Here is a 72,089-nt window from a genome sequence, read left to right as displayed (position 1 = left end):
TGATACCCCCAAAGGTAAAGAAGACCTGCTCTCTGAAGTTCTTTGAAGATTTCTTCCCAACTAAATCTTCACCTGTTTTTTTTTTTTTGTTTTTTACTTTGAGTAGAAGTTTTAGTTACTCAGTAATTTGACATGGTGTTGAAAAAAATAAAATTGATATTTAATTTTTTCTGCAGAACCAGTCTCAGATCCATCTGCTCTCTGAGTCAGATTGCCTTCTTAAAGATTCTTTTTCAAGTTATATATGTTTAGAGATACTATACAGATGTCCCCAAAGCTTTAATAGATTAAAAGCTGTACTGTATTATCAGGATGATTTAAAAGATTTTTTAAGGAAAATTTTTACTATATCCATTTTTGTACCCAGTGAACTGACTTTAGAACCTAATTCAAGTAAACTGTATCTCCACTGTTCTACATTGCCAATTACCATACAATACTGCTTGATTTAGAAAAAAATCTAGAAATTGTGAAATGTTGAATAGGGGGTGGAAGGATTTAGGAATTTACTTAATATTTGCATGGTTTTTTCTATCAGAAGGTGAGAATTTTGAAAGAGAAAAGAGATGAATTGGTAATGTAGTGAGAATAAGGAATAAAAAGAATTTGTTGCATTTGTTACCATAATGTTTTAAAATAATAATAGCTAAGATTTATATAATGTTTTAAGGTTTACAAACTTCTTTATAATCAGTCATCATTTCATCTGATCCTCACAACTCTGTAAGGAGATACTATAGGTATTAATAACAATTTTATTGATATCTTATATTTATATCACCAACATTTTCCAATGAATTCTTATCTCTTCCTAATTCTTTGGGAGCCATTTTTATAATAAAGATTAAAAACAGAGGAGGAAAATTAGGTAAGCTATCAAAAAAATTCTGATACTCTTCTCAGTGTTCTATACCTTAAATGTCAACTTCTGGATGTTTATATAGCTTTTTACTGATAGGTTGAAACAACTTTCATATAAGGGAAAGAAAATCCTGATTCATTCACATTTCAGTGAGGAAATTAGTCTGACTCAGGTCTTCTCTAATACACATTTAAATGAGAAGATAGGGTAAGTTAAGTATATGTAGCAGTATGGCATCATCCTCAAGAGCAGATGGTAATCACTTCTAGGGATTACTTAGGAATTTGTCTAAGGAGATTGGACTTCTTTCACCTGCAGGACTGCTCTCTTTTGAATGCTAGTTTCAAATAGTCAAAATTAAGCAAATTTAAAGCATGGATTTGTTTGAAGAATGATACTGCATTAGTGACTGATGTTACACAATATCACTCTTTTGCTGCTAACCACACTCACGGTTCAACATTACAGTTGGATCCATATCATACCTCTGTCCTCAACTACATCAACCTAATCTCTGCTGAACCAATTGGCATTAATGACAACAAACCAAAGGGTCTTAAATTTACAATAGGAAACTAATGTGCTGTGACCACAAGTATTATAAAAATCATAATTACCATGTTTCTTTCAATGTCATAAAGATTGAAGTCACAATAGCATATATCCTTTAAAGAGACAGACCTTGTTACATTAACTCAGTAGTCAAATGAATTCAGGTTATGGATTAAACTACTTAGAGGACTCACTATGGACTGATTTGAGAAAGGAGATTTATATATACCCATAAAGTAGCACAGAAAACTCATTGTTAGGGAAATCCTTTCTTCTACTGTTAATTTCATTAACAACTAAATAATTTTGTGGAGCTTCAAACTTCTCTTTGGTTTCCACCTGAGGAATGTTGAAAAGTTAGCATTATTATTCCACAAGTCAAGTATTGCTTAGGTGAGGTTAATATAAACAGAAATCTTTATGTTGACCAAAAGGTGATGCAAGGAATGGCTCTGATCTGGAAAAATAAATAAAGGGGATTAAGGCATACCCATTTTTTTAGACAAAGATCAACACCATGAAACAAAAGACCAAAGTAATACAATAATCATCATTGATATTATGTATTATCAAATCTTCTTGTAGCATGGTAACCCACTCTCAGTGTTCCTGCAATCAGCAAATTTCATCTCAAGTTCCAATTGTTCCTTGGAAATATCTTTCTTTGGACATTCTGGAATAAGCTTCATTGTTAGAACAGCTCTGAAGGGAGCTCTTTCTAGTGGACTTGCTTCTCTGGTTTCAAGTTCTAAGGAAATTTCACTGAAATTTGTTAGCAACAATACTCAATACAATTTAGTACAACCTCTTAAATCTGCTTTTCTAGTTACTAATTAATTCATGGTGTATAAACTAACTCAAAACTTTTTATATCCAACCCTATCAATAATAGTTATAAGAGAAACAAAAGATTATATATAATTCACCTGAAAATTCTGAGAATTTAAGTTTTTACATACCACTTATTCTTTCTATCTTTATACAAAACCTGTATCTGTTATGAACAGTGCCATTAAGAGTCTGAAGGAAGAATCTTAAAAAATTTATGAAATTCTGACTTGTAAAATGAGTCCTTCTATCTCTTAATATTATCACACAGATTCTTCAAAAGAACAGGAAAGCATGATTTAAAAATTCTTTACAATTATTAGTGTGATTTTATATGTAAAATCCTCAATATAACTTTTGAGAATTTACTACTAAAATATACTCAAGATCTACGTATCCCATTAGAAACATTTGCAAGTCAATTTTACACACAGAAATATGTGTTCTAGTTCTTAGGATAATCTAATCTTTTTTCCTTTCTTAAAGCTTACTATTTGATTTCAAAATTTTTTATATATTTGTGTTATCCCTCCCTTTTGAGGATGTACACACACATAGATTTCTAATATCATTCTGCAGGAATGAGATAATTTAAGAATGTAATCTTACACATGAATATATAACTATTAGCAAAGATATGGCAATTTTAAGACCTTGTCTATCTAGTTGCTTAGAATACTGAGTTTACCACAGACTCAGATGAAAAATTCTAAGTTTTTTTTCTACTGGCATCCTATTATAGTAAGTCAGATGTTTTAGTATTAATCCATTAGCTAATAGACTTAGTATTGCAATAGTAAAATTGTCTAATGTTCTCCTGCTCTGATTATAGAAACTTGCTCTGAAAGGAAAAAGGAGGATCTTTCTTAAAGACTCTTTTTTCCCCCAAGGGAACAGATTGATTTGATATAAGGCATAAAAGGGAAAAAGCTCCCTTAGCTTTGTTTGATTTCAGATAAAAGTCATAGTTAACAGTCAATTGACATCAAAATTCCACATTATTCACAGTATAACAAAAGCCAGGCTCAGAATTAACTAGGTGGGAAAATTTCCTGTTCAGAAAGGAAACATTCCAATAGGAAACTGAGTTAAAGTTATCCTACCTTTGTCTATACAAAGTCATTCCCTCAACTTTTTTCAGGGACAGACATCCACCTGTAGCAGTTCTCAGCACATGGCATTCCTCTTGAATGGTGGGTCATTGGTTTTATGATAGTGAAGACAATCATATCTTAATTAAAAACTTAGAACAATATCAAATTAGAGCCCCGAGAGATTTTTATCTCACATGATAAAATCTCACTAATCATGACTCAGGACTATTTTATTAATTTTTCCATGTTCCAAGAATAGTTAAGAACACAAAGAAGGATATTTTAATTATCCTTCTTTTATAAATTAAGAATAATTGTATTCTGGAATTTCAGTGAATATAGGATAAATAACTGAAAACACCAGGCAAAATTGACTCCTATAAGTCTTCAGACTAATGAATATCTATATTGCCTAATAATCCCTAAGGCAAAAATGAAATCTTTAAATCTAAGGTCTCTTATGCTAAGTTGGTTTGAAGCTGTAACTATAATATATACTATTTATTAACAGGTACAATTTCATAATTCTCATATGTAATAATCAAATAGTCTCAGATAAAACTCACTATTATAAGCAAACTTGTAAATCCCCCACTTTGACTGGGAGTGACCTTAGTTTCTCAAACATCATTACTTTAACATGTTACAACATTCTGTCAGCAGGACTGATAAAGTCTTATGACCCTGCCCAATTAGAAAGTCTTAAAATCTTCACAGATAAGGAAAATTGTAAGAGGTCTTTGTTATTTTCCTCCTTAAACAGTAAATTATTATTATTATTATTATTATTATTATTATTATTATATTTTAAAGCAAAATGTACCAAATCAAATATTTAACAGTTTTCAAACATTTTTGACCATGTTCTTTAATAACTGAATTCATATTTAATTGCATTCAAATTAAAAGAGAAGTTTCTGTTCAAACAACATTTCTGCTATGTTTCCTCATATTTCACAATATGTGATATTTAGAAGCCTAACAATAAACAATATTGATTCTAATGATGTATCCTGAAACTCTTTGCCATTGTAATATGATTAATTTGAATGTATTTCTGAATTCTTTTATATAGAAAATCACCATCAATCACTTGGCATTCTATACTAATTACATTCAAAACACAGTATAATTATAATTAATAAAAATAAGAATAGCCAACACATATAGTGCTTACCATGTGTCAGTTCCTGGACTAAAGCACTCTATAATTTATTTCACTTGGTTAGTTGGTTCTTATCCTTCATTATCAAAGAAGACTAAAATGACATTGCTATATTTGAGACAAATTATAGTGTGTCCTACTGTGGCTGATCAGATCAATACAAGTTTGGAATGCTCTATCACTGGTTGGGCACAAATAGTTCATGCGAACACCCAGGGTGTGTATTCTAAACTTAGGAATGTCACATTTCCTTTGAGCTGCTTCAATTCTGTCTTCTTCATCCTCATTGAGTATAGCAACCTCACTGATGAGGGCAGGCCATGTGGGTGGTCCCATGCCAGTGTCTCCCATACTGCACAATCAGTTCTAAAATTCTTCAATGAGACCTTCAGGGTGTCTTGGTATTGCTTTTTCTGACCCCTTTGTGAGCACTTTGCCCTATGTGAGTTCTCCATAAAAGAGTTTTTTTTTACTTCAACTTGAGGTAAAAGGTCAATGGCTTCTGCATTGATTAATCATGCTTTGTTAAGAATACTATGAAAGTATTTATTTCATCTCTCTAGTATCCTGTCCTTCTCGTTAATCAACACGGATCCATCAGCATTGAATAGCTGAGATGCACCGTATGTATTTGGCCCATAAATAGCTTTCAGGGCATCTAAAAAGCATTTTGGTTTGTTACCATGTGCATAAAATTGGATTTCATCTGCTTTCCTAATGAGCCAAGAGTCCTGCATCCCTCTAAGTTTTATTTGGACTTTACTTTTGATGGAATTAAATGCTGCCTTCTTAGAAATGGATGAATTATCCTGCTGGCAAACTCTATGGAGTTCTCATTTTTCATTTAGCAGCTTCTACAATTCCCTATCATTTTCATCAAACAAGGCTTGGTGTTTGTGAATATTCTGGCCCAGATGAGCAAATGCAGAGCTGTACACCAGATCTCTGAGAGATGCCCACTCCATTTTTGCTCCACTGTTGCTAATTATGTGTTGGCTCAGTTTTCCCTCCAAATTATCATGTTTCCACTCAGGGAGACACTCTAATCTCTTGACATTAATTCTTCTGGTATTTATTTTACTTGGAGCTGCCACTTTGGCTGAATATGAATATTTAGTTAAGAGGGAATAAGTCTGTGATCAGTGCAGCACTCTGTACCACACATTGACTCTGTCACCTCACATCCTGTCTCTTCTCCTTGTAATCATATAGTCTAATAGATGCCAATGTTTGCTATGAGGGTGCATCCAGGGAGTTTTATTGTGTTTAGGTAAATAGAAGACAGTATTTGTGATGTGAAGGTTATGGGATGCACATGTCTTCAGTACGTGAACATTGCAGTTGCTGTTTCCAACTCCATTTCTCCCAAGGACTCCTTGCCCCGTCTGGTAATCTGAACCTACAGTAGCATTAAATCCATCCAGAATTATAAGCTTGTCCTCTTTTGGTACATTGATGATAAAGGGCTCCAGGTCTTCAGAAAATTTTTCTTTAACTCCATTAGTGTTTATCATGGTGGAAGCATAGGCACTGATGATGGTGGTATGGTATTTTCCTGGAAGTAGTAATCTCATTGTTATGAGCCTGTGTTTTTCACTCCTTTTGGTAGGCATTCAAGAATGTTGATTAGATGAGTTTTGATAGCAAAACCTACCTCAGCTTCACTTGTTTCCTTTCACTGGGGCCACTCCAGAAAAACATGTATCCAGCTCTGACTTCAGAAAGGTGGCCTTTATTTGCCAGCCTTATTTCATTCAGAGCTGCTATTTGGATATGATACCTGCTGAGTTCTCTTGCAACAAGAGCTGTTATTTTTTCAGGTCTATTGGATCTTGTGTTGTCTATGAGTGTGCACACATTCCATGCACCAATGGTGAGTGGAATCTTTTTGGAAGAAGTTTTTGTAGATTTTTTGTAGATCCCACACTATGGGATCCCCGCCCATCCCAGTAATCAAGCCAGGGTTGGGTAAGCAGACAATTTTTAGGGCACCTTTTCTAGCCCTTTCCTGGAATCAGGAGGTAAGCAGTGTGATCCTTAAAAGGCCTGCTCATTCATCCAGGGGACTACTGAATCCCAGGACTGCTTGGAGAAATGCTCCTATAGCCTGGTCTGCCCATGTGCAAGGTTATGACTAGAACTACCAGTGTATCTGCATCTGCTACCATTGGACTTTTAGGAATGGTCATGAATGATATCTTTTGGTAAGTGCATAAATTTGATTTAAGTGAGGTGAGCTGCATGAAATCAACCACCTGACTCTCTCTTTCAAAGTCATCATGATCCAGTATAACAAGGCAGAATCAAGACAACTGGTGATGGCTCTAGATGCAGTGGATGAGCTTGGCATCTAGGAGCTCCACAGTACTGTTTCATGGCCATTGGAATGAATTGTTCTACTCAATTCATTCCACTAGTGGAAGACTCATATGCTTGGGGTAGACACCCCTCACTATTCACTGATGAGTTTGAGACTCCCTTGGTTACCCTCAACTTGCATTAGCCTGCATGCCTAAACTTACCAGGGTGTGCCTGCTGTGCATGCTACAGCTTTTTGGAGCCACAAGTGAGGATTAGGTGGCTCAGATGAGCATCAAAGGTGGAAAACAGCCCTGAAGAGGGCTTGGCAGCCCTCACAATGAGGTACTAGTCTTCCATAGACACTTTCTACACCCCTTACAAGAACTTACAATCCTTAAAAGAACTCTGAGAGTTAAGTGTTGTCATTATTCTACTTTACAAATGAGGAGACTGAGGCAAACAAATTTGTGAGTCCAGATTTCAACTTAGATTTTCCTAACAATGCAGTTTCCAAACGGAACACCACAAGGGGAAATGTTTTATATATATATATATATATATAATATATATATATATATATATATATATATATATATATATACACACATATATATGTGTATATACACATATATATGTATATATATTTTGCCTTAAATTATGATTTATCTCAATTGTCCTACTAGAAGAACACATCTCATTTTATTTTATCTTTATCTTTATTTATTTATATATCTATTTATCTATTTTTAGGTTTTTGCAAGGTAATGGGGTTAAGTGGCTTGCCTAAGGCTACATAGCTAGGTAATTAAGTGTCTGAGGCTGGATTTGAACTCAGGTACTCCTGACTCCAGGGCTGGTACTCTATCCACTGTGCCACCTAGCTGACCCCACATCATCTCATTTTAAATGAGATTGCATTACAATTTAGTTTCAGGATAAACTTCAATCAAATCAAATTTGGGTTTATAATTACTAATGGTAATATTTAAAATCTCATTTTTCCTAAAAACTGTAAACTGTGTACACCTCCAATTTTAGAGTCTATTGCTTTCAGTTAGATTATATTCAAATACATATTTCTACATACCTCATTTTGGAGCCCAAGGGATTCTAAGAATTAGGACAGGCCCTTCAACTGGTTCTACTATGACAGGATGTTAGTTTTTTATACTTAAATAATTTTAAGTTGCAAATTAATTTTTAGAAGTTTCCATTTGGGAAGTATAACTTGATAGAATATTGTTGGTATAAGATTGGCAACAGGTCTTTCACTAAGAAATTTTTATAATGCCAAGAATTTCTATAAACTAAGAAATAGATTTCTACCCCTTTATTATCTGTTTTGATCTTTGTAATCTATATTCTTGCCAAAATGGTACATCAGAGAGAAAGAAAGAATCTTTCAATTTTCCTTCTTATCTCCTATTGAAAGTCTAATTAAAAAAATAGTGAGATTAAGTTTCTGCTTATTATTAGCAATAGCTGGGGGAATTGTTTTGAGATTTCATTAATCTTCCCCATCCTTTTATGATCCCTTTCTGTGCTGTCTTGCTGGAATTTTTATGAGTGATGAATTGCTCCCTTTCAAGGTAAAAAGACCTCGGGAATACAGAGAGCTTTTGAAGTGGAAGCCCCATCAAGACCTCCTCGTTGCCTGCCTCATCCTCTTTTAGGACCCCCTAAAAATCTATACTTCCTTCTCTTAAGTTCCCTCTTCTCTGATTATTCCCTACAAAATTCTTTCTTTTTTTGGGGGGAGGGAGTGCCATTTTTAAAAGTAATATTTTATTTTTCCCATTTAAAAGTGATTTAAAAATAATTTTCAGCATTTTTTAAAGTTTTGACTTTTGAGTGTTGTATTTTGTGAAAGGCTTTTTCTGCACCTATTGAGGTAATCATATGATTTCTGTTGGTTTTGTTATTAATATGGCCAATTACGCTTATAGTTTTCCTAATACTGAACTAGTCCAATAATCCAGGTTTAAATCATATCAGGTTATAATGTATAAATCTTATAATATGTTATTGTAATCTCCATACTAGTATTTTATTTTTAAAATTTGCATCAATATTCATTAGAGAAACTAGTCTATATTTTTCTTTCTCTGTTTTTGAATTCCTTTTTAGATATTGGCACTATATTTATGTTGTAAAACTTTTTGATAGGAATCATTTTTTGTCTATTTTCCCAAATACTTTATATAATATTGGGATTAATTATTGTTTAAATGTTTGTGAAATCATCTTGCCCTGGAGATTTTTTTTAAGGAATTCATTGATGACTTGTTAAATTTCTTTTTTTGAAAAAGGGAATAATTTAAGTATCCTATTTCTTCTTCTGATAATCTGAGCAATTAAAAAATTCTTCCATTTTACTTCCATTATCAGACATTGAAATATGATTGGGCAAAATAGCTTTTGTTATTTACTTTAATTACCTCTCCATTTGTGGTGAATTCACCTTTTTCATTTTTTTAAAATACTGGTAATTTGACTTTTTTCTTTTCTGTTTAAAAATCAAATTAGTCAATAGTTTATCTATGTTATTGGTTCCCCTCTCCACACTATAAAACCAACTCTTAGTTTTTATTATTAGCTCAGTAGTTTTCTTACTTTCAATTTAATGAATCTAATTTTTGATTTTTTTTCAGGAATATTTATTTTGTGTTTAATTGGAGATTTTTATTTTTTCTTTTTCAAAATTTTTTAGTTGCATATCCAATTCATAGATCTATTCTTTCTCTATTTTATCATTGTATTTAGAAAAATAAATGTTTTTCTAAATGCTACTTTGACTGAATCATATATTTTAGCATATTGTTTCATTTTTGTCATTCTTTTAAATGAAATTATTGCTTGTATGAAATGTTCTTTGACTCACTTATTCTTTAGAATTAAATAATCTAATTTCTTTTTTTTTTTTAGATTTTTTTTTTTGCAAGGCAAATAGAGTTAAGTGGCTTGCCCAAGACCACACGGCTAGGTAATTATTAAGAATCTGGGGTCGGATTTGAACCCAGGTACTCCTGACTCCAAGACTGGTGCTTTATCCACTGCGCCACCTAGCTGCCCCTATTCCCATTGAATTTTCTCCAACAGTCATATCTAACCTTCAAAACATTTTTTTCGTCTCTTTAATTTCTTTCTTGCCTTTTTTTTTGGTTAGATTTATCTTGTGCTGAGAGGGGAATTTTGAGACTAATTAAGAATCCTCATGGAGTGGTGGTTAAAATACCAAATTGAGAGAAGGCAGGAGTTCTAATCCCAGGTTCAACTGTTTAACTACTTATTACTTGGGTTATCTTGGTCAAGTCTCTCTGAGTTTATTTTGCTATCTAAAACATGAGAAAAATAATGGGGTCAGGAGCAGATTATTTTTACTCTTGTGATCCTGTCATTTGTAAGAGAAAATAACACTTGAAAAAACCATATGCAAAATCCATAGTCTTAGATTTCTTTATAGCAGAAGATTTAATATAGGCTGCAAACAAAGCAAATTTAAATTTTAGTTCAAGGAGATAAATTTGACCTCATGAGATTTAATTAAGATTTTGGTGGCATGGCACAGTTACCCTGTCTACTCGAATTTTTGTAACCAAGATTGGACATGGACGTATATTTTATACTTTAAGAGAATGTATTTCAAAAAGTTTAGAGAAGAGATAGGAGTGAGGGAAAAGTGCTCAAGAAGAAACAATATTAACTTTGATTTCTCTATATAGAAGAAGAAAAGCCTTTAACTTTGGACTTTTTGGGAAGTAAGAAGTTTTACTCTATGAAACCTTTAACTTCCTCCCTGGAAACCAAGCAAACTAAGGACCTTATATCCCACAATATTCAATATTCATATTCAATATGCTTTCCTCCATTCTCTGGTCCCAGCCCAAGGCACTAGGAAATCTTTCCCAGAAAGATACTTCAAAAATGACAAAAACTGACAGATTCAGACCATATACTCATAGAGTGTTAGAGATGACAAGTATCTTCAGGATAACTTAGCCAAAGCCTCTCATTTTACAAAATGAAGAAACTGATACCTGAAGAGCTAAGTGACTTATATGAATAAAAGGTAGAGTCAAGAACCTGAACTTAGGGGATAGGGTGCAGAGGAGTTTGTGCTAAGAGCAGGTCTGTAAACTACCACTATTTATTGATTAGATGTATTTAATTGGTCATTTGTAGATACAACACTGCCTTTTTTAAAAAAAAATTGTCTTTTGTCTTTCTGGATCGACTCTGAATTCACCAAAGGAAGGCTCCTAGTATCTTAGGGTTTTTTTAAAATTTATTTTTATTAAAGATATTATTTGTTTTACAATTTCCCCCCCAATCTTACTCCCCCCCCCCACGGAAAGCAATCTGTCAGTCTTTACTTTGTTTCCATGTTGTATCTTGATCCAAATTGGGTGTGATGAGAGAGAAAGCATATCCTTAAAGAAGAGAAGAGAAGTCTAAGAGGTAACAAGATCAGACAATAAGATATCTCTGTTTTTCTAAATTACAGGGAATAGTCCTTGAACTTTGTTCAAACTCCACAACTCCTCATCTGGATATAGATGGCATTCTCCTTTGCAGACAGTGCAAAATTGTTCCCAATTGTTGCACTGATGAAATGAGCAAATCCTTCAAGGTTGAACCTCACTCCAATGTTGCTGTTAGGGTGTACAGTGTTTTTCTGGTTCTGCTCATCTCACTCAGCATCAGTTCATGCAAATCCCTCCAGGTTTCCCTGAAATCCCATCTCTCCTGGTTTCTAATAGTATAATAGTGTTCCATAACATATATATACCACAGTTTGCTAAGCCATTCCCCAATTGAAGGGCATTTACTTGATTTCCAATTCTTTGCCAACACAAACAGGGATGCTATATTTTTGTACACGTAACATTTTTACCCTTTTCATCATCTCTTCAGGGTATAGACCCAGTAGTGGTATTGCTGGGTCAAAGGGTATGCACATTTTTGTTGCCCTTTGGGTATAGTTCCAAATAGCTCTCCAGAAGGGTTGCATGAGTTCACAGCTCCACCAACAGTGTAATAGTGTCCCAGATTTCCCACAACCCTTCCAACAATGATCATTATCCTTCCTGGTCATATTGGCCAATCTGAGAGGTGTGAGGTGGTACCTCAGAGAAGCTTTAATTTGCATTTCTCTGATAATGAATGATATAGAGCATTTTTTCACATGGCTATAGATTACTTTGATCTCCTCATCTGTAAATTGCCTTTGCATATCCTTTGACCATTTGTCAATTGGGGAATGGCTTTTTGTTTTAAAAATATGACTCAGTTCTCTGTATATTTTAGAAATGAGTCCTTTGTCAGAATCATTAGTTGTAAAGATTGTTTCCCAATTTACTACATTTCTTTTGATCTTGGTTACAGTGGTTTTATCTGTGCAAAAGCTTTTTAATTTAATGTAATCGAAATCATCTAATTAGTTTTTGGTGATGTTCTCCAACTCTTTCTTAGTCATAAACTGCTCCCCTTTCCATAGATCTGACAGGTAAACTAGTCCTTGATCTTCTAATTTTCTTATAGTATTGTTTTTTATGTCTAAGTCCTGTAACCATTTGGATCTTATCTTGGTAAAGGGTGTGAGGTGTTGGTCTAATCTAAGTTTCTTCCATACTAGCTTCCAATTATCCCAGCAGTTTTTTATCAAAGAGGGAGTTTTTATCCCAGTGGCTGGACTCTTTGGGTTTATCAAACAGCAGATTACTATAATCATCTCCTGCTTTTACACCTAGTCTATTCCACTGGTCCACCACTCTATTTCTTAGCCAATACCAAGAAGTTTTGATGACTGATGCTTTATAATATAATTTTAGGTAGGGCTAAGCCACATTCTTTTGCACTTCTTTTCATTAAGCTCCTGGAAATTCTTGACTTTTTATTTCTCCATATGAATTTACTTACAATTTTTCTAACTAATTAAGTAATTTTTTGGAATTTTGATTGGTAGGGCACTAAACAGATAGTTTAGTTTTGGTAGAATTGTCATTTTTATTATATTAGTTCTACCTATCCATAAGCAGTTGATATTTGCCCAGTTATTTAAATCTGATTTAATTTGTGTGAGAAGTGTTTTAGAATTGTTTTCAAAAAGATTCTGAGTCTGTCTTGGCAAATAGACTCCCATGTATTTTATATTGTCTGATGTTACTTTGAATGGAATTTCTCTTTCTAGCTCTTCCTGCTGTATCTTGCTAGACATATATAGAAAAGTTGAGAATTTATGAGGATTTATTTTTTAACCTGCAACTTTGCTAAACTTGCTACTTGTTTCCAGTAATTTTTTGGATGATTTCTTGGGATTCTCTAGGTAGACCATCATGTCAACTGCAAAGAGTGAGAGTTTTGTCTCTTCCTTCCCAATTCTAATTTCTTCAATTTCTTTTTCTTCTCTAATTGCTGATGCTAACATTTCTAATACAATATTGAATAGTAGTGGTGATAATGGGCACCCTTGTTTCACCCCTGATCTTATTGGGTATGCCTCTAGTCTCTCCCCAGTGAATATAATGCTTGTTGATGGTTTCAGATAGATACTGCTAATTATTTTATGAAACAGTCCATTTATTCCTACACTTTCTAGCTTTTTTAATAGGAATGGATGCTGTATTTTGTCAAAAGCTTTTTCAGCATCTATTGATGTGATCGTATGATTTCTGATAGGTTTGTTGTTGATATAATTGACTATACTAACAGTTTTCCTAATATTGAAACAACTCTGCATTCTTGGAATAAATCCTACTTGATCATAATGTATTATCCTGGTGATAACTTGTAATCGTTTTGCTAAGATTTTATTTAAGATTTTTGCATCTATATTCATCAGGGAAATATGTCTATAATTTTCTTTTTCTGTTTTAACTCTTCCTGGTTTATGTAACAGTACCATATTGGTTTCATAGAAAGAGTTATGCAGAGTTCCATCTTTCCCTATTTTTCCAAAGAGTTTATATAGAATCGGAACCAATTGTTCCTTAAATGTTTGGTAGAATTCACTTGTGAATCCATCAGGCCCTGGAGATTTTTTCTTCGGGCGTTCAATGATGGTTTGTTGAATTTCTTTTTCTGAGGTAGGGCTGTTTAGGTATTTAATCTCTTCTTCATTTAACCTGGGCAACTTATATTTTTGTAAATATTTATCCATTTCACTTAGATTATCAAATTTATTGGCATAGAGTTGGGCAAAATAATTTTGAATTTTTACTTTAATTTCCTCCTCATTGGTGGTGAGTTCACCTTTTTCATTTATGATACTATCAATTTGGTTTTCTTCTTTTTTTTAATCAAATTGACCCAAGGTTTATCAATTTTATTGGTTTTTTCATAATACAAACTTTTGGTTTTATTTATTAATTCAATAGTTTTTTGGCTTTCAATTTTATTATCTCTCCTTTAATTTTTGGAATTTCTAATTTGGTATTTAATTGAGGATTTTTGATTTGTTCTTTCTCTAATTTTTTTAGTTGCATGTTTAGTTCATTGATTTCCTCTTTCTCCAATTTATTCGTGTAAGCATTTAGAGCTATAATATATCCCCTGAGAGTTGCTTTGAATGAATCCCACAGATTTTGGTATGTTCTTTCATTATTATCTTTATCTGGGATAAAATGGTTAATTCTTTCTATAATTTGTTTTTTTGGTCCACTCATTTTTTAAATTGAGGTTATTCAGTTTCCAATTTGTTCTGGGTCTATATCTCCTTGGCCCAGTATTGCATATGACTTTTATTGCATTGTGATCTGAGAAAGATGTATTCACTATTTCTGCCTTTCTGCAGTTGATCATTAGGTTTTTATGTCCTAGTACATGGTCAATTTTTGTATAAGTTCCATGTACTGCAGAGAAAAAGCTATATTCCTTTCTATCCCCATTCAGTTTACTCCATAAGTCTGCCATATCTAATTTTTCTAACAATCTATTTACCTCCTTAACTTCTTTCTTGTTTATTTTATGATTCGATTTATCTAGATCTGAGAGTGGGAGGTTGAGGTCTCCCACTAGTAGAGTTTTGCTGTCTATGTCTTCCTGTAGTTCTTTCAGCTTCTCCTCTAAGAATTTGGGTGCCATTGCACTGGGTGCATATTCAGTATTGAGATGACTTTATTATCTATGGTAGCTTTTAGGAGGATAAAGTTTCCTTCCTTATCTCTTTTAATGCTATCTATTTTTGCTGCTGCTTTGTCTGAGATAAGGATTGCTACCCCTGCTTTTTTTACTTCATCTGAAGCAAAATATATTTTGCTCCAACCTTTTACCTTTACTCTATATGTATCTCTCTGCTTGAAATGAGTTTCTTGTAAGCAGCATATTGTAGGATTCTGGTTTTTAATCCACTCTGCTATTTGCTTACATTTTAAGGGAGAGTTCATCCCATTCACATTCAAGGTTATTATTACTAATTCTTTATTGACCTCCATGCTATCTTCCCTCTGTTTGTATTTTTCCTCTTCCCCCTTATCCATATTCCCCAGCATTTTGTTTCTGAATACCACCCCCTTCAGTGTGTTTTCCCTCCTATATCACACCCTCCCGTTTCTTTCCCCTTTCCCTTTTTCCCTTTTCCCTTCCCTTCCTTTTGTTATTTTCCCTTATTTCCCCCACTCCCCTTCCCTGTCTCTGTCCCCCCCTCCCCTTTTCCCCTTCTAATACTTGAAAGGTTAGATCTTTTATAAGTTAACTGAGTATGTGTAGGTTGACTTTAAGCCAGGTCTGATGAGAAGAAGATTCAGGTGTTTCTCATCTGCTCCCTTCTTCCCCTCTATTACCATAGGTGTTTTGTACCTTTTAGTGTGCTGAGATTTACCCCATTCAGTCCCCTCCTTCCTCCTGTCTCTTTCCTGTCCCCCTTTTTAGGGAGGTAGTGTTTTTAGATCATTCTACATCATAGAAAATTCTAAGTGTCTGTCTCTTCTAGTTCAGCATATTCTATCGAATAGAGTCAAAATTCCTGAGAGTTATTGGAGTCTTTCTCCCAAGTGGGGTTAAAGCCAGTTACATCCCATTAGATAGAAATCTCATGGATAGGTCACGAATGTCCATTATTTCTGGCTAGGTATATTCTCTCTGTTAGAGTTACAATTCTCAAGATTTATGAGAATCTTTTCCCCCATGCTGGGATATAGCCAGTTTCAACTTACTGGATAGCATTTTTTTCCTTTTACCGCCCCCCCCCCTTTATTTTTACCTTGGATCTTAGATTTATAGTTGAAAAGGATCAGAAAATTATCTTGTCATTTTTAAAGATGAAGACAGTCAAACTCCAGAGAAGTTATATATTTTAACATGATCAAGTACACAGAGCTACTAAGTGGAAAAGTTGCAACTCAAATCTAGAATATCCAATTATCTTTTTTATCTTTGGAAGACTCTGATCTCCATCTTACCACACCCCCCTTCATCAACTCTTTGACTTTCTTTGAAAGGGTTGGAAGACCCTCTTCTCAAACTGTGTTTCTCTTCCTAAATTTTGCTATTTCTACCAATACAATCTCTTGAATCTGACTCCTTTCCTCTATCACCTTGGTTCATATTCTCATCTCTTCTTGCCTGGATTATTTCAACTTGTTCTCTCTCTTAAACTACTTAGTATTTGAGTTCTTTGTATTTTTTTCTTTTTTTGCATTTATTATTATAGTATAATGTATTTACAGGGAGTTTAAAGGTCATGAAGTTTGACTCCCCTCATTTTCATGTCACAGATATATGAAATTATTTATTCAGGGTCATATGGATAGCAAGTAGAAGAGCTAGGATTTTAATCTAGGCTCTCTTACAGGAAGTCTGTTGATTTTTCCACTTTAAGGTATTCTTGATGATTTTGGAATTATTTTACTAAGGTCAATATACATGGTCTTTGAATAATAATTGGCAAATTGAAGGGAAAAAAGCAAACTGCCACCAACATACCATGAAATCTATGAAAGATAGTTGAAATCTATGAAAGATAGTGTGTTCTCGGAGACAGTCTTCATAACCAGGAGTCATGAAGCCTTGATGTTCAAATTCTTATTTTCACAATTATTAGCTGTTGAACCTGGGTAGATTACTTCATATTTCTGATTGTTTCCTCTTATATAAAATGAAATAGAATGATTATCCTGGCATTAATCAGATCACAGAGACTATTGAAAATGTATTGAAAACTTTAAATTGCTTTAGAAACATGATCCATTCTTTTCTCTGAGATGTTGTTAAGTTTCTTCCAACTCTGAAGTTCTACAGTACATTAACTTGAGGGTCTGCTCTGTGCAGGACCATTTCTAAGCAGAAGGGGGACACAGAGGAAAACAATATGTGGGTTTCTGCCCTTATAGAGCTCACCAACTGAAGAGAGAAATGGATTCAATTCCCAAAAGATTTTTAAAACCCCCTTTAACAATTACTATTCACATCTTTTGTCATATTTATCAAATTGCTGAGTATAAGGTGAGACTTCATAGTTGTTTCAATTTGTGTTTCTCAGCTTTAAGAAAAAGTATAATTGTTCTTCCTATTCTTTTAACTTTCAGAAGCATAGGCTTCACTGTAGGAATTAATAAATGCAGAGCCTATATCGTGTTGCTTTCTGTCAGAAGCAGAGGGGAGTGAAGAGAGGGAGGGAGAAAAATGTAAAACTCAAAACTGCATAAAAATGATTTGTAAAAACCACTATTGCATGTAGTTGGAAAAAAATATTAAAAAAAGAAAAAAGGGAGTGGAGCCAAGATGACAGAGTGAAGGCAGCACTTCCCAGAAACTCCTTCCCCCAAAACTCCAAAAGCCATCAAATTATGACTATAGCCAAAATTAGAGGGGGCAGAACCCACAGAAAGACTGAGTGATATATTTTCATAGTCCAAGATAACTTAGAAGTTCCTCAGGAAAGGTGTGTTTCACCAGGACCTGGGACTGGAAAAAAGCCCCGGGTGCAGCCCTGACTGCAACCCCGGTCCCTGAACAGGGCAGGGATCACTGGGAACAGCTTGAAGGGGAGGTGAGAGAACTCTGCTTCAGCAGAATGATTGTGGAGTGAGGAGCAATGACCTCAGAGCAGCCCTGCTGTGAGAACTTGCAGCAGGAATCTGGGGAAAGCAGCCTACACCTCCAGAGTATAGCCCATAGACAGTAAGGGGGTCAGGGGAGACTATAGAAATCTCTCTGCTCTCCCTGGGGCAGGACTCTGCTGTTTGCCCACACTCAGATCCAGATTGAAGTTTGGCCTTCCATACTAAGATAGCAGGGACCTTCCTCACAGTTCCATGGCAGAGGGGAGAGACTGTGGTCATCTACATATCAAAGAACAGGCAAGAGAACATAAGACTTTGGAGGAATAAAGGTCCCAGTGGGTGTCCCAAAAAAATCCCCAAAGCAGGTGTCATTGAGAAGTTCTTTGTTTATGATCCCAGGAAGGATCAAAATACTCAATCTGAAGATGAGGAAGTATAAGCTCCTGCATTTAAAGACTCCAAAAAAATGGAAGTTGGGCTCAGACTATGACAGATCTCAAAAAAAAAGATTTTGAAAATCAAGTAAGGGAGACAGAAGAAAAACTGGTAAAAGAAATGAGAGAGATGCAGGAAAAAAACATGAAAAAGAAGCCAGCAGTTTAGTAAAGGAGATCCAAAAAAAATGCTGAAGAAAATAACATGTTAAAAACCACATAGGTCAAATGGATAAAACAGTTCAAAAAGTTATTGAGAAGACGAACATGTTAAAAAGCAAAATTGGTCAAATGGAAAAGGAGATAAGAAAGTTCTCTGAGGAAAACAAATCCTTCAGATGTAGAATGGCGTTAAAGGAAGCTCATGACTTTACAAGAAGTCAAGACACAATACTTCAACACCAAAAGAATGAAAAATTAGAAGAAAATGTGAAACATCTCATTGAAAAAACAACTGATCTGGAAAATATAATTTAAAAATTATTGGGATACTTGAAAGTCATGATCAGGAAAAGTGCTTTGACCTCATTTCTAAAAAATTTCTACATGAAAATTGTCCTGATATCCTAGTAAAATAGAAATTGAGAGAATCCACTGTTCTCCCTTCAAAAGAGATCCAAAAATAAAACCCCCAAGGAATATTATAGCCAAGTTCCAGAACTCCCAAGTCAAAGAGAAAATGTTACAAGCAGCCAGAAGGACACAATCCAAATATCATTTTGCTGCAGTCAGAATCACACAGGACTTAGCAGCAACTACATTAAGGGCTCGTAGGGCTTGGAATATAATATTCTGGAAGGTAAAAGAGCTTGGAATGCAACTGAGAATCAACTACCCAGCAAAACTGAACTTCCTCTTCCAGGGGAAAAGATGGACTTTCAATGAACCAGGAGAATTTCAAATGTTCCCATTGAAATGACCAGAGCTGAACAGAAAGTTTGACTTTCAAATACAGGACTCAGGTGAAGCATAGAGAGAGGGGAGAAGGGTAAAATATGAGGGACTAGATATGATGAACTGCATGTATTCCTTCATAGAAAAATGATACTGATAATACTCATATGAAACTTCTTATTTAATAGAGCAGGTAGAAGGAACTTTTATAGATGAAGCACAGGAGAAAGCTGAATTTGAAGAAATAATGTAAAAATGGAGTCAATGGCTAAAAGGGGAATGAACTGGGAGTAAGAGAAAGGAGAGGTGGAATAGGCTAAGGTATTTTGTATAAAAGATTGTTTTTTTACAGTGAGCTTTTGAAATGATATAGAAGGAGGGAAGATGAGGGAGAATGAGGGAACCTTCACTCTCATCAGAAATGGCTCAGAGAAGAAACAGCATACACATTCAATAGGGTCTAGACATTTAGAGTAAATAGGAAACAAGGGGGAAAGGGGGAAGGGTGGAATGTGAGCGATAGAAGAGAGGGTAGATCATGGGAGAGAGTAGTCAGATATAATACATTTTCTTTTTTACATCTTGCAAGGGGCTGGGATTGGGTGGCTTGTCCAGGACCATGGGGCTGGGTGGTTGCTGGGTCTCAGAGGTGGTATGTGGGTTCAGGGCCTCTTGGCCCCAGGGCTGGTGGTCAGTTCGCTGCACCACTCAGCTACCCTACAGCATATTTTAGAAGAGGGACAGAGTGAAAGGAGAGAGAAAATATAATATATGGTAGTGGGGAGGAATGGATGGAGGGAATTACAATCTGCAACAGCAACAGTGGAAAAATATGGAAGTAACTTTTATGATGGACTTATCATAAAGAATGTGATCCACCTGAGACAGAGCTGATAGTATTAGAATACAGACTGAAACACATCTTTTTTCTCTTTCCTTTATTTCTCATGAGGATCTATATTTTTTTGGGGGAGGGGGTATTATATTTACTCTTAATAATATTTTAGTTAAGGTATTAAAAAACCATCACTTGTACAAAAATATTCATATTATCTCTGTTCATGGTGGCAAAGAATTGGAAATTAAGTAAATGTCCTTCAGTTGGCGAATGGCTTAACAAAATGTGATATATATATATATTATATATATATATATATATATATATATAACACAATAGTGTTCCATCATATATATAGATGTATATCTATATCATATATATATATATGATATATATATATGATATATATATATATATATATATATATATATATATATATATATATGATGGAACACTATTGTTCTATTAGAAGCCATGAGAGATGGAAATTCAGGGAAGCCTAGAAAGATTTGCATGGACTGATGCTGAGAAAGATGAGCAGAACCAGAGAAACACTGTGCACCCTAGTAGCAACATGAGGTGATGACCAACCTTGATGGACTTGCTCATTCCATTAGTGCAACAATCAGGCACAATACTTTATTTTTCTTCCTTAAAGATATGATTTCTTTCTCATCACATTCAACTTAGATCAATGTATACTATGTAAACAATGCAAAGAGTAACAGATTGCCTCCTGTGGGGGGTGGGGGGGAGGGAAGCAAGATTGGGGAAAAATTGTAAAAAATTCAAAATAAATCATAATTAAAGAAAAAAGAAAAAAACAATCCAGGTCTCAAGATTTCTAATCCTATGTCTATTTTACTTTTGAGGGGAGAGAAGGAATAGGGATAAGGTACTTGTTAAGCTTTTAGACATAGATGAGTCCAGGAAGCAGCATGTTTATCATGTTCTATTCTTTAAAACTTCTGTTGTAGCACCAGCAGAGAAGAAAGGAAAGGGATGTATACTATAGGATATTTGAAGTCTTCTTTTCATAGGAGAGCATACTTAATCCTTTATCTTAGAAACACATCCCTCCCCCTTCTCATGTTTTTGACTGATCCAGCTACTCTGAGAAGCAATTTGGAACTATGATCAAAGATTTCTATAACTTTGTGTATACTTTGATCTAGCAATACCACTACTAGGTTACTAAACCAGTGAAATCATAAAAAGGGAAAAGAATTCATACAAATAAAATATGCACTTTACTTTGAATTGAATAGGAGGGAAAGCCTGTCACTGTTTTCTCTAGAAGGTTGATGAATGCCTATGTTCTCCCATTCCTCCTCCTCCTTCTCCTGTCTCACCTGCCATATCTGTACCTAGAGCCACTGGCTTTTAAGGAAAAAGTTTGGGAGTTGCCTGGGTGAGGCAGAAGTCTAGGTGGCTCATCCTTTTCTTGTGGCATTATTCCCAATTGCTTGACTAGTATTGGAAGACAAAGAGAAGATCCTTAAACATGTTGACTTTAAAGGAATTCTAGACAGACTCTGGAACCATGGGATGTCTATTGTTCTTATACTTTTTTATTCTAGAACTTGGAGCAGGGAGAGATCATGTCATCTAACCCCCTCATTTTCAAGATGATGAAACAGGCCCATAAAATGTAACTTCCCCAAGGTCACACTGATAGTAAGTAATTGAGATGTTATTCAAAGTTAAATTTTCTTTTATTTATTTCAGATTCTGTGCCTTTTCACTGTTCTCTGGGATGAAACTGAGGAGAGTGGGTCAGGGAGAGAAATGAAAAGTAGGACTGACTATTTTGTCAATTTGGAGTCAGAGTACCTGTGTTTCCATCCTAACATTGCTACTTACTTGATGCTTGACTTTGGGCAAGTCACTTCCCTTCTTAGGTCTTAGTTTCCTTCTCTAGAAAGTGGGTCATGATGGATTGCATCATCTCTAAGGTCTCTTCAAGTTCTAAATCTTATAATTCTATGATCCTGTTGAGCAATGAAAAGATTTCAGAACTATACTATTAGGGTGTGGAAAAGGGGATAGTGGGATGGGAGAGACACAGGGAGACAGAGTTCAGCTCAATAAAAAGAACCCTTGAATAATTAATTTATATTGAAATTAATAACAAAAGATTGATCACATTACATGCATTTCCAGGTAATGAAGACCTGTTTCTGAAATGATTCAAGCAATTTTTAGAATGGAATGCTATAAAGAGCTCTTATGGGAAATTTGTATTTTCTGGTCCCTTTCTTTTTTTATGTCTACAATTTTAAAAGCCCAAGAAATGATCCACAGAGTTTCTGACATGTTCAGGGTCCCTTGGAATCCCACTCAGCACCCTCTTGCTTTTTCAAGGGGGTGGAACTGGCTGGAAGTTTAGAGAGTGGGAGTGCTAGGAGAAAATGACTGGGAGGAGCCGAGGTGGGCAGCCCAGGGTGACTAGAGGCAGGAGCTCACACTGATCTGGGCTCCTAGTACAGAGCACAAAGAGACTAGCTGCCTCTCTCTCTCTCTCTCTCTCTCTCTCTCTCTCTCTCTCTCTCTCTACCATATGCTGTGAGTTCAGTCAGGGCAGTTTATTGTTCTCATTTGGGGTTCCTTTGTCTCCCCACTTGTCTTTCCCTCCTTTCCCTTACTCTTTTCTTCCCCTCTCTCTTCTCCTTCTCCTCTTCTATTTTTCTTTCTAACTTTTTTTTTAATTCATGTTCCCTACCATGTCATCTTGTCTACTTCCTCTCCTTCCCATTATCTTCTCCCTTGCCTCTCCACTTTTTTTCTCTCCTTTCCTCCTTTCCCTTTTCTCCTCCTTCTCCCTCTATTTCCTTTTTAAAATCTCCATTTCCAACTTTGTCCTCTTCTCTTCATCCTGACTTTTCTCACCTCCTTCCTCCTCAGGGGCACATTTCTCACTCAGTGTGTTTCTGTTGCTGCAAGCTACTTCTTTTGTTTCATCAAATCCTGCTATAGGTAGGGCTCCTTCTGGGCATTCTGCTGTGGTCCTGCGACTGAGGAGTTCTGCTCCCTGTAGACATCTGGAATGTGAGGGGAAAAACAGGAGGCTCTCTCTTTGAGACTGTATTCTAGTCATCTATTCTGGGGTTGGGGGTATGGAAGAGATTGGAACCATTTGTACCCATCTACAACTACCCCTGGAAAATAATTATCAGCTAGGCAATACTTTCTCTCTTAGTTTCAGTTTCCTCACATAAAAAAGAGGAGGTAGGCATGATAGCATGGTGGGGGGCATGAGTAAGATCTTTAAAATTTAGATTTAATACTATAAGCCCCTTATTAAAACATTCTATGTTCGGGGCGGCTAGGTGGTGCAGTGGATACAGCACCAGCCCTGGAGTCAGGAGTACCTAAATTCAAATTCGACCTTAGACACTTGATAAATTATCTGGCTGTGTGGCCTTGGGCAAGCCACTTAACTCCATTTGCCCTGCAAAATCCTAAAAAACAAACAAACCAGAAAACAACAAAAAAACCCATTCTATGTTCCAAGGAACTTTCTAGCACCAATATTCTTTGTTCTAATTTCCATAATTCTATGTTTTATGATTCTTTTAGGTCTAATGTTCTATCTTCTATGATCTCTTCCTGCTTTAACGCTATAATGTAAGCTCTAGGGCAGAAAATAAGTTCTCTTGGTTTTGAAAGAAGCAGTGCCTGGGATATAGTTAAAATCATTTGCATTATTTTCTCATGCTGTTTGTGTGTGGTGTGTGTGTGTGTGTGTGTGTGTGTGTGTGTGTGTGTGTGTGTGTCTGGGGGGTGAATAAGACTTGAACAATTGCCCCTTTTCTTTTCTCTTCCCTACTTTTTCCCCAGGAGGGCAAGACTGTCCAGTTCAATGCCATTATTTACTGAAGGAAGAAACTGAAGTCAGGAGGTTACATAACTTGTTTAAGGTCATACAGGGAGACAGACTTTTATCCTGGGTCCTCTAACTCTAGAAGCAGATCTCTTCTTTATACCTGACTGTCTCTGCTTGATAAAGGGCCTATCTAGGGGTAGGAATATCCCTGGCATCTGACTCCCTCTTCTCTTCCTTCTTTCTACTCACCAAGTCTCTTCACTACCCTTTCCCGTATAATAAATTGCTAGGATGTTATAGTTGAAAGGGATCTTACAATATCAGAGCTATAAAGGACCTGCAGATTTGGTATATAAATGAAATGTTAGAACAAAAATATCAAAATATAGAGAAAATTTCAAAGCTAGAGTAAATTTTAGAATGTAGAGCTGGAAAGTTTTAGTTGCCATTCAGCTATTTCTGACTTTTCATGACCCTATTTGGGATTTTCTTTGCAAAGACACTGAAATGTTTTACCATTTCCTTCTCTAACTCATTTTACAGATGAAGAAACTGAGTCAAATAGGGTTTATATGACTTATCCAAGGTCACACAGCTAATAAGTGTCTGAGGCTAAATTTGAATTCACATCTTCCTCACTCTTGGCCCACCATTCCATCTTCTGTGTCACCCAACTGTCCTACTAGAAAATACCCTAAAACATAACATTTAAGAAATGGGAGAGTCTTTAGAAATCACCTTTTCCTTCTCTCTCATTTTGAGATGATGATGAAACAAGTTTGAGAAGTAAATTGTTTAGCAAATTATTAACACTTAAAATCCTTTAGGTGGTTGATTCTCTATTTTTTCCTTTTTAATCATTTTTTTATCTTTTGTCATCCTGAACTTGATATGCAAACAAGCATAAACATTCCATTTTCAGAGAAGAGTTTTGTATTTGAACATTATTTCTCATAAGGTTTTTAAATGAATAAATAAAAAAATTAATTTCAAAATTGTTTTTCTTGTTTTCCTCTTTCTCTGAACTTCCTTCTGTTAAATACATTTAAAAACTGACCAATGACAGCTTTCTTTCTTTCTTTTTTTCTGGTCTTATTATTGCTATTCTTCCTCCTCCTTATTTCTCTTTTTGAGCTCTTATTCCTTCATCAACAATTAAAAATAAACTCTTCTTTGAACAAGTATAGTCAAGTAAAACATTTACTATTCACTATGAGCAAAAAGTTTGACTCATTCAACATGCTAAGTCAATTACTTCTACCTTAGAGGCAGGCAGTATGATTTATAAATGAAGTTATAAAGAAGTGATGCTCATTGAATTGATCAATTCTTAAAATTTTTCAAGCTGATTTTTCTTTATGGATTGAAATCATTGTAACATGTTCTGGATTTGTTCATTGTGCTCAACATCAGTTCATATAAGTCTTCTTAATTTTTTTCTGAATCCAATTCTTTTCACTATTTTTATGATACAATATTATTCTATAACATCTGTTAAGTTATTCCCAGTTCTTTGCTATAATAAAAAGTGTGGCTATAATTATTTTTGTACACAAATACATTTGTACTTAATTTTTTTTCTCTCTTTGCTAATTATGCTTAGTAGTGATGGGTTAAGGAGCTGCATAGTTGTGAGTTTTAATTTCAAATTGTTTTCCTTATTGACTGGATCAGTTGAATTCATAGCTCCACCAGCAGTGCATTTGTTCTGTAGTCCCTTTAACAATTATTCTTTTCCTTTTTATGTCAGCTTTGCCACTCTGATGATTGTAGGGTAGAATCTCAGAACTGATTCAATTTGAATTTTTCTTCTTATTAGTTATTTGGAGTGTTTTTATAAGACTATTGATAGCATGAATTTTTTCCTTTGAGAACTTTTGGCTCTGTATTCATTGATCATTTAATGACTATTGGGAAATGACTCTTATTCTTAAATATTTGAATTGATTCTTTTTTTTAAGGTTTTTGCAAGGCAAATGGGGTTAAGTGGTTTGCCCAAGGCCACACAGCTAGGTAATTATTAAGTGTCTGAGGCTGGATTTGAACTCAGGTACTTCTGACTCCAGGGCTGGTGTTCTATCCACTGTGCCACCTAGCCACCCCTTGAATTAATTCTTTATGTATTTTGAATATTGGAGAAAATTTCTGCAAAGATTTTTCACAGTTAATTATTTTCTTTTTTCCTTTTCACTGTATTGATTTGTTTGTATAAAATTATCTATTTCATTTTTGTAAATACTCTCTTCCCTTTGTTTAGTCATGAATTTTCTTTCCATATTCTTTCCATAGGTATAAAAGTTACCTTCTTCTCTATTATTTTAACTTATTTATGGTATGACCTTTTATAACTAGGTTACATATCCTTTTAAAGCTTTTATGTGATTTATGGAATAAGATGCTGGTCTAAACATAATGTCTGCTGAACTTCTTTCCAATTTTCTCAGCATTCACATGCAGAGTCTTTATTCTGATACAGCCTTTCAGTTAACAAACATTATGCTACTTTTTTTTCCTTCTGTATGTTCATGTAACTAATGATTTTTTTTCTTTCTTAACCAATTTGCTGTCTTTATTCCCATTTATTTCTACTTTTTCTTGAAATTCTTGATCTTTTGTCCTCTCAGTAAATTTTATTATGTTCTCTAGCTCTATGATTACATGCTTGACAGTTTGCTTAGATTGGGACTGAAAAAGTAAAATGATTCAGATAATATTGTCATTTTTATTATATTAGCACATCCCATACCAGAACAATTATCTTTCTAATTACTCTGTTGATTTTTCTAATGAATGTTTTGTAGGTATAATCACACTTTTCTGTTATTGTCTTGGCAGATGTAGTCTCAAATATTGTATATATCAAATTATTATTTTGAATGGAATTTCTCTTTCCATGACTTCCCTCTGGGTTTTGTTGATGATGTAACATGTCCTCTAGAGGAGAAAGCAATGACCTGTTTCTAAATAGACTGCTAGAGGACAGGAATGGTCTCCTACAGATGGTAGGATTTTATCTGAGTTGTAAAGCAAGCCAGATAAATTAAGAAATAGAGGTGAGAGGAAGTATATTCCAGACATGCTTAGATAATGTCATCTTGAGGAAGATAAAGTAGGAAATGATTAGCTGAGTCATAGAGTAAATGATGGTAAAGTTTAAAAAAACCTGAAATGGTAGAAAATTGCTAGATTCTTAGGAGTTTTAAATGCCAAAGAGAAGGCTTAATATTTGATCCCAGAGGCAATATAAGGAGTCAACTGAGACACCTGAATGGAAGAGAGATTAGAGTGAGAAGTTTGATTGGATTCTGATATCTTTAAGATCTTTCCTAAGTCATTAAGTATCTCAATGGAGTCTGTGGATTCAATTTTTTTTTTTTTTTTTTTTTTTTTAGTGAGTCAGGTATTGGAGTTACATAGCAAAACAAGAGATTCAACTCATAGTCTGATAGGGGCACACTGCAATTCTCTCCTGGGGAGGGTGGTGGTGATGACATATAAATGGCTTATTATTGTGCTACTGGTTTAAGAGAGAAAACTCTCTGATATTGATATTGGCTCTGATATTGGCTTGGAGTTTGCATACAAACTTTGTATTAGGACTTCCATATGACTCCTAGAACAATCTCTATACCCTTAGGCTGTGAAATTATATATGGAAATACATATACTTGTATTACTCAAAGGAGTTTATGAGTTGTAAACTAGTTAGGTAAAACTAGATTAATGGAACAGATCAGAAATAGATAGCAATCTCATCCAGTCTAAGGGATAGGAATACTTTGATTTGTGATTGTGCACCATTGATTGGAACAATCTAAACCTCTTTGCTTATTTTCCCTTATTTTCCCTTCCATTACTTGTGGCATCAGAAGGCGGGGCAGGGAAATGGCTTTTCTGGCTGTTGTTTAAACTGCTGCGTGAGCTCTCCTATCTCTAGTTTCTTTCTACATTTTCCAGAGCCATTGTAGATCATTTCCATTCCTATAGTATTGGGAAGCACTCATTTCCTTTCTTCTGATGTTTTCTCCTCTCCTTTTGATGATTCTTTGTTTCAGTTCCATCCTCATCTTGAAACTATCTTCTTGTATTAGGAAATGAATGAGAACTCTAAATTTCAGCAGTCTATGGGAAAAATTAAAAAAAAATGTTGTTATATCCTTTCTCTTAATATTTTAATTCAATATTTTTGCAGCCATATTAATTAGGGAATATCAGGCTATAGTTTCTTTTTCTTCTTTGTCTTTTCATGGTTTACTTATCAAGGCCATAGCTATATAATTGAAGGAATTTCTTTCCCCAATTTTACAAATGATTTATAAGACAATAACATTTATTTTTCATTGAATGATAGAATCTGATTGGAATTTCATTTGGTTCTGGATTGTTTTCCTTTGGGAATTCATTTATATCTTAGTCACTTTCATTCCTGTAATTAGGTTATTTAATCTCTCTATTTCTTCTTTTTAATTTGGGTGTTTTATTCACTGACATCTCTACAGGCCATATACTCAAATAAAAAGAAAGAAGGAAAGGATTAAATGGGTAAAAATGTCAGGGTTTTTTTTAATAATGGGAAAAAAACTGGAAACAATTGAGGAATGATTGAAGAAATTATAATATGTGGATATAATGCAGATAACATGAGTGTAATCTACTGTGCCATAAAACTCAAAAACAGAATAATTTCAAAGAAATCTGGGGAGAATTGCATGAACTGATATAAGATGGAGTGAATGGTACCAAGAAAACAAATTGTATAATGACAACAAAATTATGAAGTCAAACAACTTTTAAACATTTAAGAACTCAAATCAACTCGAAGATTAACCATGATATTAGAGTGCTCACAATGAATTAGGCTACCCAACTGACAAAGAAGTAATAAATTTAAGATGTAGAATGCAACATGGACATGAATAAAATGAGAAATTTTTGCCTGATTTTGAACATTTATTTTTTTTAAAAGATTTTGAGTTTCAATTTTTTCCTCCCTTCTCCCTTCCATTTACTCTTCTGAAAATGGTAGGCAATTCGATATAGATGTTACTTATGATATTATGTAAAACATATTTCTTTATTAGTCATGGTTGTAGATGAAATAGAAGAAATGGATAAAAAAGAAAAAAATACAAAAAAGAATATAGTAAGTAAAAAATATTCTTCTAACTCCATTCATAGACTATCAGTTCTTTATTTAGATGTGAATAGAAATTTAATTCATGAGTCCTATGTATTTGTCTTAGATCTTTGTGTTACTGAGAAAAGCTAAGTTATTCATAGTTGATCATTAAACAATATTGTTGATACTATGTACAATGTTTTCCTGGTACTGATCATTTCACTTTATATCAGTTCATACATACCTTTCCAGATTTTTTAGAAATTTTCCACATCATCATTTCTTATTGCACAATAGAAATACATTCACATACTACAGCTTGTTCAACTATTCCCTAATTGATTGGCATCCCCTCAATTTCCAATATGTTTCCTGGACAAAAAGGAATGTCACAAATATTTTTGTACATGCTGGATCTTTCCTCTTTTTGTAATCTCTTTGGGATACAGATCTAGTAGTGGTATTGCAGGATTAAAACATATGCACAGTTTGGTTGCCTTTTAAAGCTAGTTCCATATTTTCCTCCAAAATAGTTGGGTCAATTCACAACTTCATCAACAATGCATCTGTTCCAATTTTCCCACATTCTCTCCAACCTTAATCATTTTCCATTTTTTTTTGTCAAATTAGTCAATTTGATAGAAGTGAGGTAGTATTTCAGAGTTGTTTTGCTTTGCATTTCTCTAATCAAAAGTGATTTAGAACATTTCTTCATGTGCTTATAGATAGCTATTGTTTCTTTACTGGAATATTTATCAATTGAGGAATGACAGTTTCTTATAGATTATAACTCAACTCTATATATTTTAGAAATAAAGTCTTTATCAGAGATACTTAAAGATTGTTTCCCAGATTCATGCTTTCCTTCTAATCTTGACTACATTGGTTTTGTTTGAACTAAAGCTTTTTATACAAATTAAATCACCATTATCTATTTTACTTTTCATAATGCCTTTAACTCATTTAATTTCTCCTTTAACAATTTTATTATGTTTATTTATTTATTTATTGTTTATTTACATGTTTATTATTGATAGTGCCTTATTGCTTATGATATATTTTGGCAAGATGCAGATTCCTTCTTTATCTTGTAGTTAGATTTACTTTTGCTTTTACTTTGAGATCAGGATTGCTGCAACCTTTTTTTGTTAACTTCAACTGAAGTATAATAGATTCTGCTCTACTTCCTTACTTTTACTCTTTGTGTGTGTGTGTGTGTGTCTTTCTGCTTCATGTGTGTTTCTTGTAAATAATACACTATAGGATCCAGGTTTTTGATTCACTTTGCTATCCACTTCTATTTAATGGGAGAATTCATCCCATTCACAGTCACAAGTTATAATTAAAAACTGAATATTTCCCATCATCATATTTTTCCTCCTGTTTGTCTTCTTTTTCCTTTCACCCTTTCCCTCCTCATCTGTGTTTTGCTTCTGTCTGCCACCTCTCCTGATTTGCCTTCCCTTTTGTCGGTTCTGCCATCCTTTACTTGATCTCCAACCCATCTACTTTCCTGTTGAGTAAGATAGAATTCTGTATCCAATTGATCATACATATATATATATATGTATATATATATGTGTGTGTGTGTATTATGCCTTATGAGACAATAATGAAGAGAATAAGGTTTAATGGATGTCTATTATTCACCTTCTCATCTTCCTCTCCACTGTAATAGGTTTTCATGCTTCATCATGTGAATTAATTTACTTCATATACCTTTCTTTTCCTTCAGCACTCTTTATACTGCTTTCTCATCCCTAAATTATTTTTATGTCATTTCCTCAAATTCACCTTATACCCATGCCTGTCTGTGTATATTCCTTCTACCTATAATTTTAATAATGTAATTTTTTAGGAATTATAAATATCATTTCCCCATGTATAGATGTAAGCAGTTTATTTTTACTAAATCCCTTATGCTTTTATTGAATCACTTATGGTTTCTTTTCTCTTTTTTACCTTTTTAGACTTCTCTTGATCTTGTGGATCAAACTTTTGGTTTAATTTTAGTCTTCTCCTTTGGAAAGATTGAAATACTTCTATTTCATTGAATGACCATTTCCACTTGGTGTATAATGCTTAATTTCACTGCTAGGTGATTTTTGGTTGTAGTCTTAGTTCCTTTGCTTTCTGGAATATCATATTTTATGACTTCTGTTCTTTGAATGCAGCACCTGCTAACTCCTGTGTAATTGTTATTGTGGCTCCTCAATATATGAATTGTTTCTTTCTGGATTACTTACAGTATTTCCCCCCTTCCTGATAGTTCTGAAATTTGGCTATAATGTTCCATGTAGTTTTTATTTCGGAATCTCTTTCATGAGATGAATTATTTTTAATGACTTTTAGCTCTATAATTCCAGGATATCAAGCCAGTTTTCCTTGATAATTCCTGGAAAATGATGTAGGTCCTCCTTTTGATTATATCTTTCAGGTAGTACAATGATTCTGACATTGTCTCTTCTGGATCAATTTTCCAGGTCAGTTGTTCTTCATATGAGATTTTTTATGTTTTCTTCTTTTGAATTTGTTTAATTGATTCCAGATCTCTCATAAGGTCATCAACTTCCACTTGATCATTTCCAACTTTTAAGAAATTTTTCATAATTTGTTTTTATATTTTCTTTTGGCCAATTGTATTCTTTAAGGAGTTGTTTTATTCAGTGGATTTTTAAATATGATTATGCATACTTATTACAAGATTTTGGTTTTCTTTTAAATTGGGAAAGGCATAGAAGGGAGAGAAAATAAATGCCTCAATTGAAAGAAAATGGAAAATTTGGGAGTTTTATAGTTGTATAAATGTTAGTCTGATTTTATTTGTTTTCAGTTTTGTTAGCATTTAGGGCAAACAATTCCTTTTGGAGTTTTTTTGGGGGGGAGGGATTCTTCTTTTTCATTTTGTCACTTACAATTAAATTTGTTTCCTCCATTAAAAAATCAGACTAGGCAATAGTTTATAGATTTCATTATTATTTTAAATAGCTCCTTGTTTTACCTAAGTTCTGTGGGATTTTTTTTGTATTCAATTTTAGTTATGCTCCTTTATTTTTCAAAATTTTTATTTTGTTATTTTGTTTTCTTTAATTATTGATTTTTAGTTTTTTCTTTAGTTGTATGCATAATTCATTGCTCTGTTTTTTTCCTCCTTCAATAAAAAAATTTTAGATATATGAAGTTTCCCCTAAGGACTATTTTGAATGTGTACCAAAAGTTTTGATTTGTAGAATCATTTTTGTAAGTGTTCTTTGAAGAAATTCTTAATTGTTTGCATGATTTATTTTGACCCATCAATTCTTTGGCATTAAATTTTTCTCAATTTTAGTTTGAATCTTTATATATATATATATATATATATATATATATATATATATATATATATATGTATATATATATATACATATATATATATATATCTTCCTTTCTATTTCTTTAGTAATTGAGGTTCTACTCAGATCTCTTTCATTTTTGTTTATATTTTTGCTAATTGTCCAATTTGACAATTCGCTAATTGTCCAATCTTGAAAAGGGTGTGTTAACATCTCAACTATTACAATTTTGATGTTGATTTCTTCCCATAGTTTGAGTCACTTTCCCCATAAATATGTAGATGCTAAGTCATTTGGGACAAATATCTATAAATAAACTGAGTTCTGAAACAATGTTATTGTTTATAGTACCTTGAGCATAATATAATTTCTCTATCTCTTTTAACCATCTATATTTTTACAATTATCTTGACTGAGATTATGAATGCTTTCCTTGATTTTTTGAGGTCATTTAAAACATGATTAATTCTGTTCCAACCCCTAGTTTTATATTTAGATGAATTTTTATGCTTCAATTTTTTTTCTAAACAAAAACTGTTAATTTCTGCAATACTTTGTAATCCATGCTGCTATCTTCTTTGTTTCTGTGGGTAAGTTCTTTCTTCTTTTCCCCCCATGACTCTTATTTCATTTGTAATTTCATTTTCTCTTTTGCTTCAATTTTTCCTCTTTTTTTAGTCCTTGGAGTTAAGACATGCCTTAATCTCCAGGCTTTGCTTGTGGTTATTGCAGAAGTGTTCTCTCTTTGTGGGTTGTTTTTTTTGGAATCATGCTTTATCCTAACTTGATTTCTTATGTATTTAGAACCCTGGAAAGTTTCACATACTTCCCCCTAGATCAACTAAGTTCAGAACACCAAGATCTTCAGGACATTTTAGAACATCTCAGGTAAAAATCTCAATATTTGGAATGTCCTAGCCCAAGTGCTGTTATCTCAGAATGCTAGGGCTCCCTATTATACTGGAGCTTCTCTAGTCTTCCTGTATCTAAATAAAGACTGCTGCAGGCTTCAGTTGCACTTTGGAGAATCTGCAATCTATTCTGGAGCCTTGTGACTTGTCTTCACTTCATTGGCTTTTTTTTTTTTTACTTTTTTGGTCAAGACTCTTTCCCAGTGCTCCCAGTGCTTTTGACTGGATTAAAGAATTTACTTAAGGTTTTCCTTTGTATTTTTTGATGATTATTTGGTCTTATATTCTTTTTATATGTTTGTTGAAGCACACAGATGAGAACTAGTTTCCTAAACTCTTGTAAATCAGAAGTCAGTCCATTCATACTTAATCAATCCCCCCAGTACTCCCTCTTCCAAACCATACCCCAAACTATCTCTACTATCCCCTATGGGTTAAATGTTATCACCTTATTGTAAAATCTGCTTGAGCCTGGTATAATAGAAAGGAAACCTGAGTCTACTGAATTGTGAGACTCAAATCCCAAGGTCTAGATCTAGATCTTCTACTAAGTTTCTTTATAACCTTGGACAAATCAATTCATAGATTTTGGGTCTCAGTTCCCTTAAAAGTAAAATGAGGAGTTTGGATGAAGTATCCCATAAGTTTCTTTCCAGTGTTAGAGTAGTGGTCTTAGGTAATAATCTGTGATCTTAGGCAAATATAATTTTTAATTTTTATAGTAGAAGAAACAGTCTCAGAGGGAAGTAATTTGTCAAAGATCACAATTTTAAATTACAATATTGAGTAGGTTTCTAATCTAGTTTCTCTGACTACAAAGCCAGTGAATTTCTTGCTACTTAACACATGTTATTTGTTCCTGAATGTCTTGGGGCTCTGGGAATGGAAACCAAGGGGATGTTTAGTTTGACTTGTTGAGTTTTTGTTATTTTTTTTTTTTTTGCTTTGAGAGCCTGTGTTTTACTACATATTTGATAATTTCCAAGTATTTCTATTTTCTTGGTTTCTTTCTTCTTCTCTTCTGTACTTTCTACCCCTCCAAACAACCAGTTTGGAGTTAGAACTCAGTATGCCCAGATAGGACTCTTGGAGGTGGAAGGGAGTCAAAATAGATTGATCTCACAAAAGCTGTGTCTCTAACCTCAACATTTGAAATGGGGATTTGTACCAGGTCCAAGACCCAAAACCTATTACTCTTTTGATTGAACTTTTCTTGATCTTGTTCTTGATTTGGGTCAACAGGGTTCCTACTTAGATGATAATAATAACAGTAATAACAATAACAATAATAGTTGCAAACATTTATATGCAAACTATGTGCTAGCTTCTTCATTAAGTGTTTTGCAAATTACTTCATTTTATCTTGATAAAAATCAAGGTGGTTTGTGTTATTATCTCCATTTTACAGTTGAAGGAACTGAGGCAAACAGAGGTTAAATGACTTACCCAAGGTCACACAACTATTAAATGTTTGAGGCCAGATTTGAACTGTCTCCATGTCTCCTGATCTAGTGCTCTATCCACTGTGTCACCTACTTCTATCTCCTGGATTTAGGTCACCTAAGATCTTTGAAATTAGTATTACTGGATGTTAAGGTCCTTTATGACACCTAGATCAGAGTTCTAGGTACCTTGGAACTCATGGTCTTGAAATATTCTGGTTTGAGATTACTGCCAGGAGTGGGCTGGTCCCTATTACTCATAGCTATCTCCAAGCTTCTTTTTTATGGCCCTCTATCTCACATAAGGATATCTTGTGGGAGTATCTCTTTTTGTTGCCTCTGAATATTTAGCCTTGCAAAGTACACCCATCTCTGATAGGTTTGTGGTCACATGGGAAGTTACTGTCTTATTTGTCCACATTGGTGCTGGCTTTTCTTGTAACCTCCTTTCTTTTTTCCCTGTAAGCTATTCAATCAATTCTTTATGTAGTTCTGGGGGAAAGTTCCAAGGGAAAAGTTTTTTTTTATTGGATTTCTTTTTTTTAACACTCTTTTGGTAATTATATGTAAAATTTTTTACATTCACTTTTTTAATTTAGTGTTCCAAATTCTCTCCCTCACTTTCTATCCTCTCATTGAAAAGAGAAGCCAGTTGACATTGTTATACAGATATAGTCATGCAATATATATCTTTCTCTCTATATAGATATTAGTCATATTATAAAAGAAAACACAGGACCTCCCCCAGCCCCCCCGAGGAAAAAAAACCAAGAAAAATTAATTTTAAAAAAGAATGCTTTGATTTGCATTCAGACTCAAACAGTGTTAGATCATGGTATTACTGAAAATAACTGTTATTCTTCATTGATCATTGTATAATATTACAGTAATTATGTATACATTTCTCCTGATTCTGCTCACTTCACCTTGCATTAGTTCATGTAAGTCTTTTCAAGTTTTTCTGAATGCATCCTGCTTATAATTTCCTATAGCAAAAATTATATTCTATCACTATCGTATTCCACTTGTTCAGTTACCCTCCACTTGATGAATATCTCCCAATTTCCAATTCTCTATAGCTACAAAATAAACTGTTAAAACTGTTTTTTGCATATTTAGGTTCCCCCCGCTTTTTTTTCTTTTTTGTATTCTATGGGATACAGGCCTAGTAGTGGCATGCCTGGGTCAGAAGGCAGGCATAGCTATTGTCTTTGGCCATAGTTCCAAACTGGTCTCCAGAATGGTTGGATCAGTCAGTTCTACCATCAGGGCATTAGTGTCTCAATTTTCCCAAACTCCTCCTACACTTATTATTATTATTGTTGTTGTTAAATTTTATTTATTTATGCTTCCAATTATATGCAAAGATAGTTTTCTGCATTCATTTTTGTAAGGTTTTGAGTTTCACATTTTTTCCCTCCCTATCTTCACTCCCCTTCCCCCTGACAGAAAGCAATCTAATAAGGTTATGCATGTATAACTGCAACACTAATTATTTTATGGGATGATGTTTTGAAGCAGTAATATTGACTGTGTCTAACATTGTTCTTCAACATTGAATTTGTGGTGTTTATGAGATATTTAGCTGGAATTGCCCAATAGGGAATTGACAATATAAAATTGTAACCAGACTTTCTCACTTTAGACAAAAATGAGAGTTGACTTATACATATGAGAGTCATTTGAATAAAGATGAGTTGTTGCCATGAAAGCTGATATAATTACCAAGAGAAGATGAATAGAAAAAGAATAAGACCTATGACATAATCTTTGGATAAATTTATGAATAAGGGTATGACATGGGGTAAGAATTCCGTAAAGAAAAATAAAAAGATTTAGACAGGCAGATGAGAGAAAAAACACACAAATCAATGTCTGAAAGGAAAGCATTAGTAGTCTTATTCAGGATTGACTCTATCAGGTTTCTTTTCATATAGTTTGGATGCCTTCATATTTGTGGACAGTGGGGAGTAGGTAGGAGAGAAGCAGGTTGCATAAGGGTAGTTTTAGAAGTGGGAAGAAGGAAGGCTGGGACCTGGTAGATTCCTCTCAGACAGACCCAGTACCGAGTGAGGATAGAGCAGGGAAAGTTTGGCATAGTGGATCTGAAGTCAGAGGACTTGGGTTTGAAGCCTAACCCCATTACTTATTTTTGTGACCCTGAGAAAATCATGTAACTCCTCTAAGTCTCCATTTTTCTTAATTCACAAAAAGGGGCAAGTAGACCAGGTGCCATTTATGGCCCCTCTTGGGTCTAATTTACATGATCCTATACACATGTGTTAGGGAGGGATAAGTATGGCTGAGGCGCAAGTTGGGGAGAAAACATGACAGACCTATTCCCCTGAGCACTTTGAGTCTTCTAGAGTTCACATCATTGGTGATGTTTGGAGAGTATTTTATGGAATATTCAGAGTTTTTTTACAACTAGTATCTTATCTCCTTACAGTGAACCCCTGCTGCTACTTTCCATGTCAATATAGAGGCATCTGTGTGTGCTTTGACCTATACCACTACCAGCGTGATTGTACATAAACTAGCTACAATGGGCCCAACTGCACTACCTGTGAGTACTTCTCTCTATACCCCCCCATCACTTCTCATCTTTGCTTAACCTCCCCTTTCTTCCTTTACAGAATATCCTTCCCTGCTCTCTTAAATCTCCACATCCTTCTGAGCCTGGAAGGGAGGTTATCTGATGAGATTTCTGTCTGCCATTCTCTCCCTTACCAGTGGAGCTATGGATTAGAATTTGGGAAGCCCTGAGCCCCAGCCCTTCCTTCTAACACTTCTGTCTCATACTCACTGGGTGTAGAATATTATCAACTCTTTCTTCTTATGAGATATCCTCATGAGGCTTATGCTTAGTCTTTGCTCCAAACCCTGTCACATTTTAGAGGGATCTTTAACCATGAGTATCCTTCTTAAACCTCATAACTGAGAGAAACTGGAAAAGAATTTTGAACATAGAGTGTTAAGAAATAGAATATATAGTTTAATCTGAGAGGTGCCTTAAAACAATTAGGATTAGAAATTAGAAAGTTGAGGGGGTGGAGCCAAGATGGCGACAAGAGAGGAAAGTCTCTTAGGCGCTCTCTCAAAAAACTTAGAAACTAAGGACTCTAAATTTTCAAGAGACAGAACCCACAGAGGGACCCAGTGAGGCAGTTCTCCTACTCAAGGTAACCTGGAAAAGAGCAGAAAGGCTTTGCTCCCTGGGTGAGGGGTGGGCCACCAGAGTGAAAGAACTTCAACCTCCTGGAGGCAGCCCCAGGGTGCTGGGAGCCAAGGCTCACAGCAGCAGGGGAGTTTCCTGACCTATGCCCTGGGGAGCACTGGGCACAAATTAGGGGAACAGCTGGGGGGGCCTCTACCAGAATGAGCACGTGAAGCCCAGCCCTCAGGGCACACAGCTAGCAGGGAGCAACAGTGTGGCCAAGACAGACCAGGAAACAGAAGCAGGCAGAGCCAGTAAGCAAGAGCCCCCAGGGCATGAGCCCATTGAACCTAGGGAGGGGAGTGAAGAGAGAGACTGCCGAGCTCTGACCTCTGCCACTGGAACAGGACTCTGGGGCTCTGAACACATTCATATCCTGATCACAGTCTGGGCCCTCCCATAGAACAGCAGGGGCCCCCTCCACCTCAGCCCCGTGGCAGAAGAGGGCGCATATGGTCATTCACAGCCCAGGAAGGAGGACAGAGCCTCACACACTGAGACCTTTGTGGGAGTGTCCCAAAAGCTCAGGAAGCAACCCCAAACAGGCTTAGGCTGGGAAAATGAGCAAGCAGAGGGAAAAAGAGGAACACCATTGAGAAATATTTCGCATATGAGCCTAAGATGGATCAAAACACTCAGTCTGAAGGTGAGGAAGCACAAGCTCCTGCATCTAAAGACACCAAGAAAAGCAGAAATTGGGCTCAGGCTATGACAGAGCTCAAAAAAGACTTTGAAAATTAAATGGAGGGGGAAGCTAGTTGGCGTAGTGGATAAAGCACCGGCCTTGGAGTCAGGAGTACCTGGATTCAAATCCGATCTCAGACACTTAATAATTACCTAGCTGTGTGGCCTTGGGCAAGCCACTTAACCCCATTTGCCTTGCAAAAAAAAAACTAAAAAAAAAAAAGAAAAAAAGAAAATTAAATGAGGGAGTTAGAAGAAAAACTGGGAAAAGAAATGAGAGAGGTGCAGGAAAAACATGAAAATGAAGTCAGCAGCCTAGTCAAGGAAATCCAAAAATATGCTGAAGAAAATAGCATGCTAAAAACCAGCTTAGGTCAAATGGATAAAACAGTTCAAAAAGTTATTGAGGAGAAGAATGCTTTAAAAAGTAAAATTGGCCAGATGGAAAAAGAGATAAGAAAGCTCTCTGAGGAGAACAAATCCTTCAGACAAAGAATAGAACTCAGGGAGATTGATGAATTTATGAGAAATCAGGAATCAATACTTCAAAACCCAAAAAATGAAAAATTAGAAGAAAATGTGAAATATCTCATTGAAAAAACAACTGATATGGCAAATAGATTTAGAAAGATAATTTAAAAATTATTGGAATACCTGAAAGTCATGATCAGGAAAAGAACCTTGACATCATTTTCAAAGAATTACTACAGGAAAATTGCCCTGATATCCTAGAAACAGAGGGAAAAATAGAAATGGAGAGAACCCACCGATCCCTCCCCCCCAAGAAAGAGATCCCAAAAAACCAACCCCTAGGAATATTATAGCCAAGTTCCAGAACTCCCAAGTCAAAGAGAAAATATTACAAGCAGCCAGAAGGACACAATTCAAATATCGTGAAGCTGCAGTCAGGATCACACAGGACTTAGCAGCAACTACATTAAAGGCTCATAGGGCTTGGAATATAATATACCTGAAGGCAAAAGAGCTTGGAACGCAACCGAGAATCAACTACCCAGAAAAAATGAATGTCCTCTTCCAGGGAAAAAAGATGGATTTTCATTGAACCAGGGGAATTTCAAATGTTCCTGTTGGAATGACCAGAGCTGAACAGAAGGTTTGATCTTCAAATACAGGACTCAGGTGGAAGCATAGAGATTGGTGGAGAGGGGGAAAATATGAGGGACTTAATGATGATGAACTGCATGTATTCCTTTTATAGAAAAATGACACTGATAATACTAATATGAGCCTTCTCAGTTAATAGAGCAGGTAGAAGGAGCTTTTATAGTTGAAGCACAGGAGAAAGCTGAATTTGAAGATAAAATATGGTGTAAAAATGGAGTCAATAGAAAAATGGGAAATTTAATGAGAGAAAGAAAAAGGAGAGGTGGAATAGGTCAAGATATTTCATATAATAAGATTTTTCTTTATCATAATGAACTATTGCAATGTTATGGAAGGGGGGAAGGCAAGGGGGAATGAGGGAATCTTTGCTCTCATCAGAAGTGGCTAGGAGAGGAAACAGCATATATACTCAATGGGTATAGGCATCTGGAGTAAGAAGGGGGGGCAGGGGGAAGGGGGGGATGTGAGTGATGGAGGAGAGGATGGACCATGGGGGGAGAGTGGTCAGATACAACACATTTTCTTTCTTACTTCTTGCAAGGGGCTGGGATTGGATGCCCTGTCAGGGACCATAGGGCCAGGTGGATGCTGGGCCTAAGGGGTGGTATGGGGGCTCAGGGCCTCTTGGCCCCAGGGCTGAGGATCTGTCTGCTGCACCACTCAGCTACCCTACAGCAGAGTCAGAGTGAAAGGAGAGAGAGAAAATATAGTACATGGTAGTGGAGAAGTACAAAGGGAGGGAGTTGTGATCAGCATTGGCAATGGTGGAAAAAATATGGAAGTAACTTTTGCAATGGACTTATCATAAACAATATGATCTACCTGTGACAGAGTTGTTGGTGTTGGAACAAAGACTGAAGTACATTTTTTTATTATTATTATTTGGGGGGGGTGCAGGGCAAATGGGGCTGGGTGGCCTGCTTGGGGCTGCATAGCAGGGTGATCGTTGGGTGTCTGAGGCCAGATTGGGACCCGTGTGCTCCTGGCTCAAGGGCCAATGCTCTGTCCACCACCCTGCTACCCCTACTATTATTACTATTTTATTTTATTTTGGGTTTTTTTTCTTTTTCTTTTCTTTCTTTTTTTTTCTTTTTTTGCAGGGTAGTGTGGTTGGGGTGGCTTGCATGTCACACAGCTGAATGATTATTGGGTGTACGGGGCCGGATATAGGCTCAGGTGCTCCTGGCTCCAGGGCTGGTGCTCTGTCCATTGCACCACCTGGCCATACCTACAATTATTACTATTTTTTAAATTTTAATTTTTTCTCTCCCCTTTACTTTATCACTCAAGTGAGTCTATATTTTCTGGGGGGAGGGGGTATTTTGTTTACTCTTATACAAGAATATTTTATTAATGTATAAGAAACATTATTTGTACAAAATAAGAATAAATAAACATTAAATTAAAAAATAAAAATAAAAAAAGATAAAAAAAGAAATTAGAAAGTTAAGGCTGGAGAAATTAGAATGTTAAATTGGAAAAGATCCCCCCAAAAGGACCTCTATCTTTATAGCCTACCAGAAAATAGAGCCAGAATGCTTGAATTCTCTATACCAATTTATCAATACTCCCCTACCCAGAGAGACCAATGAGTAGGTATTGGGTCTTCAATGACTATACTAGCGCAGGGACAGAAGCATCAAAGGGGACTATGAATTTAGGTCGCACCTGGGCCTTGGCTTCCAGTTAATCTGTGGAACATCAAACCAAGATATCCTGCTTCACTAAGCTAGAGGAATTCACATCATCTGATAAGGCTCAGTAGACATGAATACTGGAGGCAGTTTGATGCCAGATAAAACTTTATGAGCCAGGTTGGAATCTTGGGATTTCCTTAACCTTATATCCCCTTATCTTTCCCTTCAGACTGGGACAGGGTTGTTCCTGGAGGGGTGAGTCTGTCTTCCTTATTAGTCTGAGCAGCTTCTTGAGGTCAAGAGTTGTCTCTTTCTCCCCCTTCCCTTTCACACTGGGTGTGCTCTGAGTACAACTGTCCTCTCCCCTTCTTCTATGACAAACCCTGAAGGCAGCGACCTGAAGGTCTATATGTATTTTTCTGTTTTTCTATTTTAAAAGTTATAACAAACAGAATTCCCAGCCTACCTCCATACAGAACATGGCTACATCAGCTGGGAGACCTATTCTGATTTGAGCTACTATTTCCTGGTCCTACTCCCATGGGGTCAAAGGTAATTACTTTATTTAGGGGTGGTGGTAATGAAATCAATACAAGGTACATTATGGAGATGGGGGATCTCAATCTTTGGCTATATTATGGTCATAGAATTTGTAACTGAACAGGACTTGAGAGATCATCTAGTCCAACTCTTTTATTTACAGATGAAGTAATGGAGGCCCAAGGGGCATACATGACTTCCTCAAAATCACACAACCAAGAAATAGCTGAGTCTGAGTTCAGACCCTTGCACTCTGACCCCAGATGCAGAAATGTTTTTATCACATCATAACTGAGATGTGGTGACTGAAGGGAAGTAGACAGTTGTTTTACTGCCTTCTGTCCTGTTAAACCCCATCTTTGTTGAATTCTGAGTCCTGGCAAAATTTCTAAGGAGGACAAACAGAATGGTAAGATCATGACATTTAAGAATGAGTTGTAGAAACTTGGAATATTTAGTCTGTAAAAGAGAATATTTAGAAAGGACAGGATACGTTTTCTCAAGTATTTGAAGAGATGTCATATAAAAGGGAGTCCAGATTTTTGCTTGGTCCCAAGAACAAAACTAGTAGCAAAAGGTGAGAAAGTTTGAGGAGGAGAGAGTTTGCCACAGCAGAGGTGTATTTCAATTTAGAATAATGAAAAATACCCTAATACTTAGAAATGGACTTTGTCTTGAGAAGCAGTGAGTTTGTCCTTTACTAACAATATATAAGGTTGGCCCTTGTCCCTTTTTAGGGTACTTTTGAGAATATTCAGGAGCCATTTAGTCTAGAGAACCTCAGAGGGGCTATCCAGCTCTGAGATTCTGTGATTTTCTCAATTGAGTCTTAGAACAACCTAATGCAGTAGGCAAGGTGGAAATTATCCTATCACAGGTGAAGAAACTGAAACCCTGAGATGTTCAGTGACTTCCCCAAAGTAACACAGTTGAGTTATGTAGAAAAAGATTGTAACCCAGTTTTCCAGACTCCTGATCATTTGCCTTTTCTTTCTTTATTTTTTGGTACACTAAGGCAATTAAATTGGAGAAAAGGATGAGCCTTAGAGGTACTGAAATGAAAGAGAAGACAAGACAATATCCTTCAATTTCTAGCTTAAGAGTATCTCCTCATTCTGCCCATCCTGGTTCCCTTCCTCACAGGGAAGAAAGCTGCTAGAACTGAAGTGGAAGGAATTTGTGCCATCCCTTCAGGGGACCAATCTTATGTTTTCCTTCTTTGCTCAACACTTCAACTATCAATTCTTCAAGATATCTGTCATAGTGGGCCCTGGTTTCACCAAAGCCCTGGGCCATGGGGTTAGCCTTTCCTAGGTCCTCTCCTCATTGACCCTCATTTCAGGTCTATTCCTAATTGGTTACACTCTCCACAAAGATACATATATGTATGCATGTATAATGATATTTTTTCCTGATTACATATTAAAACAATTTTAAGTTTTTTAAAAAAAGTTTTGAATTTCAAATTATAACCCTTCCTCCCACTCTTCCCTCTCTCTCTCCCTGAAACAGTAAGAAAAAAATTGTTTTATTTTGTTTGCAAGGCAATGGGGTTAAGTGACTTGCCCAAGGTCACACAGCTAGGTAATTATTAAGTGTCTGAGGCTGGATTTGAACTCAGATCCTCTTGACTCTAGGGCTGGTGCTCTATCTACTGTGCCACCTAGCTACTCCTAACAGTAATTCCCCCAACCCCTGTTAATTCAATTTTTTTCTTCCTTTACCCTCTTCCTCCTCAAAAATGTTCTGCTTCTAACTAGCCCCTCCATCAATCTGCCCTCCTTTTCATCATCCTACCCTCCCTTTTTATTATCTCTTTCTCCTTCTACCTTCCTGTGCACTATTCTCTATTGAGGCAGATTATTCTGTCTTTGAGCCAATTCACATGAGAGTCAGAATCCCTCACTCCCCCTTATCTCCTCACTTCTACTACACTGTAAATATTTTTCTTATCCTTTTTATGTGAGATAATTTACCCCATTCTACTTCCCCTTTCCCTTTCTCCCAATACATTCCTCTCTCACCCCTTAATTTAATTTTTTTAGTTATCATCCTCTCATATTTAACTCACACCTCTCTGTCTTTATATACTCCCAGTTGCCCTAATAATGAGAAAGTTCATATGAGTAATCACTATCAACCTCAATGTAGAAATATAAACAGTTCAAAATCATCATGTCCTTTATGATTTCCTTTCCCTGTTTACCTTTTAATGCTTCAGTTGAGTCTCGTATTTGAAGATAAAAATTTCTGTTCAACTTTGGTCTTTTCATCAGAAAAGTTTGCAAGTTCTTTATTTCCTTGAATGTCCATCTTTTCCCCTGAAAGAATATGCTCAATTTTGCTGTGTGGTTGATTCTTGGTTGTAATCCAAGCTCTTTTGCCTTCTGGAATATCACATTCCAAGCCCTATGATCCTTTAATTTAAAAGTTGTTAAATCTTGTATTATCCTGATTGTGGCTACATGATACTTGAATTCTTTCTTTCTTGTTGCTTTAAATATTTCCTCCTTCACCTAGAAGCTCTGAAATTATGTTAAAATATACCTTGGGAGTTTTCATTTTGGAATCTCTTTCAGAAGATGATTGATGGAATCTTTCAATTTCTATTTTATCCTCTGATTCTAAAGTATCAAGGAAGTTTTCCTAGTAATTTCTTGAAAAATGATGTCTAAGCTCTTTTTTTTATTATGGCTTTCAGGTAGTCCAACAATTTAAAAATTATTGGATCTATTTTCTTTTTTTCAAATTAATTTGAGAAGTATTTATTTTTAATTTAATGATATTTTTAGAATTATATATATAAACATTTTCTAACATTCATTTTTTTTCTAAAATTTTAAGTTCTAAATTTTCTCCTTTCCTCCCTTCTCCCTAAGTCAAATATGTACAATCATGTAAAGTATATGAGTCACATTGTGAAAGAAGAAACAGAACAAAAGGAAAAAAACCTGCATTCAGCTGCCATTATTTGTTTCTCTGGATGATGATGAATTTGAAACTAATGTTCAAGGGACTGTGTTAAGTCTTGAAGATATAAATGCAAAACAGAAAAATCCCTACCTTCAATATCTGAAGTATAAGATACTTTAGAAGGAAAACAACTCACCTTTAACTGTAAAACAATTCAGATAGCCTTTAATGATGACAGAGCTGATTTACTCTCCAGTCATTACTAGAGGAGAAAAAAACATCTCTGACATCATTTCATAAAAGATATTCCATCTCTCATTCTACTATATTTGGAATAGCATAATCTTTTCCAAGAGAAACTCCTGTTTTCAGTGCTTCAGGCCATTTTTTGAGTCTCCACATATGTTGACAGGATATCAAACACTTGATTGATTGCCAGGATCTCTGAATGGTAGTTCTTGGCATTGGCATTTTTAATTATGTATTCCTGGATTGGCAGGCAGGCAGTCTGGATTGAGTTATCTTGAGCCTTTTGAAATCTCAGTTTCATTTGAATGCTTTCATCCACAAGTCCACCAATGATATAAACTTTATTGAGATCAACATCTTCAAGGACCTGTTCAGAATCAGGAGTTAGGTACACAGTGCTTTCCAGAGGAAATAAATTAAGACAGTCTTCTTCTGTTGTATCAATAAGATAGAGAATCCATCATTCATCCTTAAACACTCTTTGTATAAAGGGCTACTAGTGGTGAATTGGGTGAGGCAGATCCAGAATGGCTGCTTGGCTTTTTTATTTGAACCATATAACCTTCAGATCTGGTCAGCCAGTTGGCTCAGTTCCTTCTTAGTCATTCGATGGGTCATACTCAAATCTATACAAAGTTTGGGTCTTGAACTTTTGGCTGCCAAAAACCTCTCTTTCATAATGGCTTTCAAAACCATTTGCTCGTCTGAGGGCTCACACCTGCATTTTCTGTATGTTGTGCTTTTCTTCTCTCTCTCTCTCTTCTTTTCTTTTGCTCTGCTTTATGGCAACTATCTTTTCCCAGTGCTTCTGTTTCCACAAGACATTTTTCAAGCACAGCATCTCTCCATCCCCAGGCAAGGCCCTTCCATTCTCAAACTCAGGATCAATCTGCAAAAACCAGAAACTTTCAAGGGCTATCTCTTCATCTCCAGCTTCCCAGCTGACTTCTTGCTCATTTAACAACTGGCTTTTGGCCTGGGGGGAAGACTCTCCAGGTCTGTGCTCTAAATCCTTAATCATACATCTTGATTTTCCAAAGATAATACCAGAAGGAAGCCCTGAGGTCCCGTCTTCTTGAGGTTATGGAAAGAATATGGAATCAAGATCCCTGTAAGCCCTGGCACATAAAAGCCTCTAGAGTCTAGGCAGTGCTGACCCTACTACACCGCATACATGGGTCCAGTAGCAGTCAAATCACTGCCATACTTTCTCCCCATATGACACTTCCCTGGACCTATTTTCTTGGATAGCTGTTTTTCCTATGAGATATTACACATTGTCTTCATTGTCTTCTAGTTTAATAATCTTTTGTTTTGCTTGATTGTTTTTTGATTTTTCATAAAAGCATTAGCTTCCATTTGCTCAATTCTAATTTTTAAGGAATTATTAGCTTCTGTGAGCTTTTACATCTCCTTTTCCATTTGTCCAAGTGTACTTTTTAAGGATTTTTTTCCTCATTGAATTTCTGTGCCTCTTTTTCCATTTGCCCAATTCTGCTTTTTAAGGCAATCTTCTCATTGGTCATTTGGACTTCTTTAATTTAGTCTGATTTTTAAGGTGATATTTTCTTTAGCATTTTTTTTTATTTCTTCCAAACTTCTGACTCATTTTTTTGTGATTTTCTTGCATAACTCTAATTTTCTTCCCGATTTTTTTCTCTCTACCACTCTTACCTGATTTTCAAAATCTTTTTTGATATCCTCCATTACTAGGAGGCTTTTTTTCTAAGAGGATTGTTGGGGTTTTGTTTTGTTGTTTTCAGAGGTATTTCTAGAGACCTGTAAGTTTTCAGTTCTTTTATTCAATTCTAGGAACAAAGGAAAAGCTTTTACTGCACTTCTAGCTTGTGCTCTGGTCTGTAAGTGACCACAAGCACCCATTTCTGTCCTGGAACTGTGAGGAGGGTCTCTGATTCCCTGAGGCAACAAACTCTAGTATATTAGTATTCCTCTTCTCCCTGGGATGGAAACCCTGGAGAATGACAATCTGAGTATGGTACAACAACAGTGTCCTACCTCAGGGCTAGTAAAGAAATTCCTGTAATCCCCTTCTGACCCCCCTTACCATCTGTAGTCTGAGGGCTCCTTAAGTAGCTGCTGCAACTATTGATGCAATGGCTCCTAAGGCCTGCCCCTGGTTTAATGCTGCCACATCCTGCTCGAGAGTATTGGACTGTGTTCCACTCTCAAGCAGGAGCAATAGATCTTTTCTGCTGAGCCTTCTTTTTTATTTTTATTTTCTTTAATTTATTTACACATTACTAAAATATTCTTGTTTAAGAGTAAACATAATACCCCCTCTCCCACAAAAATATAAAACCTCATGAGAAATAAAGTGAAAGAAAGAGAAAAAATGTTTTTCAGTCTGTGTTCTGATACCATCAGTTCTGTCTCAGGTGGATTACATTCTTTATCATAAGTCCATCATAGAAGTTACTTCCATATTTTTCCACAGTTGCTGTTGCTGATTGTAATTCCCTCCATCCATTCTTCCCTGCTACCATCTATTATATTTTCTCTCTCCTTTCACTGTGCCCCTTTTCAAAAATGTGCTATGAGGTAGCTGAGTGGCAAAGTGAACAGAGCACTTACCCTGGGGCCAAGAGACCCAGGGTCCTACCCCAGAGACCCAGCAACCACCTGGCCCCATTGTCCTGGACAGACCACCCAATCCCACCACCTTGCAAAAGGTAAAAAATAAAATGTGTTATATTTGACTATCCTCTCCTATGATTTACCCTCTCCTCTATCACCCACATCACCCCTCCCCCACTCTGTTCCCCTTCTCTACTTTTTCTTCTAGATGTCTATATCCTATGAGTGTATATGCTATTTCTTCTCTTAACCATTTCTGATGAGAATGAAGACTCCCTCATTCCCCCTCACCTCCCCCCTTCTATACCATTGCAAAAGCTACACAAAGTACCTTTTATATGAGATACCTTAGTCTATTCTACCTCTCCTTTCTCTTACTACCAGTACATTTCCCTTTCATCCATTGACTCCATTTTTACAGTATATTATATCTTCAAATTTAGCTCTCTCCTGTGCCTCATCTATAAAAGTTCCTTCTATCTGCTCTATTAAATGAGAAGGTTCATATAACTGTTATCAATATCATCTTTCCATGCAGTAATATATGCAGTTCATCATCATTAAGTCCTTCATAATTTACCCTTCCCATCCACCCTCTCTATGCTTCACCTGAGTCCTGTACTTTGAAGATCAAACTTTCTATTCAGCTCTGATCATTTCAACAGGAACATTTAAAATTCCCCTGTTTCATTGAAAGTCCATCTATTCCCTTGGAAGAGGATGTTCAGTTTTGCTGGGTAGTTGATTCTCCATTGCATTCCAAGCTCTTTTGCCTTCCAGAATATTATATCCCAAGCCTTACAAGCCCTTAATGTAGATGCTGTTAAGTCCTGGGTAATCTTGACTGTAGCTCCACGATATTGGAATTGTTTTCTTGTGGCTGCTTGTAATATTTTCTCTTTGACTTGGAAGTTCTGGAACACTCCCAAATTCCTGGGGGTTGTTTTTTCAGATCTCTTTCTGGGGGATATTGGTAGATTTTCTCAATTTCTTTTTTACCCCCTGCTTCTAGGATATTAGGACAATTTTCCTGTAGCATTTCTTTAAAAATGACATCAAGGCTCTTTTCCTGATCATGGTAGCCCAATAATTTAATAACTTCAGATAGCCCAGTAATTTTTAAATTATCTTTTCTGGATCTGTTTTCCAGATAAGTTGTTTTTTCAATGAGATATTTCACATTTTCTTCTACTTTTTTCATTCTTTTAGTGTTGAATTATTGTGCCTTGATTTCTTACAGTCATCAGCTTCCTTTAGCTCCATTCTACATCTGAAGGATTTTTTTCCTCAGAGAGCTTTTTTTAAAATTTATTTTTAATTAAAGATATTATTTGAGTTTTACAATCCCCCCCAATCTTGCTTCTCCCCCCCCCCCCACGGAAAGCACTCTGTCAGTCTTTACTTTGTTTCCATGTTGTACCTTGATCCAACTTGGGTGTGATGAGAGAGAAATCATATCCTTAAAGAAGAGAAGAGAAGTCTAAGAGGTAACAAGATCAGACAATAAGATATCCATTTTTTTCTAAATTAAAGGGAATAGTCCTTGCACTTTGTTCAAACTCCACAGCTCCTTATCTGGATACAGATGGCACTCTCCTTTGCAGACAGCCCAAACTTGTTCCTGATTGTTGCACTGATGGAATGAGCAAGTCCTTCAGGGTTGATCATCACTCCAATGCTGCTGTTAGGGTATACAGTGTTTATCTGGTTCTGCTCATCTCACTCAGCATCAGTTCATGCATATCCCTCCAGGCTTCCCTGAAATCCCATCCCTCCTGGTTTCTAATAGAACAATAGTGTTCCATGACATACATATACCACAGTTTGCTAAGCCATTCCCCAATTGAAGGACATTTACTGGATTTCCAATTCTTTGCCACCACAAACAGGGCTGCTATAAATATTTTTGTACAAGTAATGTTTTTACCCTTTTTCCTCATCTCTTCAGGGTATAGACCCAGTAGTGGCATTGCTGGGTCAAAGGGTATGCACATTTTTGTTGCCCTTTGGGTATAGTTCCAAATAGCTCTCCAGAAGGGTTGCATGAGTTCACAGCTCCACCAACAGTGTAATAGTGTCCCAGATTCCCCACAACCCTTCCAAAAATGATCGTTATCATTCCTGGTCATATTGGCCAATCTGAGAGGTGTGAGGTGGTACCTCAGAGAAGCTTTAATTTGCATTTCTCTAATAATTAATGATTTAGAGCATTTTTATATGGCTATAGATTGCTTTGATCTCCTCATCTGTAAATTGCCTTTGCATATCCTTTGACCATTTGTCAATTGGGGAAGGGCTTTTTGTTTTAAAAATATGACTCTGTTGTCTGTATATTTTAGAAATGAGTCCTTTGTCAGAATCATTAGTTGTAAAGATTGTTTCCCAATTTACTTCATTTCTTTTGATCTTGGTTACATTGTTTTTATCTGTGCAAAAGCTTTTTAATTTAATGTAATCGAAATCATCTAATTGGTTTTTGGTGATGTTCTCCAACTCTTCCTTAGTCATAAACTGCTCCCCTTTCCATAGACTCAGAGAGCTTTCTTATCTCCTTTTCCATCTGGCCAATTCTGCTTTGTAAAGCATTCTTCTACTCAATAACTTTTTGAACTGTTTTAATCATTTGACCTAATCTGGTTTTTAATATGTTATTTTCTTGAGATTTTTTTGATGTCCATGACTAAGCTGCTGACTTTGTTTTCATGTTTTTCCTGCATCTCTCTCATTTCTTTTCCAAATTTTTTTCTATCTCCCTTACTTGATTTTCAAAATCTTTTTTGAGCTCTGTCAGTCTGAGCTCAACTTCTTTATTTCTTGGAGTCTTTAAGATGCAGAAGCTTGGACTTTCTCATCTTCACATTGTGTATTTTGGTCCTTCCTGGGACCAAAGTAATTGTCTATGGTCAGGTTCCTTTTTTCCTGTTTACTCATTTTTCCAGCCTGTGCCTGGTTTTGGGGTGCTTCCTGAGCTTTTGAGTATTATTGGGATATCCCCATAAGGACTCCAGTGAAGCTCTGACTGCTCTCCTTGTCTATCGAATGGCCACAAGCTCAACCCTCTGGGGCCCCAGACTGTGACCAGGTTCTGAATGTTGTCAAAGCCCCAGAGTCCTGTCCCAGGGATAGAGGGCAGACCTTGGCAGCCTCCCTCCACTACCTTACCTTCCGTTGGCTGAGCAATCAGAGATCAGCTGTCAGGTGGCTCCTGCTGGATGGCTCTACAGGCCTGCTTCCATTTCCTGGGATCTGTGCTGTGCTGAGGGCTGTGGTCAGGCTGAGGTTGGCCACACTGGCCTGGGATTTGTGCTTGCTCTGGCATCTGCTGATCTTCTAAGTTGTCTTTGCTGTCTTTGGGCTGAGAGATCTGGAAAGTACCACTGCTGCCACTGATTCAGTCACCTCTGTGTGTTTCTGTATTGCTGGGGGCCAGGCTACACAGGTGTGGCTATAGCTGGACTATGCTTCTACCCTTTCTGGTGGAGTAGACTTTTACTGCAAACCATCCAAATTTCCTTGGGTTGAAAAAATTGTTTTATTCCATCTTTTTGATGGATTTTACCTCTTTAGAATTTGTTTAGAGGCATTATTTAAAGGTAATTGGAGGGGTTTGGGGAGAGCTCAGGAGAGTCTCAACCTTTACTCTGCTATCTTGCCTCCATCTTTTGAGCAGGAGGTTTTAAATTCAAAATTCATGAGCTCTTTATAGTTCCTATTACTTCCAAATCTACTGCTTTAGCTTGGGGCCATCTGTGACCCCACAAACTACCCCTGCTAGGAGAGCAAAAGGTCCTAGTAAGGAATTCCATCCTCTACCAAACTCCCAGCTTCTTGTTTCTTCTGAGTAAGGGCAGGAAGACAGGGATGATTCAAGGCCTGGGTATTCCTGGGTTGGAAGCCCCTATTGCCTGAAAGTCAGATCATTTCCTGCTCAGTCAGTGTGAAGGTTCTCTCCCTGACATACTCTGGTCACCCTCTCCCCTTGCCCCACTTTCCCTCTGAGTCACCAGTTCCTGTTCTCTTCAAAAGACAGGCTTCTCTAGGGGGAGGTTATAGGGTGGGGGGATTGTCTCAACCTAAATTAGTATGATTTACCAGGGATGACTTGGAAGAGGAGAAGGAAAAATCCAGGCAGAAGAAAAGATGCCAGATAAATGGACAAGCAAAGGTTGACTGAACTCTAGTGCTCCTAGACCCATATTTATTTTGCTTACCCCCTTCATGTTTTCTTCTCCTCCCTCAAGCAAGAGTCTCTATGTATCAGGATAGTACTAGTTCATTGCTAGGAGTACCTAAAGATCAGAGACCTCTATTGGTTAGCTAAAGTTCACTCAAGAAACTGGATAGAAACTAATATGTGATTAATATTTTTGGCACCCATTTTGAGATTTTAAGCATTTCTTTTGTGTTTTGCTGAAAGAGTGAATAGATATTAAGTAGGGTGTGTAGTGTCATGGAAAGAATGTTAGAATTTGGAAACAGAGAACCTGGGTGTGAAATCTAAAACTTATTTGTAAATGTTATTTTATTTTTCAATTAACAAACTTTCCTTTTCTTCCTTTCTTTCCCACTACCGAAAAATTGAAATAGGAATTGCTTTTCCAAATTTTTCTTCAATCACTCTTACTTTTTTAAAAAGAAAAATTAAAAATAAGAAAAACAAAATCCATGTTACAAATATTCATTTTTTCCATTTATTTTCTGTATCAACTTGGTCAAATCCCATAACCTCTATGGATCTCAATGACCCATTTTCAAAATTCAAACATTAGAAGAGATCCAGTACAGCTATGATATTCTCTAATTGAGGTCCCAATGTATCCAAGCTCTCAGGTGTTGTAGGCAGGGGCTAAGGACATGAGGTCAAGTTGTCCAACTCTCTAAATCTGATACAATGTCCATGTGACATTGCTCTGCCCTTTTAGACACTGCCTCATGCATGACCTAGCTTAGTTTGACAAAAGGAGGAAGGAGTCATGTCTGTTGTCTTTCTCCTCTAACCCCTCTGTCGTGATCAGTTCTTCCTGGTGAGATCATCAAGATCGCCATGGAGGAGTATTTGTAGCACTTCAGTGGATACTTCTTCAAATTGAAGTTTGACCCTGAACTGCTTTTTTTTTTTTAAGGTTTTTGCAAGGCAAATGGGGTTAAGTGGCTTGCCCAAGGCCACACAACTAGGTAATTATTAAATGTCTGAGGCTAGATTTGAACTCAGGTACTCCTGACTCCAGGGCCAGTGCTCTATCCACTGCCGCCCCCCTGAACTGCTTTTTAAAGAACAGTTTTAGTATCAAAATCGCATCTCTGTGGAGTTTGACCAACTCTACCAGTGGCAACCACTCATGCCTGAGTGTTGGAACATCGGGAATTCAGCTATGAGCAGTTTGAGTTCAACACTTCCATACTTTTGACTATGATTTGGAAACCCTTGTGAATGCCTTCTCCCAACAGTAGGCAGGTCACATAGGTCCCAGGTTGGCATTAACCTTCATTCCCATTCACCTGTCCCTCCACGTAAATGAGGTGGCATTGGAAAGAGCAATGGCAGTGGGTTCAGGCAGCTTGGCTTTGAATCCTGGCTCTGTCACAAGAAAGAACAATTCAGGATACAAATGCCTGTCGTTTCAATAAGGACACCTGTCTTTCAGAGTTTTTTTGAAAGCATGGTTGACTGAGAAAGCAGTCATTTATTCAGTTAACTTCATGGGTATAGTGATTATTTCATTGTTTGTATTTATTTTTCCAATCCAGTATACAGTACCTGGTGTATTGTAATGTAATAAAAATATTTTCCAATCATATACCAATTTAAGATAATACATATCATCTTAAGTTGATCTTCACAACAACCCTTTTAGGTGGGTGCTTTTTTTTCATTCTCATTTTACATATGAGAAAACAAACTGAGAGATGTTTTGGGACTTACTAAAGGTCACACAGATAATAAGGATCTGAGGCTGGAGTCCACATTCTACCAAAACTTGTTGTGGCAGCTGAGTACAGTGGGAAAAATGATAGATTTAGAATCAAGAAATTCTGAGTTTCAAATTCTTCCTAACTGATCCTACATGTCATATAACCTTGATCTTCTTCAACTTTCTCATTTGTAAGAAGGGGGTTATACATAGCTCTTACCTTACAGAATTATTGTGCAGATAAAATGAGTTAATGTATATAAAGAACTTTGCAAACCATAGAAAAACTATATAGATGATAACTATAATTATTGTTGATTGATTGATTGCTTGACTTTCTATTTATTTAGGTAAAACCCCAATCCAAGTGCTACCAGGATTTACCACCAGGTGGCAGAAGATGATAACTGCAGATGCAGCACCTAGGCTCCTCTAAATTCCAGACTCCCAGTTTAAGGCTCCAGCAGGACAGCTACTGTGAATGGATTCTGCCTTCTGGAGTGTTAGACCTGGGTTCAAGTTCCTCACCTGAAACCCTCTGGTTGTATGACCCTGGGTGAGGCACTGGACCTTTCAGTGCTTCCAGATAATATTAAGTTGCAGAGTAGGTACAGATAGATCTCTATTAGTAGAGGGAATTTTCTCACTGCAAGTTCTTTATTCCAAAACAATTCCAGGTCTAGTGTAAAAAAAGTCCATGGGAAGGATAGAGAGGACTGCTATGGGTTCAAATCCTAGCTTATGACTTATGTGTCCTTGGGCAGGTCACTCTCAGGGACCCAGAGCCTTATCTGTAAAAGGAAGACCTTTGGGTGGAGTCACCTCTTAAATGTCTTTATGGTCCTATAAAGCCTGGAACAAGTCCTTGGATTTCTCCTCTCTATACCTCAGTTTACCCTGTAAAAATGGAGAGAATAAAAAATAAGAAGGTGAAATGAAGTGATAATAGCTGACATTTTTATATGACTGTAGGATTTACCAGATTTCTTTGTAACAATTGTGTGAGATAAGCAGAAATAACCTGCATGTGTGATCAGACCCCAAAGTAATATATTGATCCAAATGTAAATTCTATCTTTCTCCCCCCCAATACCCCAAATTATAACATTAAAAATTATTACAGCACTAAAATGGAATATATGTTAGATTTTGTTGTGCAAGTGAATAGACCCCTGGACTGTGGAGTCAGAAAGGTTAGAGTTCAAATTTGGACTCAAACACTGACTAGCTGTGAGGCCTTGGACAAGATATTTAATTTCTGTCTGCCTAAGTTTCTCCATTTGTAAAATAGGGATTAGAATAGCACCAAGTTGTTGTGTGGATGAAATAAGATGATATTTGTACTTTAAGGTATGATATACCTTACTTTAACTATGTAAATGTTTATTATTATTGTTGTTATTATTATTATGATTATAACCTGAAATCAATTTCTAGTCTTATTACATGTGTGACTTCAGGCAAGTCATCTCCCTCTAAGAATAAGTGTACTCATCTATAAAAATGAAAAGGCTGAATTAGATGAACTCTTAGATCCCTTCTTGATCTAAAACCACAATCTTCTGAAAGACTTGGCTTTTCAATCCAGTCCCATGGCAATTATTGGATTCTGGCTATTTCACCTGTAGTTAATATGCTGCCACCAGATCTGATTGGTGATTTCTGGTTTCTGGCTTTGCAGTCCCATAGTGTGGTTCCCCAAAGGCAGAGGTGTTAAGGGAGGCCCAGAGAGGCTCCAGAAAACCCTAGAAAGGCTTTCAGGATCCTGGTCCAGAAGTGGTTTGTGAGAGAAGTCACAACAGGCATATCTTTTAGTTAAACAGCTTTTATTGTAGCAAAAACAAACAAAAAAAACCCAGCGGATCAAGAAACAGATGAATCATGCTAATTGAACCGACAACAGGAGGGGAGGAAGAACTTGAATAGGGAAAATTTGACCTCAGCCAGATGTTCATATGCTATGAAAATTTTGTGAAATTCTCAGGAGGGAGGGAGGGAATTCAAGGAGAGATAAGGAGTAAGGGTGTGCCTAGGTTGACTAAGGTCAGTATACAAAGCATATTTATGTCAATACTTTTCCCTTTGGGACCTCTCTCCACAAAATTCAAGGTAAGTTCTTATAACATTGCCATTAATTCTATCACAAGTAATTGAAGAGAGAATGATCTTCTATTCAGCAATGCTTTAAAAATAGGGGGAAATAGTTTTCTGTAGGAAAACCACTGACACTTTTCATTGTCTATTCCTCAGACAATATGATATGGCAAATAAAAAGCCTGAAATCAGTCAGAAGACTCAGGTTTTCAAATCCTAGCTCTACCACTTTTTCAGCTGGTCCTTGGTAAGTTCCTTAATCTTCCAGGGCTTCAGTTTCCCTAGGAGATCAGACTTGTTAAGTAGTTTCAGTCATTTCTGACTCTTCATGAATTATTTTGGAGTTTTCTTAGTAAAAGGTACTAGAATAGTTTGCCTTTTCTTTCTCCATTTCATTTTACAGATGAGGAACTGAGGCAAGTAGGGTTAAGTGACTTAAATGCCCAGTCATATAGCTAGTAACAGTCTTAGACTGGATTTAACCTCAGGAAAAGGAATCTTCCTGACTTGAGGCCCAGCTATCTATTGTGCCTCTTAGCTGCCAAAATCAAACTAAATTTTTCCAAAGTTTCTTTCCAGTTTTAGTTCTTATGAGCACTTCTACACACAGGATTAAGGAGCTAAAATTGGTTACCTTACTCATTTACCCTTAATTTTAATGAATTAAAATAATAGATCATAGATTTTTTTTAAAGTTTGAATCTGGCTCCTTTTCTCTGACTGTGACATGGCTGTGTCATTTTTCCCCCCTAGATTGGTGGGATCTAAGAGCATCAACCACCATGTATTACATATGTCTATGAACATCATTAAGGAGTTGAGGTACCTGAGGATACAATCCTTCAATGAATACCATAAGCAATTTGGTTTGAAATCCTACACACACAGGTCAGTGGCATCATCCTTGCTTTCTTCAGTTTCTGATCCCATATTTCCCTGAGAAGAAAGGTCCTTCATATTATGAGCTGGGCATTGCAATAAATCGAGGGAGAAAGAGGCTGTGGGAATAAGGAAGAATTAAAATAGCAATATAATAATACCTTGAAGGATTATTTCTTACTTGGGAGGTATAGGAAGAGGTGCTAGCCTCTTTATCCTATAGTAAATAGTCATCCTGAGTTTCTGTGGCAAAATTTTGATTACCTGTACTAAGATTGGTTCTTGGACAAGAAACGGATGATCTTATTGTTGGGAACATAATTAAGGGCTTTTCAACTTGATGTTAAGATCTACAAATACTTGTGTCTGAGGTACTTGGCCTGTGATTCACCAGGGTCACTTTCAAATACCTTAAAGCCTCAAAAGGAAGACTTTAGAAGGGGCTTGCTACTATTGCTACTACTACTACTACTACTACTACCTACTATTAGCATTACTAATTTCTCCCATTTGTCTAGCATGGATGCAACTGTTACTAAGTCATAGAAGCTCAGGGTACCTGGCTTTTCTTCTTTTATAATCCAGTCATCTGCTTATATGCCACATGCATTGTTAGGGAAGCTTGACAGCTCTTCAGGGCACTGGGCTTTACTCTCTCATATTCCGTGGCTCATCACCTTCACCCTGGCTAATTCTGGGACATGTCTGTTTTGGACTATACCCTAGGATTACTCTCCCAAGAGAGGGATTGAAGTAAAAGAGATACTGAAGGTACTAACATGAGTTGTGAATAGGAGAGGTAATTTCTCTTTGAAGAAAGTCATAATAAGAACAAGAATGAAAAGTACACAATGATCCAACAGAATTTAGAAATTCATGTGGGAGGCTAATATTCAAGCCTCATTAAGAACAATTTTGAATAGTTAACTGCCAATTAGCCATGCTACATTTCGCATGTGATAACATATTTAGTTTTTAGCTCCTGGCCTCTCCATGAGTCGTGGCCTTGGGAACGTAGAGAAGCTTGGATACCTGAGGATGAGATTTTATCATTTAATGCAATGCTTGTTATTGGAGTTGGCTGGTATGAGCACAGAGTCCAATTCAACTTTGTTGGTCCTTGAAAGAACTGGGGTATCCTAAAACACAGATTGTTTACTATCCTTGTTATCCTTTTATTTATCCTTTCTCTTTTGTCTCCTTAGTCCTTGGCTAGTTCCAGTTCTCTTTGTCATAGCCTCAGAATCAAATCCATTTGTAGAGATTCATTTTTTTACCTATTGTTACATTTGTTAGATGATAGATTGAAGAACTTTCTTTGTACTGTTAATATCAATCTTTCCTATTGCTAATAGAACATAGGCACTGAAATCCCACTGAAAATCCCATTCCTTTGGCTCTGGTCCTAGCCCAATACTCTTTTTTTTTAGGGTTTTTTTTGCAAGGCAAACGGGGTTAAGTGGCTTGCCCAAGGCCACACAGCTAGGTAATTATTAAGTGTCTGAGACCGGATTTGAACCCAGGTACTCCTGACTCCAGGGCCAGTGCTTTATCCACTATGCCACCTAGCCACCCCTCTAGCCCAATACTCTTGAGTTAAAGGAAGGACTAATGTCATTCCAGTTTTTCAAAATAAGAAATTAAGGCTCATATACAGATCTTAAGATCATAGAATTATAGGCTTAGAACTGGAAGGGTCCTTAATTGACATTGAGTCTAAAATTTTTGTTGTAAAACATATGTCTTGTTTTACAGATGAGGAAACAAAGATACATAGAGGTTAAATGACATTCACAGTTAATGAATGCCTGAATCAGAATTTAATCTTCCTAACTCTAAAGGCCAGGCTATTACCATTATGACATGCTGCCACTGTATTGAGTGTCTTGTCCATTATTTCATGGTTCAGAAGTGCCAAATCTAAGATGATAATGTTGATGCTGATATACATAAAGCACTTTAAGGCTTGCAAAGAACTTTATACTTATATCACTTGATCCCTGAAACGACCTATGAGGAAGAAGTTATGATTTTTTCATTACATAAAGAAACAGTGAGTGATTAAGTGACTTTCTCAGATTCCTATAGCAACTACGCATCTGAGGCAGAATTTGAAATCAAAACTTTGATTCCAAATTCAATGCTCCTCCATTTCTCAATCAAGTTATCTAATTCTGTCTCTAAGAGTGAACAGGAAAAGTTACTTCCCAATATTACCCTGATCATGTACCTATTAATTTGTAGGGTGGGGGGAAGAACTGATCTGATTTCCTTCCATCTTCCTTCTTTGTAGGAGAGAAAAAGTATTCAGCAGAGCTGGAGAAGCTGTATGAAGACTTTGAGGCTTTGGAGTTTTTCCCAGGCTTATATCTAGAGAAAGTTATGCCCAAATCTATCTTTGGGGAGAGCATGTTGATGATTGGGGCTCCCTTCTTCCCCAGAGGGCTCATAGGGAACCCCATATGCTCTTCAGATACTGGAAGCCAAGCACATTTGGTGGTGAGACTGGCTTTAAAATTGTTAAGACAGCTACGTTGCAGAATCTGATTTGTTTCAATGTCAAAACATGTCCCCATGTCAGGTTCAGTGTCCATGAAGGAGATCACAAAAGGAAGTAGAGGCTGAAGTCGTCATCTACTGAACTGTGAAAAAAGCATTAGTATGCAGAATGCTGTGTGTGCTTTGCAATCTTAAATATGGGTTCTTGGTTTTATTTTCCAGAGTTTTGGGTCCTTAGTTGGTGTTCCCAAATGTACTGGAGCAATTGCCCTCTTAGCTAGCATTTCAGAGTGTTGGATTTTTTGCTTAGTCCTTTACAGTTTTGGTTTCTATTAGATATTCCTGAATATTGACTGATTTTTCTGGATCCTTCAGATTCTAATTCGGTTCTTTAAAGCACTGATTTCCTCTGTCTGCTCTAAATGATTCACTATGAGAACTTGGATCACCCAGGGAAGAACTCTTCTATAAGCTCAAGGTCCCAGGAAAAGCCATTAGCTTCAGATATGGGGTGGGGTTACTGGAGAAAGTGGGCAAAGTAACATTCCTCATAACATTCAGGTCCAGCCTAATTGTTTACATTGTGAATTTCTGCGGGATTGTGTGTTGGTAATAGTTAATGATATGGAGCAGTTGACCTGCACTTTCCTGACAGAATCCTCTCTTCCCTGACCCTGAATTTCCTGAGGTTCTGGGTCTTCAACTGAGGTTAATAAAATGATCTTTAGAAAATTCTTTATTTATTTTTAGCATTCAAATTTTAAAAATTACATTACTGAATTGTCTTTCTCACTTTCATCATCTCATCCATCGTTGAAAGTAAGAAATGTGAAATCAATTATACATGTGAAATAACGGAAATCATAGCCATGTTATAAACCCCCCTAGAAAAATAAAGTGAAGAAATTATGTTTCAATTTTCATCAGTTCTTTCTCCATCATTTCTTTTTCTGAAGGTGAATACATTTTCTTCATAAGTCCTTTATTGAATATAATTTTTTTTAGTTTTTTTGCAAGGCAATGAAGTTAAGTGGCTTGCCCAAGGCCACACAGCTAAGAAATTATTAAGTGTCTGAGGCCAGATTTGAACTCAGGTACTCCGGACTCCAGGCTGGTGATCTACCCACTGTGCCACCTAGCTGACCCCCCCTCCATTGAATAAAATTTAATTATATTCTTGTCTGAAAAGGATGCATTTAATATTTCTGCTTTTCTGCATTTGATACTGAGATTTTAAATGCCCCAATACATGGTCAGTTCTTGTGAAGGTGTATGTATAATTGAGAAAAATGTATATATTCCTTTTTTAACAAAAAGGTTAACACCTTTAATTTTCTCCAAAAATCAACATTTTTGTGATAATCTATTTTTCTCTTTTACCTCATTTTCACTTATTTTATGATTAGATCTATCTAATTAAGAGAAGAGAATGTTGATATCTCCCACTAGTATAGTTTTACATCTATTTACTCTTGTAACTCATTTAAATTTTCCCTTTAAGAATGGGAGCAACTAAATGGTGTACTGGATAGAGTACCAGCCCTGGAGTCAGAGTGACCTGATTTCAAATTTGGTCTCAGGCACTTAATAATTACCTAGCTGTGTGACCTTAGGCAATTACTTAACCCCATTGCCTTGCCAAAAAAAAAGAATTTAGTTGTTAAACCATTTGGTGTATATATTTTTTGAATTGATGTTGCTTCATTTTATGGTATCTTTTAGCAAAATAAAGTTTTCCTACTTATCTCTTTTAATTAGGTATATTTTTGCTTTTGCTTTGTTGGAAGATCGGGTCTTCCTGATTCCAGGTCTAGCATTCTATTGACTGCTGTTGCCCACTTATGCTTTTTAGTCTTTTCAGTCATGTTTGCCTATTTCTGACTACATTTGGGGTTTTTTTTTTTTTTGGTAAAAATACTGAAGTTGTTTGTCATTTCCTTCTTCAATTTATTTTACAACTGAGGAAACTGAGGCAAACTTGGTCAAGTGACTTGCCCAGGGCTACCCAGCTAGTAAGGGTCTGAGGCCAGATTTGGACTTAAAAACATGAGTCTTCTTACTTCCAGGCCTGACACTCTATTCACTGTGCACCTGGTTGTTTTCACCCTGTGTGATTATTAACTGTATATTTCTCTCTGTTCTATTTTTGCAAGGTCTATCCTTCTCTCTCTCTCTCTCTCTCTCTCTCTCTCTCTCTCTCTCTCTGTCTGTGTCCATCTCCTCAGCTGAATGCATGTTATTCCCTTTTTGAGCCGATTCCAATGAGTTGAGGTCAAGCATCTACCCCTGCTCCAGTTTTGTTTTTTTTTAAGGTTTTTTTTTTGCAAGGCAAATGGGGTTAAGTGGCTTGCCCAAGCTCACACAGCTAGGTAATTAGTAAGTGTCTGAGACCAGATTTGAACCCAGGTATTCCTGACTCCAGGGCTGGGGCTTTATCCACTGTGCCAACCTAGCCACCTGCTCCATTTTCTTCTCCACTGTACAAGTTCTTTCTAGTGTGCAATAATGTGAGATAATTTCTCCCCTGGAACTTTTTTGAGATCATTTCAACATAACCAACATTTTCTTGTCTCCTCTATCCATGTACAGTTCTTCTAACTGACTCAAATAATAATATAGTTCTTAGGAGATAAATGCATCATCTTCCAATATAAGAATGTAAACAGTTTAACATCATTGAATCCCTTGTCATTTCTCTTGTTTATTTACTTTTTATACCTCTCTGAGTCTCATGTTTGAATGTCAACTTTTCCATTCAGCTCTGGTCTTTTTGTAGGGAATGTTTGAAAGTTTTCTATATCATTAAATGATGCCCTTAAAATTATTAAAAAATATTGAAAATTTCTCCCAAACAAGATTATGCTTAATTTTGTTCGGTAGATTATTCTTGGTTTTAATCCTAGTTCCTTTGACTTTCATAATATCATATCCTAAGCTCCCCACTTCTTTAATGTGGAAGTTGCTAACTCTTGAATGATCCTAAATGGTTTCATTTCATTTGTTTCCAGTATGCTCTCCTTGATATGACACCATTGAATTTTGCTATAATATCTTAAGGAATATTTATTTTCATTTCGGGATGTTTTTCAAGAAGTGATCAGAAAGTTTTTTTTATTTCTACTTTACCCTCTGCTTCTAGGATATCAGTTTTCTATGATAACTTCTTGAAATATTACCTATAGGCTCTTTTTTGTTATAGTTTTCAGGTAATCCAATAATTTAAAATGATCTATTCTCCACCTATTTTTCAAGATCAATTATTTTTCCAATGGTATTTTTCATATTTTCTTTTATTTTTCATTCTTTTGACTTTGATTCTTTTGATGTCTCTTGGCATAATTAGTTTTTACTTGCCCAAACCTAATTTTTTTTTTGTTTTAATTTTAGGTTTTTGCGAGGCAAATGGGGATAAGTGGCTTGCCCAAGGCCACACAGCTAGGTAATTATTAAGTGTCTGAGGTCGAATTTGAAACCAGATACTCCTGGCTCCAAGGCCAGTGCTTTATCCACTACACCACCTAGCCACCCCCCCAACCTAATTTTTAAGAAATTATTTTCTTCAATGAGAGTTTGTTAACTTTTTCCATTTGTCCAGTTCTAATTTTTTAGCTTCTGTAATGAATTTATTTATTTTTTAGGATTATAAATTTATTTTTATTAAAGATATTATTTGAGTTTTACAATTTTCCCCCAATCTTACTCCCCCCCCACAGAAAGCAATCTGTCAGTCGTTAATTTGTTTCCATGTTGTACATTGAGTATGATGAGAGAGAAATCATATCCTTAAAGAAGAGAAAAGAAGTCTAAGAGGTAAGAAGTTCAGACAATAAGATATCAGTTTTTTTCTAAATTAAAGGGAATAGTCCTTGAACTTTGTTCAAACTCCACAGCTCCTTATCTGGACACAGATGGCACTCTCCTTTGCAGACAGCCCACAGTTGTTCCCGATTGTTGCACTGATGGAATGAGCAAGTCCTTCAGGGTTGATCATCACTCCAATGTTGCTGTTAGGGTATACAGTGTTTATCTGGTTCTGCTCATCTCACTCAGCATCAGTTCATGCAAATCCCTCCAGGCTTCCCTGAAATCTCATCCCTCCTGGTTTCTAATAGAATAGTTTTCCATGACATACATATACCACAGTTTGCTAAGCCATTCCCTAATTGAAGGACATTTACTGGATTTCCAATTCTTTGCCACCACAAACAGGGCTGCTATAAATATTTTTGTACAAGTAATGTTTTTACCCTTTTCCCTCATCTCTTCAGGGTATAGACCCAGTAGTGGTATTGCTGGCTCAAAGGGTATACACATTTTTGTTGTCCTTTGGGCATAGTTCCAAATAGCTCTCCAGAAGGGTTGCATGAGTTCACAGCTCCACCAACAGTGTAATAGTGTCCCAGATTCCCCACAACCCTTCCAAAAATGATCATTATCCTTCCTGGCCATATTGGCCAATCTGAGAGGTTTGAGGTGGCACCTCAGAGAAGCTTTAATTTGCATTTCTCTAATAATTAATGATTTAGAGCATTTTTTCATATGGCTATGGATTGCTTTGATCTCCTCATCTGTAAATTGCCTTTGCATATCCTTTGACCATTTGTCAATTGGGGAATGGCTTTTTGTTTTAAAAATATGACTCAATTGTCTGTATATTTTAGAAATGAGTCCTTTGTCAGAATCATTAGTTGTAAAGATTGTTTCCCAATTTACTACATTTCTTTTGATCTTGGTTATAGTGGTTTTATCTGTGCAAAAGCTTTTTAATTTAATGTAATCGAAATCATCTAATTGGTTTTTGGTGATGTTCTTCAACTTTTCCTTAGTCATAAACTGCTCCACTTTCCATAGATCTGACAGGTAAACTAGTCCTTGTTCTTCTAATTTGCTTATAGTATTGTTTTCTATGTCTAAGTCCTATAACCATTTGGATCTTTTCTTGGTATAGGGTGTTAGGTGTTGGTCTAATCTAAGTCTCTTCCATACTAACTTCCAATTATTTTTATCAAAGAGGAAGTTTTTATCCCAATAGCTGGACTCTTTGGGTTTATCAAACAGCAGATTATTATAATCATCTCCTGCTTTTACACCTAGTCTATTCCACTGGTCCACCACTCTATTTCTTAGCCAATACCAAACAGTTTTGATGACTGATGCTTTATAATATAATTTTAGATCAGGTAGGGCTAAGCCACCTTCTTTTGCACTTTTTTCATTAAGCTCCTGCAATTATTGATTTATAATTTCTCCATATGAATTTACTTACAATTTTTTCTAACTCATTAAAGTAATTTTTTTGGAATTTTGATTAGTAGGGCACTAAACAGGTAGTTTAGTTTTGGTAGAATTGTCATTTTGATTATATTAGCTCTACCTATCCATGAGCAGTTGATATTTGCCCAGTTATTTAAATCTGATTTGATTTGTGTGAGAAGTGTTTTATAATTGTTTTCAAAAAGATTCTGAGTCTGCCTTGGCAAATAGACTCCCAAGTATTTTATATTGTTTGAGGTTATTTCGAATGGGATTTCTCTTTCTAGCTCTTCTTGCTGTATCTTGATATATATATATATATATATATATATATATATATATATATATATATATATATCTCAAAGAGTTGAGGATTTATGAGGGTTTATTTTATAACCTGCAACTTTGCTAAAATTGCTAATTATTTCCAGTAGTTTTTTGGATGATTTCTTTGGATTCTCTATGTAGACCACCATGCATCTGCAAAGAGTGAGAGTTTTGTCTCTTCCTTCCCAATTCTAATGACTTCAATTTCTTTTTCTTCTCTAATTGCTGAAGCTACCATTTTTAATACAATATTGAATAGTAGTGGTGATAATGGTCACCCTTGTTTCACCCCTGATCTTACTGGGAATGCCTCTAGCCTCTCCCCATTGAATATAATGCTTGTTGGTTTCACATAGGTACTGCTAATTATTCTAAGGAACAGTCCATTTATTCCTACACTCTCTAGTCTTTTTAGTAGGAATGGATATTGTATTTTGTCAAAAGCTTTTTCAGCATCTATTGATATGATCATATAATTTCTGAAAGGTTTGTTCTTGATAAAATTGAGTATACTATCAGTTTTCCTAATATTGAACCAACCCTGCATTCCTGGAATAAATCCTACTTGATCATAATTTATTATCCTAATGATGACTTGTAATCATTTTGCTAAGATTTTATTTAAGATTTTTTGCATCTATATTCATTAGGGAGTTAGGTCTATAATTTTCTTTCTCTGTTTTAACTCTTCCTGGTTTAGGTAACAGCACCATATTGGTTTCATAGAAAGAGTTAGGCAGAGTTCCATTTTTCCCTATTTTTCCAAAGAGTTTATATAGGATTGGAACCAGTTGTTCCTTAAATGTTTGGTAGAATTCGCTTGTGAATCCATCAGCCCCTGGAGATTTTTTTCTTAGGGAGTTCAATGATGGCTTGTTGAATTTCTTTTGCTGAGATAGGGTTGTTTAGGTATTTAATCTCTTCTTCATTTAACCTGGGCAACTTATATTTTTGTAAATACTCATCCATTTCACTTAGATTATCAAATTTATTGGCATAGAGTTGGGCAAAATAATTTCAAATTCCTCCTCATTGGCGGTGAGTTCACCTTTTTCATTTATGATACTATCAGTTTGGTTTTCTTCTTTCTTTTTTTTAATCAAATTGACCAGAGGTTTATCAATTTTATTGGTTTTTTCATAATACCAACTTCTGGTTTTATTTATTAATTCAATAGTTTTTTCTTTCGATTTTATTAATTTCCCCTTTAATTTTTAGAATTTCTAATTTGGTATTTAATTGGGGAATTTTGATTTGTTCTTTCTCTAATTTTTTAGTTGCATGTTCAGTTTGTTGATTTAGTCTTTCTCCATTTTATTCATGTAAGCATTTAAAGCTATAATATATCCCCTGAGAGTCACTTTGCATGAACCCCATAGGTTTTGGCATGTTGTTTCATTATTATCATTATCTAGGATAAAATGGTTAATTCTTTCTTTAATTTGTTTTTTGCTTCACTCATTTTTTTAAAATGAGGTTATTCAGTTTCCAATTTGTTCTGAGTCTGTATCTCCTTGGCCCAATATCGCATATGACTTTTATTGCATTGTGATCTGAGAAAGATGTATTCACTATTTCTGCCTTTCTGCAATTGATCATTAGGTTTTTATGTCCTAGTACATGGTCATTTTTTGTATAAGTTCCATGTACTGCAGAGAAAAAGGTATATTCCTTTCTATTCCCATTCAGTTTCCTCCATAAGTCTACCATATCTAATTTTTCTAACAATCTATTTACCTCCTTAACTTCTTTCTTGTTTACTTTATGATTTGATTTACCTAGATCTCAGAGCAGGAGGCTGAGGTCTCCCACTAGTAGAGTTTTGCTGTCTACGTCTTCCTGTAGTACTTTCAGCTTCTCCTCTAAGAATTTGGGTGCCGTTGCACTGGGTTCATATTCAGTATTGAGATGACTTTATTGATTATGGTAACTTTTAGGAGGATAAAGTTTCTTTCCTTATCTCTTTCAATGCTATCTGTTATTGCTGCTGCTTTGTCTGAGATAAGGATTGATACCCCTGCCTTTTTTACTTCAGCTGAAGCAAAATATATTTTGTTCCAACCTTTTACCTTTACTCTATATGTATCTCTCTGCTTCAAATGAATTTCTTGTAAGCAGCATATTGTAGGATTTTGGTTTTTAATCCACTCTGCTATTCACTTATGTTTTAAGGGAGAGTTCATTCCATTCACATTCAAAGTTATGATTACTAATTCTTTATTGTCCTCCGTACTATCTTCCCTCTGTCTGTATTTTTCCCCCTCCCCCCTTATCCATATTCCCCAGTATTTTGTTCCTGAATACCACCCCCTTCAGTGTGTTTGCCCTCCTATATCACCCCTCCCCTGTCTTTCCCCCTTCCCTTTTTTCCTTTTCCCTTCCCTTCCTTTTCTTAGTTCTCCCTCCTACCATCTCTTTCCTGCCCCACTTTTTAAGGAGGTAGTGCTTTTTTTAGATAATTGTATCTGAGTCATAGAAAATTCTTAGTATCTGTTACTTCTAGTTAAGTACATTCTATCTAATAGAGTTAAAATTCTTGAGAGTTATTAGAGTCATTTTCCCAAGTGGGGTTAAAGCCAGTTACATCCCATTAGATAGCAGTCTCATGGATAGATCATGAATGTCCATCATTTCTGGCTAGGTATATTCTCTCTGTTAGAGTTACAATTCTCAAGATTTATAAGAATCTTTCCCCCATGCTGGGATATAGCCAGTTTCAACTTATTGGATAGAAGTTTTTTTCCTTTTACCCCCCTATTTTTTTAATCTTTTCATGTGTCTCTTGAACCTCCTGTTTGATGTACAAATTTTTTGATTTAGCTCTGGTCTTTTCGTCAGGAATTTGGAATTCTTCCATTTCATTAAATGTCCATCTTTTTCCCTGGAAGAGAAGGCTCAGCTTTGTGGGATAGTGGATTCTGGGCTGCATTCCAAGGTCCCCTGCTCTTCAAAATATTTTTTCCAAGGGCCTTTGATCTCTTAATGTTGATGCAGCCAGGTCCTGAGTGATCCTTACTGTGGCTCCTTGATATTTAAATTGTTTCTTTCTGGCTGCTTGCAGGATTTTCTCTTTTATCTGATAGTTCTGGAATTTGGCCACAACATTCCTTGGTGTTTTCATTTTAGGATCTTTTTCTGGAGGGGATTGATGTATTCTATCAATAACTACTTTGTCCTCTGGTTCCAGGATATCAGGGCAGTTTTCCATCAATAGATCTTGTAATATTAAGTCCAGGCTTTTTTTTTTCCTCTTCAATATTTTCAGGAAGTCCAATAATTCTCAGGTTGCCCCTCCTTGATCTGTTCTCAAGGTCAGTGGTTTTGTTGATGAGGTATTTTACATTTTCTTCTATTTTTTCTATTTTTTCTATGTTTTGATTTTGTTTAACTGGCTCTTACTGTCTCATGGAGTCATTCATTTCTGCACACTCCATTCTTTTTTTAAGGGAGGAGTTTTCTTTGTCATCCTTTTGAAACTGCTTTTCCAATTGGTCAATTCTACTTTTGAAAGAGATTACCACTTGACCAATTGAGGTTTTGAGAGAATTAATTTCTTTTCACATTTGCCCATTTGAGGATTTGAGAGATTTATTCTCCTTTTGTATTTGTCCAATTGTATTTTCTAAAGATTTGTTTTCTTGTTGCAAGGTATTAATTGTCTCCCCCAAATTTTCCAGTTGATTTTAAGCTCCTTCGTTATTTCTTCAAGGAAGTATTACTGTGCTGAAGACCAGATTGTATTTTCCTCAGAGGTTTTAGGTCTCTCTGAGTTAGGGTCTTTCTCTTCCAAGAATTTTTCTATGAATCCACCTTTCTGCTGACCCTTCTTCATTTTGCTAAGACCTTGAGTTGGGAAGGGGCTTATTCACAGGGGCTTGGGATCGCTAAAGGCTTTACTAACTGAATGCAATTTCTCTGGATGGCCAGTAGGAGGTGCTTGTTGCTTTCTCTGGAGTGTCTGTGACCTTGATTGAGGCCTTCTCCCTTTGCTTGATGGGAGGATTTGGAGCTATTGAATTCTTTTGCCTTCAATCAATGGTGGGCTTTACCCTGGCCTGAGGTCATTTGTCAGTTGGGCTGGTTCTTCTCACACACCTGTGCCTGAGGCAGAAGTAGTCTGCAATTGTTTGTTCCAGGAAGAGGCCTCAGCTGCAATGGAGGCGTGGACTCAGAGTTCCTCGGACCAGAGGAGCCCAGGGATGGTGTCGGCAGCTATTCTGCCCTGGAACTCTCTCCCCAGCCCTGTTGGCAAGCTCCAGAGGGACAGCACCAACACCAGTGACTCTATTCCCTAGTTGACTCAAGTCCCTGTCGTCTAGCCCCACCGTTGATCCAGCAGGTCAGGCTCTCAGGCCCTCAGACTTCTGGCTCCAATTCATCTGCTAATCTGGCTGATCTGGGTCTGATCTGCCTTCTGAGCCCAGACTCACCTGCCCAAATTTGTCCATTGTTGATGCAGGAGACAAATCCTGAAGTAGATGTTCTTTCTCCTGGCTTTTCTTTCTGGGTTTTGTGGGTCGGATTTCTGTTAAGAGGTGTATTTCATATGATAGATGGGGAAAGATCAGGAGACTTTAGAACTGTGCCTGTTGTCTCTCTGCCATCTTGGCTGGAAGCCTTCCAATTCTACTTTTTAAAGAGCTGTTTTTGACAGAGATTTTTTCTATCTCTTTCCATTTAGACAATTCTACTTTCTAAGATGTTTCAGAAGAACATCTTCTGTGGATTTTTATGCTTCTTTTACCATTTAGTCAATTCTTTTTTTTAAAGTTGGTGTTTTCTTAAATATCTTTCTAGTGTGTCTTTTGGTTTTTGAAAGGTAGGGGGATATTGGAGAGACCTCGACAGTCTCTCCACCCCCTTACCTTTCATGAACTGTGCACTCTGGAAGCAACTGGTGGGTGGCTCCCTGCTGGGTGGCTCCTCAGACCTGCTTCTGTTTCCTGGGCCAGGGTTGTGGTTACTCTGACAGAAATATCCCTGCTGTTCTTCCAAGTTGTGCTTGGTAACTCCTGCGTTTGGAAGTCTAGAAACCACTTCTGCTGTCACAAACTGGGTAGATGCCCCCAGGGACCCAGAATAAAACTGGATGTTCTTGGAAAGTTGGAGCTTGTTCACTCCTGCACAGTGTGACCCTGGCTGTGCTGCTGCAACTCCTGACACTGGTGGAACAGAGACTTCTCGTAGATCTTCAAATTGCCTTGTTCTGGAGAATTGTTTCAGTAGGTCTTTCTATGGGTTTTTCCTCCCCAAAATTTAGTTAGTGTCATTATTTTAAGGTTTTTGGAATATTTTGGAAGAGAGCTTCTGAGAAATCCTGCCCTATTACCACCACATTGGCTATCTATGAACATGTTTGCTCTTATAGTGTTTGCTATTCTATAATTATTCTCTTGGTTCCACTGACTTTACTTTGTATCAGTTCATATGAATCTTCCATTGTTTTTCTGAAATGGTTTCATTTTTTATTATAACACAATAGCATTCCATTACTTTACCATACCATAATTGGTTAAGCATTTTCCTAATTGATGAATGCCCCTTTGTTTCTAGTTAATTATTACAAAATATGCATAGAATTAATATTTTCATACTTATTATTTTTTCATTTTTGCTTTTTGCAGTTTGCAATTTATGCATCGTAAGTGTAGTACAAAGAATATGAACTGTTTAGTAACTTTTGGGTTGCAATTCTAAATAGTTGTCAGGAATGGCTGGGACAATTGCATAGCTCTACTGATAGTGCATGAATAAGCCTATTTCTCTGCAGTCCCTTCAACATTTATCATTTTTTGGTCAACTTTGCAAAATATAGTGACTGATTTTTGTTTGTATTTCTCTAATTAGTAGTGATATAGGTAACTTTTTTCATATGGCTATTCATTGCTTAGATATCTTGCTTAGAAAGTGGCAAATTCAATGCCCTTTGACCATTTGTTGAGAAATGGCTCTTATTGTTATAAACTTGAATCAGTTTTCTTTATATATATATATTAGAAATAAGATATTTTTTTATCTTAATAGTATATTTTTTTCTCAGAAACATAGAGATAGTTTTCAGCAATCATTTTTGTAAAATATTATCCCCTCTCCCTACAACAGCAAGCAATCTGATAGAGGTTATGCATCCATGATGATGCTAAACATATTTATATAATAGTCATGTTGTGAAAGACTTATCAGAACAAAAGGGGGAAACCATAAGAAAGAAAGAACAAACAAATAAAAAGGGAAAATAGTATGCTTTGATCTGCATTCAAACTCCATAATTCTTTCTCTGGAAGTAGATGGCATTTTCCACCACAAGTCTTTTAGAATTGTCTTTGCTTAAGAGGCCAACTATTGGGATAAATACTCTCTCTTTGATAAAAATTGCTGGGGAAATTGGAAATTAGTATGGAAGAAACTTAGATTAGACCAACACCTTACAACCTATACCAAGATAAGATCTAAATGGATACAGGATTTAGATATAAAACCAATACTATAAGCAAATTAGAAGAACAAGGACTGGTTTACCTGTCAGATGTATGGAAAGGGAAGCAGTTTATGACTAAGGAAGAGATGGAGAACATCACCAAAAACAAACTAGATGATTTTGATTACATTAAATTAAAAAGCTTTTGCACAGACAAAACCACTGTAAGCAAGATCAAAATAAATGTAGTAAACTGGGAAACAATCTTTACAACTAATGTTTCCGACAAAGGATTCTTTTCTAAAATATACAGAGTCATATTTTTTTTTTTTAAAAAAGCCATTTCCCAATTGAAAAATGGTCAAAGGATATGCAAAGGCAATTTACAGATGAGGAGATCAAAGCAATCCATAGTCATATGAAAAATTGCTCCAAATCATTACTTATTAGAGAAATGCAAATTAAAGCTTTTCTTAGGTACCACCTCATACCTCTCAGACTGGCCAATATGACCAGAAAGGATAATGATCATTGTTGGAAGGGTTGTGGGAAATCTGGGACACTATTACATTGTTGATGGAGCTTTGAACTCATCCAACCTTTCTGGAGAGAAATTTGGAATTATGCCCAAAGAGCAACAAAAATGTGCATACCCTTTGACCCAGCAATACCACTCCTGGGTCTATACCCTGACGAGATGATAAAAAAGGATAAAAACATCACTTGTACAAAAATATTCATAGCAGCCCTGTTTGTGGTGGCAAAGAATTGGAAATTAAGTAAATGTCCTTCAATTGGGGAATGGCTTAGCAAACTGTGGTATATGTATGTCATGGAATATTATTGTTCTATTAGAAACCAGGAGAGATGGGAATTCAGGGAAGCCTGGAGGGATTTGAATGAACTGATGCTGAATGAGATGAGTAGAACCAGAAAAATACTGTATACCCTAAGAGCAACATGGGGATCAACTTTGATGGACTCGCTCATTCCATCAGTGCAACAATCAGGGACAATTTGGGCTGTCTGCAATGGAGAATACCATCTGTATCCAGAGAAACAACTTTGGAGTTTGAACAAAGACCAAGCACTATTACCTTAAATTTAGAAAAAAAACCCACTTATCTTATTGTCTGATCTTGCCATCTC

General features: G+C 36.1%; 2 pseudogenes; one reads left to right on the top strand and one right to left on the bottom strand.

The window, feature by feature from the left end:
• Window positions 1-45,029: 45,029 nt before the first annotated feature.
• On the bottom strand, window positions 45,030-45,984 carry LOC141517494 (tRNA methyltransferase 10 homolog B pseudogene; annotated as a pseudogene).
• A 1,093-nt stretch (window positions 45,985-47,077) lies between these two features.
• Window positions 47,078-59,061, top strand: LOC141497614 (prostaglandin G/H synthase 1-like; annotated as a pseudogene).
• The last annotated feature ends 13,028 nt before the right edge of the window (window positions 59,062-72,089 follow it).

The sequence above is a fragment of the Macrotis lagotis genome, chromosome 1 (assembly GCF_037893015.1).
Source record: "Macrotis lagotis isolate mMagLag1 chromosome 1, bilby.v1.9.chrom.fasta, whole genome shotgun sequence".
NCBI lineage: Eukaryota > Metazoa > Chordata > Mammalia > Peramelemorphia > Peramelidae > Macrotis > Macrotis lagotis.
Note: the sequence above shows the minus strand (reverse complement) of the source record. Positions and strands in the feature narration are given on the sequence as shown.